The sequence below is a fragment of the Ochotona princeps genome, chromosome 16 (assembly GCF_030435755.1).
Source record: "Ochotona princeps isolate mOchPri1 chromosome 16, mOchPri1.hap1, whole genome shotgun sequence".
NCBI lineage: Eukaryota > Metazoa > Chordata > Mammalia > Lagomorpha > Ochotonidae > Ochotona > Ochotona princeps.
The window spans coordinates 1,705,747-1,775,695 of record NC_080847.1 but is presented as its reverse complement, the minus strand read 5'-3'; the positions used below and the strand labels follow the sequence as shown (position 1 = coordinate 1,775,695).

Below are 69,949 nucleotides of genomic sequence, written 5' to 3'. Positions count from 1 at the left end.
CGGCGTGGCCGAGGGCCCCAGCTGAACCTGTCTGAGTTTGCCTTTTTCAGAGCACGTGGGCCATTGCTTGCTGCCTCCCCGTTCTGCAACATTCGGAGCAGGCTTTCCTCTTGGAAAGGAGCTGAGGTGCCCACGCTCAGCCATGGCCCTTCCCCATCCCAGGGAGAGAAACCGTGCGTCTCAGCCCTCTGCCGTGGGGTCTCTTCCCTGCATTGGTGCACTGCCGGTGACGGGGCTTGGAGCCCCTGGATTCAGCCTTGCCTCAGCCCCAAAGCCCCTGGACTTTTTGTTACATGAGCCAGTAAATTCCTCCCTGTTCCCCTTGTCCCTCAAGACAGTTTAAGTTGGATTTTTTTTGTCACTTGTCAGGTTTTGGCTTAATACAGAGTTTCTCAGAAATTTGGAGTCATTACCCCTTTGGTAATCCAACAGCAGCTAAAACTCCTCAGAAACGTGCCTCTGAGACACCGAGTCTTGGGGTGAAAGCCACCTTCAACGGCGATGCTAAGAAAGCCTGGCAGCCTGGCCGCACAGGCAAGCTCTCCACGCTCTCCTTGGCCGTCTGACGCCTGCACACTGGCTCCTGTGCAGACGCACGGGACCCCTGCGTCTCCAGCTCGAGGCCGGCTCTCTCCACGCTCACACCAGGCACAGCCCTGTGGCTGCTGCGGCTCAGCGACCCGGAGTGGTTGCATGCTCTCATGTGGTGAGTGAATTATGTATTCTGTCCATTTCCAGAGAACAGATCTTGGAGCCGTTTACATAATGAAGATCCTGTAGGGCTCCAGAAAGGAAAGTCCCCATTTGTTTCAGATGTCTGAACAGGCTGAATTTTTCCTCACTGAGTTGATAAAATAGCAGTTCCTCTGAGTAAGGGGACAGCAGCAGCGTCCTCCCTGGAATTCTCTGGAAGGAGGAAGAGCGATGGGGACCTTCGTGGAGCGGGCTGGACGGGCCGTGTGGAGGTGGCTGGGTCAGGTGGCCCTCAGAGGCCAGGATTTCACAGCCACCACCGGCGGTGGATGGGGGCTTGCTGTACTGGTGTGTTGTCAGGCACTGAGTCCCAAGGCTGTCTCTTGATGAGAGTGCAGCAGTCACACCAGTCAAACGGCTAAGACTTTTCTTATCTAGGAAAAGTATCGCATACTTCTATTTTAAAATATAATGAACTATTTCAAACATTCAGAGTTCTACAAAGGATAACACAGCAAGCACCCATGGGTCCATCAGTGGCCTCACCCCTCTCTCGGCCTCACCGCTCTCTCGGCCTCACCCCTCCTCCCTCGCAAGGGACTTGTCCATGTAGACCTTCGTTCTCCACTCCTTGACATTTTCTTCCCAAACAAGTGAACCTGGAGTTAGTTTTCATGCCACAAAAGGGGCCCTAAAGCGTCCTCTGCCTGTGCCCTTCCATGTGGCCTTGGAGGCACACAGGTTCTGGCACAGCCGGGGCAGGCTCGCAGGCGAGGGGCTCTGGCTTCCCCTATGCCAGCATAACTAAGCTCACAGCCCACCTGGGCAGGCGATGTGCAGGGGTAAAGGATGCCCCCTCCTCTGGCCAAGGGGAAGTCTCTGCAGCTACGGGTAGTGTGCAGAGGTGGAGGTGGGCAGGTGCCTCCAGCTTCTTCCCGGTGATCCGAGCACCTGTCCCCCGGCCGGCCGGCCAGAGCCTCTCAACAGACAGAACAGGGCCAGCTCCTTCCTTAAAATAGAAAGGTGAGAGATGGGGTTTCTTCATGAGCTGGTTAGCAATCTAGTGCAGGAAGAGGCAATCAGAGTCGTGGGAAGGGCTTGGGGGTCCAAGTGCAGGGGCCGTGCTTCCGTGCAGGGAGCCCACAGGGGCTGGCAGCATGGGCTGCCGGAGCGGCGCCCGCCTGGGAAAAGGGGAACAGGAAAAGTATGGCAGGTTGAGCAACTCAGAGCCCAGATTGGGGCCAGGCAGCCACAAGCCGTGTGTACTGCAGCTGCCTGGCATTTGCCCAGGGACCAGTCCTGCTGCAGGAGTCAAGGGGGCAGGAAGTGCCTCCCCTATACCAGATCTGCTGGGGTAGGGTGGGCTCTTCCTGCTCACTGCCAGGGCTGGCTTCCAAGGACGAGGGCTGAGGCCCTGCATCCCATGAGTGAGGCTGAATGAGCTGTAATCTGGGATGTCTTGGCCCTGCTGTGATCACACTGTTTCTCCAAACTGGCATCTTCTCAAGCCTTAGCAAGGATTCATTTCTAGAACCTACGCAACTAAATGTTGGAGGAAATGTATGGCAAGAAAAAAAAATCCACATCTTATGGAGTATCAACTACTACAATTTCAGCATATTTGATTCCAGACTTTCCCCCCGGTGCACATTTCTGTATACAAGTTATAAAACAGACTCATAGACAACCAGACTTCACCCAGCGCAGTCTCAGGAGTGTATTCTCAAGCTGTTGTGGCTTTCTCGCTTCTGTTCTTTTTGGAGAGAGCGCTGGGGCTTATCCACTGGTTCACCCTGTCTGTTCCCACCAGCCAAGGTTGAGCCAGGCTGCAGTCAGGGGACAGGAACTTGCGCCAAGCTTCCCGGCTGGGGCAGGAGCCCATTCCTCAGGCCTCCCAGGTGGGAGTTCCTTAGGGGAGCTGGGATTGGGGGCGGGGCTGTGGGCGCTGCTGGATGCACCTCCGCCGCCAGGGAAAGTGCCTGCCCTGCTCTGTGATTCTCTCATGAACCGACCAGCTCTGACTCACATGTTGATGGTGTGGAAGGCTCAAACTGGCAGAGCCCCGCCGAGTCCGGAAGCAGCAGTGTGCACGCTGCCCGATGATTCACAGCCCAAGGTGCTCCACAGTTTTTCACATTTCTTTGAGAGCATTTTTATTTGCTGGTTCACTCCCCAAACGCTTGCAACAGCTAGGGCTGTGTCAGGCCCAAGCCAGGTGCCAAGGCTCAATTTGGGTTTCCCACATCGGTGGCAGAGATCCAAGTAATTGAGTTGTTACCAACCACGCTCAAAAGTGGAAGTGGCACCTCGACCGTCTAACCCTAACAAGCGGCCCAGTGGGTAGGCAGCCCTCGTCACTGTGTAATCATCATTAAAAATGTTAAAAAGTGAGCCTGGGGCTGGCACCCCTCTGACATGGGGCCCTGCATCTCAGCGGCATCCTAGCTGCTGCACCCACTCAGCCACATGCGGGGGCTTCTTATTGTGGCAGCCTGTGCCTTCCCCTACAGCCATGTCTGAATGTGCGACCCAGGAGTGTTGGGGACACTCACGCTGCTGTGCAGACACCACCAGCATCCGTTTCCACAATCCCATCCTGTCGCCACGGAACACTAGCGGCCCACGCCTGATTCCAGCCTCTGTGGAAGTCCCCATGGACAACTGCACAGCTGCAGGACGTCCTGGGACGGCTGCTTCACCAAGCCTGTTCAGGAGTCACGTGTCCCAGCACGGGGCAGAACGTACCTTGCCAGGTGGCTTTACGTATGGCTATACCGCACTTGGTTTATCTGTTTATCCAGTCATCTGCTGAGGACACTTAGCTTGGTTGACTAAAACGTTTTTAAGCAAATGTAGCCATCATCTCATCCTGTCCATGAATGCCAACATATTCTCGGAGATGACTTCGCACACACACACAAGGCCCAAGCTGCATTCCTCCCTCTGCTTCTGCCCTGGGGGCCTGTTCCTGCTCAGTGGCCAGACGTCCTCTTGGGCACCTGTAGTCCATCCTGGCTGTTTCAGATCCAGCATCCTGCTGACACACACTCCAGGAGATAGCCGAGGACGGCTGCTAAGGTCAGGTGGGGTCCAAGAGCCCACGGACCTTAGAATGGGTTCCGGGTTCCAGGCTACTGCGTTTCGAGAAGAAACCACTGAATGAAATGTTTTTTCCAAACAAAACGTAAAAATAAAAGAAAGAGCTTCAAAACACTTCCTCCGCATCGTCCCGTATCCACGGCACGGTCTCGCCTTTCTGACCAGCTCACCCATGGCAGCCTGAAGTTGGTTTGCTTGACTTGGTCGAGAGGCCCTGCTGTCTCTTCCCTAGCTAGCCATGGATTTGATCAAGCTGTGTCATCACCCTGTGAAATGTCTTGCAGGCTGGGGTCTCCCGTGTTTGCAGCAAGCCCCTGTCACAGGGCATGAGGAACACTCTCCTCTCGGTAGCCTGCTTCTGTGTTTAACACGAGGTGTGTCTGCTGTGAAGCCATCCGGAAGTTACAGGAACCCCTTGAGAGTATTCCAGAGACCGTCCGTCCTCCCACACGGGTCTCTCTCAGGCTCCCCGCTCGGCAGCAAGTTTCCTCAGGCACACAGGCACAGACCTGCCCAGCTCACACCGCGCCCGACAGTCCCGCCTCTGCAAAAGCTCTCTGTCCATTACTGCCTCCTCACGCCGGAAGACCCCCAGTGCAGTTTTCTGTGCTTGAACTAGGAAACCACAGAAGGGATGCTTTTTGGGGTGCACATGATGGGTGGGGGTGTCCTGTCCAGGACCATGAGTCTTGATCGCTTTAGGCAGGGTCTAGATTTCTTAGGCATAAAGCTACTTCTCCTACCTTGTACTGAATGACATTTTGGGGACAAGACCCTTTGAAATGCTACAAATCCTTCCTGAAACACAGGAAATCATGGCACAGGGGTTTAGTGAACTGCCCAGTGTCCCAGACAGAATGGCGGGTACCCGACAGGGTCTTGGCTTGCTCCGTGTTCTCCAGCTGAGCTGCTGCGGGTCTTGGTGTGCATGGCTGGCTTCCATCCAGGCCCTTGTCATCTCAAGAGAGGGAGTCCTTCTGCCCTCCATCCAGGCCAACCACACGGCTGGCAGGGGCCCGGGCACTTAGGCCCCGTACCATTGTCTTCTTGGGCTCATTAGGGAGCTGGATGGGGAAGGGCAGCCAGGACACACTGGTGTTTGCTCAGGCTGCCTGTGTCTCGCACAACTGCTTAACCCACTGTGCTGTAACGCCAGTCCCAATCATTCTGCATGTGCTCAGGCTGCAGCAAGCGCTCAGAGGAGCCAGGTGCCGGCCAGGCGCCAGGCATCAGAGGAGCTGAGTGCCAGGCTCATTGGGTATGGCTGGGAGAGGAGGAGCCTTCCAGGCCCGTGGGGAATGGCTCTGCACCCAAGGTGGGTCATCTGGATCGTGCCTGTCTCTGCTGACGGATGCTGTTTCCCTACTTGAGCAGATGGCCTACGGCTCCACTCACACATCTTCCTGCTGGGTCTGTTTGCCGGCAAAATGGATATGTTGACTGCCGGCTATAACTTAGTTTGGCTGCAGGAAGGCTAGATGGCAGGCAGGCTGCTGTTGACTGGTCAGAGCAGGCACACAGGGACGCGGTGGCAGGGGTCTGATGTGACCCCCGGGGGGGGAGGCTGTGGCCAAGCTGGCTTGTTTTATGGCAGAGGGAGGAACGCTTGGGGAGGGCCCTGTCAGCAGCCTCTCCAGGCCATGCCCAGCCGGGGGTGGCCAGCCCCGCCACAGCTGGCCCCTTGTGAGGATGGATGGCCCTGACCGCTCGGCCGCGGCTGCTCAGCATCTGTGCAGCTCCGGCTGTCTGGCGCGCAGCACGCCGAGAAACGGCCTGTTTATGACTTGGCTTCCTGCACAGATCTGTCTACATGGAGAGACGATGCAGGTCAGGCTGACAGACCCAGTCTGGACCCCGTGACATGCAGCCCTGCCAGCGTCCGCCAGCACGCGGGCTCTGCTAATCCACCGAGCTGGGGTCTGCACTTGGTCCAGCGTGTTTCAGTTTGGCAGGTCCTGGGGCTGGATTAGTGCCATACGCATGACACATCACTCAGCAAGGCCTTGGGCAGAAGGGCATGTGGGGCTCTGGACGCAGGAACACCGTCCTTCTCAGGAAGTGCCTTATAAACAGAAAGTAAGCCTTCACCGCGGGAAGTCTCAGCACGCGTGGCTGGGGTGCAGGGCTGGGCTGGGGTGCGGGGTTGGGCTCCAGCCTCGTGTCAGACAGCCCCGAGCCCACCCCACGCAGGCCCAGGCCCCTGTACTCACGGGGCACCATTGCAGCTTTGGGAAGACAGGGTGGTTCTTGACGGAAACCCAGGCAGAGGTGCTGGGCTTTCAGGCCCTCGCTCTGCACCCCTTCCTCTGCGCCGTACAGGACACTGGCTCAGAGACTCCAACTGTAGCGCAGACATGCGCGGAGCTCCGTGCCTGCTTGGCGGCTGCAAGGGTGCTGCTCTGCTCGACAATCAGCTGTGCTGGGGAAAGCCCCAGGGGCCTTGTGTGGCCTGTCACTGCGGTGGAGCTAGTCGCAGGGCTGGGCTCATGCTGACCATGTGATAGCACCGCTGTGAGGCTGGGAAGAAGTGAGCGACTGGTTTCCAGTGAATGGTGTAGGGACAGGTCCAGTTCCCAGCAGTCTGGACCACGACTGGCTACGCTGCAGAGGGTCACCGTCTCCTCGGACTCTGTGTGTGTGTGTTGGGGAAAACCGTGGCTGGCCCCAGGGCAGCTGTGATCCAAAGGCCTCACAGGGACACTCAAGGCCCGCATTCAGACACAGACACCAGGCAGTGTCACAGCGGGCACCGCAGGTGTGTGGCCATCCCACATGACAAGCAGCCCTCCCCACCTGCTGCAGGCACACGCTGGCCCGGGGTGACTTGGCCCAGCCGGAAGGGTCAAGTTCCATGACAGACATCTTGGTGACTAGTGTTGTATCTTCCTCTACTTTCTAAGAAGCTGTAAAAGTTGAACACATAACAGGGGCCCACAAACAGGGAGGACACCAGCGGGCTATGGGGTGAGGGGTCTGAAGGTGCCACCAGGCGACCCTTTGCAGTCAGGAACCCGAGCTGAGAGCTACAGCAGGGCCTGTGCTACAGGCTAGAAGGGTCCAGTCTCTGGGAAGGTCTGTAAGGCACATTGGCCTGAAGCTGGTCTCAGCTCAGTGCAATGGACTCCACCTTACACAGGCCACTGAGCTGTTGCTGCTGGCTGGAGACGTGTCAGGCCACGCTCCTTATAACCACGGTCCAGGGACTTGGTCATTTACAGCCACATAGTCACTTGCTCAGCTAGCTAATCTGTCAAATGGGACTGTAAGCTTCACTTGGGATTTTTTGTGTGTGTGTGAAAATAAAATGAAAGCAAATGGACATGAAACATGCCACTCGAAAGATCATTAAAAAACCACTCTAGGGCCCGGTGTGGTAGCCTACTGGCTAACGTTCTCGCCTTTAAGCATGCACACCTGAATCCCATGTGGGCACTGGTTCTAATCCCGGCAGCCCCACTTTGCATCCAGCTCCCTGCTTGTGGCCTGGGAAAGCAGTCGAGGACGGCCCAAAGCCTTGGGACCTGCACCTGCGTGGGAGACTGAGAAGCAGCTCCTGGCTCCTGGCTTCGGATTGACTCAGCTCCGGCCGTTGCAGCCACTTGGGGAGTGAATCAGCAGATGGAGGATCTTTCTATCTCTCCTCTTCTCTGTATACCTGACTTTCTAATAAAAATACATAAAGCTACCATTATGGTAAGGGAAATGAGCCAATCCCAAAAGATCAGATATCAATATTTGCTCTAATACAACTTCCTTCAAAAATCTCAGTGCTAATATGGCTAGGGGTTGTTCAGCTCATCTTCTGATAGAATGGTCCTTTCTTGTTCCAATTGGCAGTTCCGCAGTGTCAAATCTAGTTGTTTTTGCTATAAATCTTCCCGCACTTCCTAGCTCCTGTGACTCATGAGTTGATCATCCAGCAGAGATGGATTGCTTGCAAACACTTGAGCTGTAAATGTCCGTGTCAGCACTGTTTTGCTGCTCATCCCGAGTAATGAAGGTCTAGTTATTACCTGTAATTCCTTCAGCATCGCAAGGGTCCCGCACTGGCAGCTGATCCTACAAGAAGGATTTCCTGTCATCACCACTCTTGTCATGCGTATTTATTTATTTATTTTTTTAGCAGCTTGTTAACTCCATGTTGATGAAAATTTATTATTCTCACCCTGTTGTGGCCTGTGCTCACTGGTTCTGTATTTGAAGGGATATATAGTGACGGTGGAGCAGGAACGGATATGTTCAGATATGGAGACAAAGTGCTGTATGTGTCTGCGCATACAGACCAAAGACGGACTCCCAGGGAAAGAACTGAAAACATACTATCAGTAGGATGAGGGACTCCGACATTGTGTGTGCCTACACCGGCACACGTCAATGACAGCATGATGGACTTGCGACTGTTCATGAAGGACATCGTTGTGAAACTAGAGGGGAGATCAGTGGGGCAGGGAGAGCCACCTTGGAAAGGGCACGGGCAACCCCAGAGCCTCGGGGACTGTATCACAAAACAAAACAAAATGTTCTTAGTGTAAATAAATAAATAACTCTTTAAAAAAAGTCCACCATGGAAAGCAGAGTCAAGGGCTTCCGGGAGCTGCTCTGTCCGGTGAGCAGGGGAGGTTGCCTCTAACAGGTGCCTCGGTTTTCCGAGCATCCCAGTTTGTTTCCAAATTAGAACAAAACAGGGACTAGATCAATGACAATGTTTCTGCCTTGGAACTATTTCTTGGAAAACAAATAGGAGTGAAAGTTCTGAGAATTCATAACGAAACAAAACTTCACAAAAGGGAATTAGAAAAATTCCCTCTTTAGCAGAAAGAGACAACTTATGAGAAACGAAGACGGCATCAGGGAGGGAGCACGCTGGTGGAATGCCAGGTGCAGGGACCCTAAGCTGCTGTCCCCCCAGCAGGCCCCGGCGCCATCTCCCAGGGCGCTCGCTGGCCTCCTGCAGTGGGAGTGTCCAGGGTCCTCAGAGCCTGCTCTGTGAGTGAGGAAATGGACGCCCACGGTCACACACACGGAGTCATGCATTGTGCAGCTCCGTAACCTCAGAAGCCCTTCCGTTCACTCCTTCCTGACCCGCCAGGAAACCCTGACTTCCCCACCTTGCCCTGTTTCACTACTCAAGCCCCCAGGAACCACAGAGGTGACACAGCCAGGTGACATGACTGCCAACCGCAGGCTGACCCAGCTGCTGAGCTGCCATGTGATGTGGGGTCCTTACGCAGTGCTGCACACAGGCTTCCTGCCTTACCACAGAGCAGTGGGCACAAGGCTGTACAGGCGGGAGGTGGGCAGTGAACCCCTAAAGAATAAAGGTCAAAATGAAACACACCCAGAGGGGGGGAGAGAGAGAGAGAGAGAGAGAGAGAGAGAGAGAGAGAGAGAGAGACAGAGGCAGAGAGAGACAGAGACATAGAGAGACAGAGAGAGAGACAGAGATACAGAGACAGAGGCAGTGGCTGTGCAGGTGTTGAGTGCTTCTTTGAAACTATTGTTTTTTTTTAATATTTATTTTTGTTGGAAAGGCAGATCAGATTTATGGAAAGAAGGAGACACAGAAAGATCTTCCATCTGATGGTTCACTGCTCAAGTTGTTGCAACAGCTGGAGCTGAGTTATTCCAAAGCCAGGAGTCCCTTCCATGTCTCCCCAGCCGATGCAGGGTCCCAAGGCGTTGGGCCAAACTTCTCTGCTTTCTCAGGCCACAGGCAGGGAGCTGGATGGGAATGGGTACATGAACTGGTACCCATATGGCTTGCCGGTGCTTGCGAGGCAAGGATTTAGCCACTGAGCCGTCGTGCTGGGCCGTTCCTGGCTGACAGGACCATTTCCCACCTTGTCTTCGGCACGAGATGCTGTAATGGGGCAGACTCAGAGACATCTCAACAACACCAGGAGGCAACAGGGCTGGTATTGAGGGCACCGCTGAGGACTCAGAAAAACAGAATTTCTCAGCTCTGAAATTCAGGGGTGGACATGTTCGAAGTTCCGGAAGACAGGAATAAAATGATATTCATGAAACACCTCAAGTGCTATGGGCTTGGCGGTGGCTGGCACGCGGCCTGGGTGGCACAGGCAGGACCAGTCCTCCTGGCTTGCCCTGCAGCACTCAGCCAGGTGGTGTCACAAGTTCCCAGCACCCCCAGACAAGGTCCTGCCCCTCTTCTCAGCCTCCACCTCAGCGCCCACACACCCTGGTGAGTCCCCGACAAGGAGGAACCCACTGCTTGCCATTGGCCAAGTGAATGGACCAGAGATGAGGCGCTCAAGGGGTTCCTGGATAGTAGGCAGAACAAGCTCTGGAGACACGGTTGGTGAACAAAGCGCAAATGCGAACACGGCTTGACCTTATCCCCAGGCCAAGTCCCCGTGAAGCAGGCTCCCCACACCAGCTGGGTCAGTGGCTGTTTTTCAGTTCCTCATGGAGCTCAGTGTTCCCAGGGCTGCTGCCGAGTGGAGCTACTGGCAGCTCAGCCCAGCTGCCATGGGTCTGCGGTGTTTCCCTTGTGGCTAGCTCCAACAGTGGGAGTGGAGCTCTGCGTGCCAGCAGCAGCTCCGCTGCACGAAGCTGTGTCCCAGCTGGGGAGAGGTCACAGATGTGGGCTGGGCTGAGTGCAGGAGCACGTGGGAGCATCTGTGTGCTGCTCAGCCCTTGCCCAACTCTGTGTGTCTCTGGACTAGTCCCCAAAGCATGAGCCCCCTGTAAGGCCTATGCCAGACAGGCACTGGGAACATCAAACAGGACAAGATGCCTTGACTGCCTGGCATGAGCTGGTGCTGGGTGGGCCGAGTCAAGCCAAAACCAGGAGCCAGGAGCTTCTTCTGGGTTTTCCACAGGGACGCAGGCACCCAGGTAGATTAGCAGGGAGCTGGATCAGAAGTGGAGCAAACAGGAACGCTGGCACCGAAGGTGGCAGATTAAGCTGCTATGCCACAACACCGGCCCCATGACTGAAAGTTCTACTGAAATGACGTCACAAGGAGCTGCCCATTGCACCGACATTCTGAAAATTTTCACCATGTAAACAATTTTCATTTTTGTTTCATGATAAATTCATGTTGAAACCGATGACATTTATTGTCTTCAAACTTTAGTTTCACTATTTTGGTATAAATGTCTACAAATAAAATACGAAAGTGAAAGAGAAAAGGCTCCTCCATTCATCCACGCAGGAAGGAGGACACGGCCAGCAGCTGGGCATGGCTTTCTGGGCTGGCAGCACAGCTCAGGCTTGGTTGGGGCACCAGGATTCTGGGGACCTCCTCCCCATACCTGAGGCCCATGGCAAAGTGTGGCAAAGAACATTAGTCAAGCAATATCAAATTGCAAGCACAAGGCCCAGTGTGATAGCCTAGTGGCTAAATCCTCTCCTTGCAACCACCAGGATCCCATATGGGCACAGGTTTGTGTCTTGGCTGTTCCATGTCTCCTCCAGCTCCCTGCCTGTGGCCTGGGAAAGCAGCTGAGGACTGCCCGAAGCCTTGGGACCCTGCACCCGTGTGGGAGAGCTGGAAGGGGCTCCTGGTTTCGGATCTGTGGCTCAGTTCTGGCCATCGTGGCCACTTGTGCAGTGAATCAGCGCACAGAAGACCTTTCTGTCACTCCTTTTCTGTAAATCTGCCTTTCCAACAAAAATAAATACATTTTTAGAAAAAAATGCAAGCAGAAACACAGCAAGCTGACATGCAGCCAGGCCGTCCTTCACTGCTTGCTTACGGCTGTTAAGCCACTGACCACGGAGATTCCACGCGGGGACACCCGTTCAAGCACACGTGGTGCTGTTCTGAGGGGAGCTGGTAAGCAGCCACTCCGACACAAGTGTCCTCCCAAGCTGTGACGTTGGCCTCAGGGGAGAAGTTGGTAGGGCTGCCTAGGGAAATGACAGTCCGTCTTGTCTGCTCCCTCTGCACAGTTCTCAAGTAGAAATTTCTAACACGTGCCGATCCCCAGGAGGCAAAGGAAACTCCACGTCCCCAGGAGAGCCCTGCCTACCAGCTACCCACCATCCAGAGTCATTTAGCAGCAAATCTCAGGTATCAGGTTATTTCTTTTGAAAGTGTTTTAGATTAGAGATCTTTGGGGACATAAGCATGGAACTTAGGAACATCCTCCCAACTCTGCCTTGATTATCAGTGGCTTCATGCCTACTGAGTGGAGAAAAAGATTCCACACCCCACGTCAGAGTCCAGGGACAGCAGTGGTGGCTCGGGTGACTGAGTTTCTGCCAGCCACACAGCAGCTCCCAGACACACGGCAGCTCCCAGACACGCCAGCTCAGCCCCAGTCACACGCGGAGTGCACCTGCAGCCGGGAAAGTCACACACGGAGTGCACCTGCAGCAGGTGAGCATTCTATCTCCTTCTCTGCTTTCTCCTCCCTCTGCCTCTTAAAACCGAACAACGAAAAGCAGACAAAAATGGATTTGGAGACCTGGCAGCTCCGCCACCGGGAGGCATCTCTGCTGTAAGAACGTCCAAGGGTTGTGCCGAGCCTGGGGAGAATGTCACAGCGGGAGCTAACTTCTGGGCGAGGTGCAGGCCAAGGGTGGGCACTTGGACGCCAACGGAAGGCTTGGAGGGCCTGGGGCACGAGCCACACCAAGTGGAGAGTGCAGCAGGCCTGGCATCCTGCCCCTCAGAAGGCTGGCCCTTGCCTGGCATCTGGCAGCTTAGTGTTGAGAGGAATTCTACCATTTCCAAACTGATCTGCAGGATCTGCGGCACCAGAGGGGAGGTGAGCTATTAAAACAAATATGTAAATAAGGCAAGCCATGATACATTTCTTGATGAGACTTTCAAAATTAATACATTTTGAACGTAAGAAAACTGATTATTGGAAAAACAGGACACATTTTTATTTTGGGTCGAATTGTGCTCCTTCGTCCCCAGTACTTAGGAATGTGAGCTTATTTGGAAGTAGCAGTCACGTAATGCCATCGAGTCAGTATGAGGTCATGCTGGGTTAAGGTTTGGGCTCTGGTCCAGTGATCCAGCCTTATAAGGCAAGGCAGTTGTGGAGTAGGCTCAGGGCGGGTAATCCTGGGTGAGGGGAAGCACAGGCCAGGAGAACGGAGAGCCAAGGCAGCATCACCCCAGAGCCTCCAGAGACAGGAGGGCGCCGCTGACAGTGCGGCCCGTGGACGCGCAGCCCCGGAACCGTCAGGGCACGCTGCTGCTGTTTTAAGCCCCCTGGTCTGCAGTATTGCTTCAGCTCAGCTCCAGGAAGCTGACGCAGGCTGTGAGTGCAGCGTCTCACGCCGCCAAAGGAAGGTGCAGCTTTCTCCTGACTCGCAGCGTGTCAGGGAAACTCCTTGGAACTCTCTCATTCCACAGAAGCACACCAGCTTCGACAAACCAAGCCGCACTGCTCGTGGGTTTGACAGTCATGGGGCTGAGTCCCAGCGGTGGCTCCTGGTGGCTCCTGGCTCCAGCTCCCTGTGGTCCCCCGGGGGTGAATCAACGCACAGAAGGCCTTGAGGCGACTGTCTCTGCCTGCTCCCGGAGAACGTGGTGTATAGCTTGCTGCCCGTGACCTGAGGCCCAGCTGGAGGGTCTTCTAGCCAATTACAGTGTTTTTGGTCAGAAGACGCCCTCCAGCCCTCCCCTTCCTCGGCCTTTAGAAACTTGTAACTCGTGTACAATAGGTGTACAATAAGTCGGATACCCCTCAGCAGTCTGTCTCTTTGGCCGTTGCCGCGTCTCACCCCTCAGTGACCTCGGGGCCTGCTGGCAGGAAAGAACCCGGAGAGGACCTCTCTCTGGCTCTCTGTAACTCTTGCCTTTCAATAAATAAAATACGTCTTTAAAAATTATTTCGGTCTATGTATTTTCCAAAAAATGACATCACCATCATTTTTAAGATTTATTTATTTTTATTGGAAAGTCAGATCTACAGAGAGGACAGACACAGAGGAAGATCTTTACATCTTCCGCAACGGTCAGTGCTGAGCCAATCCAAAGCCAGGAGCCAGGAGCTTCATCTGGGTCTCCTGCCTGGGTGCAGGGTCCCAAGGCTTTGGGCTGTCCTCTGCTGCTTTCCCAGGCCACAAGCAGGGAGCTGGACGGGAAGTGGAGCAGCCGGGATATGAATCAGTGCTCACATGGGACCTGGGCGTGCAAGACTTTAACCACTAGGCTACTGTGTTGGGCCCATCACCATCATTTAATAAAAAAAAAAAGCTTGTCTAGAACTACGTTGGTGCCTTCATATTCTGGAGGAAGTTTATGTTGATTTTCACACTAGCTGGTTGGATCTCAGCCCTGTCCCTCAGAGTGTGACGGACAGCCGTGACTGTCGCCTGTAGAATTTTCCCTTGAGGGTCTCTGGGAACACCACGCTGCCCTTGGTGCTGGTTTCCGAGCACCTTTTAATCTAACACTGGGTCAAAGGCGGGAAGAGAGAGCAGATGGGAGTTCTAACCAGCGTCATGACCGCTAGGCTAACCAGCCACCCTCCACACTGTTTTAGAGTCTTTCCAGCTTTGATCTCACATGGCCAACATCTACTTGTACGACTCTGCCCAGGTCTCCCACGCAGACTCACTTTCCCTTTGGCAGTGATGTTTCAGCTTTGGTCTTGGAAAGAGAAACACGTTCATTCCAGCCCTTTCACGAGTCAGTTGAGTCCCACATTTGGTGTTGCAGGTCACAGAGCAGTCTGCTCTTCTGGGGTTACTGCCGACTGCACAAACACCCCGGCCTGCTTCTCAGCGCGCCTCGGCTGTCCCTCGCCAGCTCTCTGCTTCTCTGCTCCTCAGCGTTACCGCCTTGACCCCTCGCTTGTCCCGGTTGTCCTCACTGCTCGGGAGCCAAGAGCACTTGTCTCCGAGCATGAAGCAAAGGGCAGCTGCTAGAGGAACTGGGGCCGGGAGTTAGGTTTAAACAAGGCAGCCACTTCCCTCCCGGGGTTCTCAGCTGCTCTGCCTGCTGGCTGTGTACCTCAGTACTGCGTCTTATCTTATACTGTTTACACGTCTGTGGGTTTGCAGAGGTCAGATGTAGTTTAACTCACACGGAGAATGAGAGAGATGGATGGGACTTGGAGCTCTGGGCTGTGTAGTGAGCGGATGTCTGGCTACTGACCTCATTGGACAGCTGTAACATTCATCGTTTGGTGTGGTTCTCACAAAGTTTCCGCTTTGTAACTGTGGAGTGCTGACAGGAGAAATCGGGGGAACCTCATTTCATCAAAAATGTTTACCCTTGACACAAATCCGAGTATCCTTCAATGCTGAGTGATTGACTGAGGCCCGCGGTCGGTGGTCCAGGGCAGGCATGTCAAGGTGCAGCCGCCCGTGGACGCAAGCTTGCCTTGCTACCCGGCTCTCTGGGTGTAACTCTGCTTCCAGCAGAGCACTCACTGTGTCTCAGAAATGTCCCTTCTGAAGGAAGTCTTACCTTCTCAGCTCAGTGAGTTGAACCTGACCCTGTAGCCACTTCTCCGAATCCCAAGGTTCACTCGAGCCCAGGGCCGGCTTTGGTCTTTCCTTAGGGTCTTTCCTTAGGGTCTTTGCTCTCAGCATTGCTAGGCTAACGGGAAAAGTGTGTCATGCTGGAACTCACGTATTTATACGTGGGCAAGATGCACAGTACACATTCCCACAGCTGCCTGACTTCCACAAATGTTTATCCAAACCCTTTTGTGGTTAAGACAGGGAGCCACAAACGTCCAGGATTACAAAAAAGATCTAAATGATACCCCCTGGGCTTCAGATACATCGGGGGAGACAAGGTGCTGAAAATCACTAGGAGCCCAAGACTGCTAGAACACAGGGACAGCACAGGGTGCTGCGTCTGGGTGCCTTTTGTCTAAGCCGACACAGAACTTCAGTTCATGTGCGCTGTTCAGGCCGGGCCCTGTTTCTGCCTGCGAGGACCCTCCCCGACAGCTGACCCGAGGCATCCTGCACTTCTGCAGCTTGCGGCCTGGACCTGGCACTGCGTGGCAGCTCCGGGCACAGGGCTGGGGGGAACACACAAGGAGACCACCGCGGGTGTAGCTCCAGATAGCCAGCCGACAGTGACGGTGCGGAACACACACTGCGCCCAGGAGAAGGCCCGAGCTGCACTGGGTGATTCTGAGGCACATTTTATTTCAGAAACACAAGTCTATCGTAAACGAAAGAGCTGGAACCTGGAAACCCGATATTTCAGAAAATTAAACTGAAGGAGAGAAGACCCACCAGCTTAGAGTACGCGCTCAGGGCACGGCACTGGCTCCCTCCAAAGTCAGGAGTGTTCACCTCCGAGTGCAGAGGGCGCGGAGGAACAGGGGCGGGAATGTCCCCGCACGCTGCCCAGCAGATCGGCCAGTGGCAGGAGGCTGGACACTCGACACAGGACACTGAGAAGGGAACAGAGCCCAGGAGGCTGAAGGGGCCCTACCCAAGAGCCCACTCCCCGAAGAGTGCCTTAAAAACCTCACCGGGGTGACTCACGTCCGTGGGCCTTTGCACCCACATGGCAGACCCTTTCGGAAGAAACTCCTGGCTCTAGATTGACCAGCTGCAGCCACCGTGGACGTTTGGGAAATGAACCATGCATGGAAGAGCTTTCTGTCTTTCCTTCTCTCTCCGTAAATCTGTCTTTCAAATAAAAACAAGTAAATCTTTTTTTAAAAAAAACTTAAAACAAAATGGAATTAAAGTGTATATTTACTTTGGTGCAAAAATTTTGAAACCATGCATGTGAAAGGCTTTCAAAAAGTTTATGGAAATGTGTATTACAGAAAAACCACACATGGCTTACTTACAAGCGGAGTAGGATCTGGCCATGGGAAATACCAACTCCACTGGCCGTGGCCTTGCCAAGTCACCCCCTTCCAACGCCACAGTCCTCACCTGCTCGCTACCCGAAGGAGGGCAGTCAGGGCAAAGGGAGGTGTCAGAATCTGGCCTTTTGGGCAAAACCAGAGATGTTCCACCCCGTATCATCATCTGCACCTGGGGCATGCAGGCTGACCCCAACCTACACAAACTTCACTTGTGGTTTCTAAGACTTGGCGCAAACTTCCTGACCACTCCCTGTCCCACCCACCCAGCTGAAACTCACCATGTCCTCCTCCAGAAAGTTCTCAAGAATCCAACAGCACATGTTCCTTTCCCTTCCTGCATAATCCTCCAACTCTCCCTGTTCACCCCATCCTTTTTTTTTTTTTTTGCTAAGATTTTTAAATTTACCCATTTTCATAGGCAAGGCAGATTTACAGAGAGAAGAGGAGATAGAAAGATCTTCCATCTGCTGGTTCACCATGCAAAAGTCTGTGACAGACGGAGGTGAGCCGACCCGAAGCCAGGAGCCAGGAGCTTCTTCTGGGTCTCCCACAAGAGTCCAGGGACCCAAGGCTTTGGGTCTTCCTCCACTGCTTTCCCAGGCCACAAGCAGGGAGCTGGATGGGAAGTGGAGCAGCCAGGACAAAAACCAGTGCCCACATGGGATCCCGGTGTCTCACCTCAAGTATAACTGCCACAGTTATAGGCAGAGAGACATCTTCAGCCCACTGGTTCACTCCTCAGATCACTGCAATAGCTGGGGCTAGGCCAGGGTGTGGCCAGGAGCCTTGTCTGGAGCTCTCAAGTAGCTGGCAGGGGCCTAAGTACTCGGGCATCCTCTGAGGCTCTCCCAGGCAGTTGAGGAGGGAGCTGGATTGGAAGCGGAGCAGCCAGGACTTGAACCGGTGCCCGTACGCGATACCAGCATGGCAGACCGCAGCTGTATGTAGTCTGGAGCCCACTGCACACCAGTTTTGCTGTCGTAGGTGGACGGCCGTGGCTCCATCACAGCTCGATTGGAGGTAACAGTTCCCCCCTTGCAGGATGGCTCATCTCAGCTCTGCCACAAGTTTCTCCACAGCAGTTTCATTTCACCTAGTCACTTCTCATTAATTACATCAGTAACATCATTGCAGAAAAATCAGAAATGCCAATAAAAACAAAACAAACAAAAAAAAAACCTGCCCACAATCATATCATGCAGAGATAATCAGTGTTTCCACATTTTGTAAAGTCATCTCTCACTTCTTCTTTGGTGCATGTGTCTAGCCATACGAACGTGCACTTATTTTAGACAAAACGCCTGCCGTCAAGGGCCCTGTTCCTCTCAGGGACACGCTGTGACCACTGAAGTGGGTGTGGCCCAGGGCAGGGACATCCCCCGACTTGTGGAGCCCACCTCCCGGCAGGGACACTCAGTGTGGTCTGTTTGCGCCCCTCTGCCCTCCTTTTTGCTCCTGGCTGTGTTAAGTACTTTCATATCCTTCAGCCTCCAGGTGCTTTTCAGTCTGCTGTGCAATTATTTCAATGACCTTTAATTTTCCTTCCACTTGTTGTAGGGTACAGAGAAGTGCCCGAGACAAAGATGTGCGTGCTGCTTCACCCCAGGAAGTACCTGCACATGGAGATGCCCATGTCCACTGCAGGCTGACCCTCCTGGCCCCTGTCCACTGCAGGCTGACCCTCCTGGCCCCAGCAGGGGCGCTGTCCTCACCTTCCACCTTGGCACCCATGCCCGCTGCAGGCTGACCCTCCTGGCCCCTGTCCGCTGCAGGCTGACCCTCCTGGCCCCTGTCCACTGCAGGCTGACCCTCCTGGCCCCAGCAGGGGCGCTGTCCTTCTGCCTTGGCGTCGGCTGGACCACCCCCTGTGCGTTCCTACAAGCTTCCATTTAGCAACATTTTGTTTCCACGTGCATATCAGTAGACCCCTAAAAGGAGTAGTTTGTTTGAGAAGGCTGGGTGGCCCGACTCTTTTTGCACCACGTTTATGTAAGAGTCATTTACCTTGTATGCGGATATTGGGTTCACTACTGCATATAATCTTTCTGCACCGACATACGGTTTGTGCATGCCTTCTAATTTTGGTGGGCTGCTTTCCCCTCTAGGATTAGGGTGTTGTAAGGGTCCTGCCACCACATTGTCACTGTCCGTTATCCTGGTATTTGCTTTTATGACAGTACCTCCTAGATGCAGAGGCGTGGGTCACCAGGTGTCCCTGATTGTACCTCACTGAGGCCGTCACTGTACCCTCCACGGACAGTGCCTCTGTCCTATTTTCTAGGTATGTTGCCCCTCATTTTCTTATTTCTGGGAGATCTTCCAGGTGGAGTTGAATTTATCTGTTTTTGCCTTTATGGTTAATTACCTGTTTTGTCTCAAGAAAATTTCCTTTTTCTATTTTCATAAAGAAAGGTTCTACTGGATTAATTTTTTTAAAGATTTATTATTTTTTTTTTACTACAAAGTCAGATATACAGAGAGGAGGAGAGACAGAGGGGAAGATCTCTGTCTGCTGGTTCACTCCCCAAGCAACCGCAACGGCTGGTGCTGTGCAGATCTGAAACCAAGAACCTCTTCCAGGTCTCCCATGCGGGTACAGGGCTCCAAAGCTTTGAGCCGTCCTTGACTGCCTTCCCAGGCCACAAGCAGAGAGCTGGATGGGAAGTGGAGCTGCCAGGATTAAAACCGGCACCCATATGGGATCCCGGGTCGTTCAAGGCGTGGACTTCAGCTGCTAGGCCACACTGCCGGGCCCATCTACTGGATTAATTGTAAAAATTGTGCAGTGTTTTCTTTACGTATGATTGATTTTTATGGATAGTGTGTGTAAATTAGGGAACCAACACGTGTTGGCTTATATGGATGCCCATAGCTTCCTATTTAACTCTCGCCAGCTCCTTGCCGTACAACCTTTGTCTTAAACGAAGCGTCCGCTCACTCACACATTGCCTTGGTTATTTTCTACTTGGGACCTAAATGTCACAGCACTTTGATTGCCAGAGATTTTATAAAAGCTCTGAGAGCTGCTGAAGAGAACTCTTCCTCTTCTTAATTTTTGTACACGAAGTTCGCTTTCCCGTTCATCTGGTTAGAGGCCTCCCAACCTGGTAGGTGTGTTCTCCTGGTAAGCACCTGTGCTCTGCCACCTGCCTGGGCAGCTTCTGTCAGACATTCAGGACAGCTAAAGCTGGGCGCACCACTCTTCCATCTGTCACTTATCCAAAGCTATCCGAATTCAACCATGGGACGTGTGCAGGGATGGCGTGGGCATGTGACAGAGTCCTGCAGCTGGACTGTGCATGTAACCCCAGTTGACAGCTGACTGGCCGTGCACGACCCAGAGTGCCCAGCCTAACTCACACTGCTGGTGTGGGATCCAGCCCCCACGCTGCATCACTGGTGCTGTCTGGCTGCCCCAGGGCCATCAGGCAGACACTGTGCTCATCAGGGCTGGCATTCTGAGGGCTTTTCTCAGCAGCCTGGGGGAAAGGCTTTGACTGTTGTGGGGTGAGGTTAAATTCTTCACTAAGTGCCAAGGCACTTGGCCACAGGAAGGCCGACAGCAGTGACATAGTGGCTGTGAACATGCTTGCCCGATCTGGTTTGGTTTCTAGAGTTTCTGCTACCCATCATGAGACCAGCATGCTCCAGACAGGCAGCAGTGGCAGGCAGCGTCTGGGGGCCAGGCCCGACCCATGGCCTCATCTGCAGGGCACCCTCCCCGCCTGTTGGCCAGGAACAAAGCCAACAGCCCCAGCTGCCGCGAGCCGCTTATTTCTTGTGTGGCATGACTGTATTAAAACCTGTCATTTACAATATTTCCTAAAAGGATATAGTCCACATGTCAAAGTTGGATCTGCCTGACCAAGGAACTTCTGTTTCTCAAAAGAATTTTAGAGCAAGGGGGTGGGGAGTTACATACATACCAAGAGAAGATATGTTGGACACACAAAGGCTTATAATTGAAACAGAAAAGAGCGAAAATGGAGCACTTGTGCCGGTGAGTCCATCGAAGGGGCGCACAGGAGTGGCAAGGCACCCTTAGGCTCCCTCTCAGGCTGGTCCCTGGAGCTCCTGGGGTGTGGCAGGGATGCTTCCCAGATGTGCAGGCTGTGGGATGCTGTGCTGGGAACATTGTGGTCTTTGTGTCAGCACAGGCTTATTTGCATCCAGAGACAAGGCCTGAAGGGCTGAGGTTGAGCTGGGAATTTTTGAGAGCAGCAGTTTCCCCGCCAGCCCTGGTGCTTTCAGCCGTCAGACGTGAACTGACTGACGGTCAGGTGATGCTTCTTAAATCCCTCCACAGATGAGTAATTGAGAAACGAGGCCAGGGGCTGAGCTGCTTCCCTGTCTCCTCCAGTCTCAGACTTCACCTGGCCTCCTTCCCGGCCTCGGCCCCTCACTCACGCGTGTCCTCACTACCCTGTAGCTGTTCTGCACTGAAGAAACTCCATGAATTCGTCCTGGCGCAGTAGCCTAGTGGCTAAATCCTCAGCTTGCATCCGCTCGGAACCCATATGGATGCCAGTTAATATCCCAGCTGCTCCACTTTCCACTCAGCTCCCTGCTTGTGGCCTGGGAAAGCAGTCAAGGACAGCCCAAAGCCTTGGGACCCTGCACCTGCGAGGGAGACACAGGGAAGCTCCTGGCTCCTGGCTTCAGGTTGGCTCAGCTCTGGCTGTTGTGGCCAGAGTTTGGGGAGTGAACCAGCGAACAGATATTTTGTCTCTTCTCTCTGTATATCTGTCTTTCCAATAAAAAATAAAGTAAATCTAAAAAAAAAATTGTATGAATTGTGTGGTGAAGTAAACATCAACTCCGGAGGCAGAGACCCAGCTCTGCTGTGTGCTGGCCGTGTGACTGGCTGTGTCCCCTCATTCAGCCTCCGCTTTCCCATCTGTGAGCGACAGGCGCCCAGATGATCCCCTAGGGGACTCGCAGGTACAAGGGGTCATCTCATTCTTCACAGAACTCTGATTTCCCACCTCTGCCCCTCGGTGACACTGTGCGCTCTCAGCGAAGCTTGAAAAAGGGTCGTATTGGGAATAAAGACACTGGTTTCTAGTGTTAACTTGCCTACTTACTTAAGCCCTTTCTACATTGGAACGCTCGAGGCTTCCAGGGACGTCTTTGCGAAGTGTTCCTGCGGTGAGTGAGGCATGTGTTCAAGCGGGGCTTGCTGGCACCACGCAGCCTGCCAGGTGGTTTGGAAAGAAAGTGACGGAGCTGTGTGCACTCCGAGACATCTTCTAGCTGTTTGCACAGTCAAGGCGGAGTCAGTCTAGACTGTGCTTCAAATACTACCTCTTCCCTTTCGGCTCCGGGGTCCCATGGCTGTTGGCGTCCGGGGGCTGCGATGCTCGGTGGGAGAGCTGCTTTACCTTCTTCATCTGACATGACTGTTGATCAGCTGAGGGAGACGATGCTCCCGTTAGCGCGATCTGTTCACAGCACGACATGGCAAGCGTTTAGAGAAAGCCAGGTTGCACTAACCCTGTCGGTAGCCGTCCGTGAGGAGGCATTCCCCATAACCACAAGTGAATTCATCACAACCACACCGACGGCACCATATTTACATAAAATTTACACCCTTAGAAAATCCAGTGGTCTAACGTAAATGATTAAACACATAAAAGAAATTAACAACAGAAGCAAATAATAATAAAGTTGGTAATTGGATGAAAACTTGGTAGAACATTTATTGAAAACATTTTAAAAGAGTCTTGGAGGGGCCAGTGTGGAGGCGCATCAGGCTGATCTGCCCGGTGGTGCCATCGTTTCGCGTGGGCACCAGTTCACATGCTGGCTGCTCCACTTCCGATCCAGATCTCTGCCTATGTCCTGGGAAAGCAGCAGAGTTCGGCTCAAGTCCTTGGGACCCTCAGTCGTGTGGGAATACTGGAAGAAATTCCTGCCAATTAAAGACAAATGGAGGATTTGCCCGAATCTGCTTGGTCGTCATTGTTACTAAGAGCATTGTGACCCCTGGGAGCGCTCGAGAACCCGAGGGCATGGCCGCTGGCAGGTTCACCTCCAGCCTCTGCGCTAGACAGCGTCTCCTGGCTCAGTTCAAATTCCTGCTGAAGTGAGCTTCTCTTTACCATCACACATTTAGTAAACTGACTGGAATGGAGGTGCTTTTATAAGAAATGACTCTTCAAGCAAATCCAGTGTATTTTTAACCTTTTTTTCCTCCTGCAGTTGTGACATGTCTGTAAGAAATGGTTACAGGAAGGAAGTCCTGTTGGAGAAGCTATTTTCTGAACTCAGATTTCACAACACAAAAACATTCAGGAGACCCTGGGACTTCACACTCTCACTGGCAGCTGTGACTTGGAGCTAAATATGGGTGGGAACACTGTGGCTCATACACGGTCTCCTCAGGCAGATGGCAGGGTAAAAGACAGAGGGCAAAGCGCAGAGAATTCTTCCATCTGCTGGTTCACTCCTCAAATGGTTGCCACGGACAGAGCAGAGCCGCTACGCAGCTCAGCCAGGTGCTTCTTCTGGGTCTCCCACAGGGGTGCAGGAGCCCAAGGACTTGGCCATGCTTTGTTGTCCTACAGGCCCCTGGGAGGGAGCTGAAGTGGAGAAGTTGGGACACGAACCAGTGGTGCCCAAGTGGGATGCCAGCAGCACAGACAGAGGATTAGCTTGCTACGCCACTGTGCGGGGAACAAGCAAACATACGTTCAGAATTTAAGGGGTTTAAATCTTTCTGAAATTGAGTCTGAATTGAGAGGGCAACTCCATAAACACTGTACAATGAGGAAGTGAAAATTGGAGGAGGGCTGGGAAAAAGAGAATGACCCCGGCCGGCTCCCGGGAGGTGCAGTAAGCTGCTGTTCTGAAAAAGCCCTCTGCAGCTTGCGGGGAGCCCAGGGTCAGCGGGTGAGGGCCCTGCACGGTATCCAGCCGCCACTGGAGGCTCCTACAGTGCGTTCCACCATGTCTGCTGCAGTGTGCATGGCTGCGGGGTCCTCAGTCTGCTGCAGTGTGCATGGCTGCGGGGTCCTCAGTCTGCTGCAGTGTGCATGGCTGCGGGGTCCTCAGTCTGCAAGGGGACTTTCCCTCCACACTCAACAGCCCTTCCAGTTGTAGGAGAGCAGGCCACGGTCATGCCTTGGCTGTTGTCCGCTCCCCACATCGCCCTCCTGCCTGCTGCAGTTGGTAAGCTCCAGGTGCCTCTGGCTGAGGGATGCTGAAGGGGTCTGCACACCCAGTGCCTGCCAGGCAGTGGTGGCTTCAGGCATCCCACTTGGTCCTCCGTGTGGCTGTGAGCTGAGTAATTCTAACTGCACTTGGCGAAGCAGATAGCAGCTCGGGGAGGACAAAGAGCCTTGGGGCCAAGGCACAGGGCTGGGCTGCGTGTCCAGGCTTAGGGCTGGGAGGACCACTCTGTCCAGCTTCCTGGTGGCTGCTGCCACACACTCCGCAGGGATCTCAGTGACAGTGGGCTCCTGCCCTCTGGAGGGCTGGCTCTGGAATGGGACCGAAATCAGCCAGGACAAGCTGACACTGGCTCCTGGGAGCCGCTCCTTTTGATTTGGCACCTTCCGCATCTTCTTCCCTGTGAATGCAGTAATGCTGGGTTTTAGGAACCTGAGGACCACCTATTATGGTTTGGGTAACAGTTTGGTCATTTCCAGTCTATTGACTCCAGTCTTACGTTCATGCACTAAGGGTAGCAGTTAGTACACGAGTGGGCAGTGGCTGTGTTGCACCAAGCTGCCCCGACACAGTGCCGCTTTCTTCCCTCTCTGCTCTCTGGCTTGCAGTATGATATTCCTGGCTCTACCCTTCCTTGTCAGGTGCCAGAGCCATGGGATTACCCAGGCTTGGATTGTGAGCCTCCCATACAGTAGGCTGCAATGAGCCTTCCTTCTAAAACAGCTTCTCTCAGTTGTCTGCTGGAGTGACGAAATCTCACTAACACAGCACCGAATGCACACTGAGTGGTGATGAGGAAACTGGTGTTCACAGAGAAATGGCCTGGGAAAGGCAGCCTGCAGTGCTCCTGAGCAACAACAGACCCTCAGGCCCCACGGTGCGTCACTTCTGAGTGAGCCTGCAGCTGCTCTCCCTGGGGACAGCTCAGGCAGCAGTCAGGACATGAACCCGGGACTCCTTCTCTAAACAGCTGCTCTAATGTCCTGTGAGTTTCCGTAAAATCTTATCCTAGCCCTCCTCCTAATCCAGCTCTAAGCTCAAGACCGAGCCCCTGTCACTGCTCACTGAGCCCTCAGCGGAGTCCCTGTCACTATTCCCTGAGCCCTCACCTGAGCCCCTGCCACTGTTCCCTGAGCCTTCAGCTGAGCCCCTGTCACTGTTCCCTGAGCCCTCAGCTGAGCCCCTGTCACTGTTCCCTGAGCCTTCAGCTGAGCCCCTGTCACTGTTCCCTGAGCCCTCAGCTGAGCCCCTGTCACTGTTCCCTGAGCCCTCAGCTGAGCCCCTGCCACTGTTCCCTGAGCCCTCAGCAGAACTCTCTGAGCCAACAGCTTTCCTTTTACTGGCTCTCTGCACCTCAGGACACACTGACCCTGCACTCAGCTGCTAAGTTGCTGTTCTTTTAAAGTGTCAGAGAGGAAGGGACGAGGTGATGAAGTTATTCACCCCAGAGGGGCAGAAGAAAGCCCGTTAAGAGCAGAAAACTATTGGTGCTCTCATGTGCTTGTAAAGAGAATGTTCCTGATGTCTGTGAGTGGAGAGACACCAGCCTCCCTGTCTGGCTCCCACGACAGATGTGCAGCGTCCTGCGCAGAGAAGGCTGTGACGGAGGAGGAATGCCGAGGTCAGGGAGCGATGGCCTACTGACGCCTGCGTGGTGCAAGTCTGACTTAGCAGCTGGGACCATCTCAACACTCTAGCATGGTCTACAAGGAGATTGGGTATGACCGTGGGTGTTTAATACAGCTCAGATCTTCAGTGGTAGTCTTCCATGGAGACTAGCTCAAGGATGAATCATCCAATCTCAAAGCACAAATGGTTTTTGCCTATGACAAGTAGTCACCTGTAGTAAGGTATAGTCTCCCAGACAGTATTTATTCACTATCTTGTAAATTTATGGCCCATGAACCCAAGCACATTTCCCCCGTTTATACGAAAGGCAGAGTAGCAGAGAGATTTTCCATCTGCTGGTTCATTCCCCAAATGGCTGCAATGGCCAGAGCTGGGCTGATCTGCAGTCAGGAGCCAGGAGCTTCCTCTGAGTATCCCACATGGGTGCAGGTCCCAAGGACTTGGACCATTCTCTGCTGCCTTCCTAGGCCCTAAGCAGAGAACTGAATTGGAAGCGGAGCAGCAGGGAGACAAAGCGGTGCTCATATGGGATGCTAGTACCACCAGGCGGAGGATTAATTGGCTATACCATGGCACCACTCTCAAACTAAGCACGTTTAATGTTTTTTAAGAGTGTAATCCAGAGGCACAAATACGGGGAGCGAGAGGCACAGAGGCATCCTGTCTGTTGGTTCGTCTCCCACATGGCTAGAATGAAACCAAGGGCTAGGAACACAGCCGGGTCTCCCCGTGAGTGCAGGCACCGCCACCTGCCGCCTCCCCGGGTTCGCTCAGCAGGAAACAGGATGCTGGACCAAACCCCGGGCACTCCAAAACGGCCGAGCTGTCATAACCACAAGGTCAAGCCGTGTGTCTCAGGCAGAAAAATTCAGAAAAATACCAAGAGAGAATCAAGAAAATGTTTGGAGTTGTGTGCTATGATCTGATTCTGAGACTAAAAAAAAAAAAAATGTTTCTTATCTGGCTATCTAAAAATTTGCAATTAACATATGTGTTTCCTGTTTAAAACTTCCCAAAGGGCTGTTTCTGTGTTTGTGTACACAGAAACATACACTCTCAAGCAGGAATAGTTTAGTTTGTAAGAACAGTGGCAAACATAAGAGGAGACAGAAACGCATCAGTCAAGTTTCAAACCTTTGCATACTCATGGAATGAACTAGAAAATGCATCATCCTGTCTCGGCAAAGGGACCCACAGTGCTGCCTGTGTGTGAGTGGTTCACATTCAGCTACATCTGCCGTTAAAACCGAGCACTGAAACCAGCTGAAACCAGAACTGTTTCAAACTGCTCTGTTACAAGGTGCTCAGTTGATAGTTCAAAATCCAATCAGTATATTTAATCGTAAAATTATCAGCTCAGATGTATAAAGATATATATTTATTTTAAATAAGGGTGAAAATAGTTTTTGTGCCAATCATACAAGGTTTTAAGTTCATGCAAATGCACAACATAAAAATAAACATTTTAATTTGTTCATGAAGTTTTTTTTCCTCTTTTTTTAATTGATTACATTGCATTATGTGACACAGTTTTATAGGCACTGGGATTCCCCCCGCTCATCCCCAACGCCCCCCATGGTGGAATCCTCCACCTTGTTGCATTACCACAGTTCAAATTCAGTTGAGATTCTTTCATTGCAAGCATCTACCAAACATAAAGTCCAGCATCTTATTGTCCAGATAAGTTCAACGGTTTCTTGGGGAGACCATCTCTGGTCTGAAGGTAGAGCCAGCAGAGTATCATCCTGTTCAATTAAAAGCCCCTACATTACATCAGTTAACGATTTATAATAATATGGAATTAGTTGACATGGTATTGAGTAACCAATATGCTAAAAGAGAAAAAAAAAGAATGCAAGTTCTGTTCATGAAGTTTTGAAGCAAGCATGCACACTCGTCTGTTTCCTCCCTAACCTGCTCTGTTGTACACATGTTACAGGTGGACACACACACAGGCCGCGGGCACGGGCACATCACGTGTCTTGCTAGCTGATGGGCAGCTTGAACCCTTTGTGCCCCATCCACTGCTCCAGTAGAGGAGGCAGGGAAGGGGTGTTGGGTTGCAGGCGCTTTGCTGGTTACATCTCAGAGTGGGGCAGGGTGAGGCTGGGCACCCGACCTCATTCCCGCTTTCCCTGGTGTTCTCTAATGAAGAGCCCTTTTCCTCCTTAATGCCTCCTGATACAGGGTAAGATTGTTCTGGGGCCTCTGGTGTGACACTTAGAGGGTGGGGCTGTTGTAGGGCCTCTGGTGTAACACTGTTTCAGGGTGGGGTTGTTGTAGGGCCTCTGGTATGACACTGTTAGAGGATGGGGCTGTTTGTTGTAGGGCCTCTGGTGTGACACTGTTAGAGGGTGGGGCTATTGTAGGGCCTCTGGTGTAACACTGTTTCAGGGTGGGGCTGTTGTAGGGCCTCTGGTGTGACACTTAGAGGGTGGGGCTGTTGTAGGGCCTCTGGTGTAACACTGTTTCAGGGTGGAGTTGTTGTAGGGCCTCTGGTATGACACTGTTAGAGGATGGGGTTGTTGTAGGGCCTCTGGTGTGACACTGTTAGAGGGTGGGGCTATTGTAGGGCCTCTGGTGTAACACTGTTTCAGGGTGGGGCTGTTGTAGGGCCTCTGGTGTGACACTTAGAGGGTGGGGCTGTTGTAGGGCCTCTGGTGTAACACTGTTTCAGGGTGGGGTTGTTGTAGGGCCTCTGGTATGACACTGTTAGAGGATGGGGTTGTTGTAGGGCCTCTGGGGTGACACTGTTAGAGGGTGGGGCTGTTGTAGGGCCTCTGGTGTGACACTTAGAGGGTGGGGTTGTTGTAGGGCCTCTGGGGTGACACTGTTTCAGGGTGGGGTTGTTGTAGGGCCTCTGGTGTGACACTGTTACAGGGTGGGGTTGTTGTAGGGCCTCTGGGGTGACACTGTTAGAGGGTGGGGTTGTTGTAGGGCCTCTGGGGTGACACTGTTAGAGGGTGGGGCTGTTGTAGGGCCTCTGGGGTGACACTGTTAGAGGGTGGGGCTGTTGTAGGGCCTCTGGGGTGACACTGCTCTGCACACTCCTAGCACCTGTTGTGCTGAAGTGCTCTGTTGAAGTACAACAGTGGTCATGGCTTGGACTGAGTGCCTGCATCACAGCATGGCGAGACGGGGGAGAGCAAGAACACCGATCAGGTGCTATGGTAAACGCTGGGCTTCGCCGTCACTTTGCTGTAGCCTAGGTCAGTAAGAATGCCCTCAGGTTCCCACAGGTCGCAGGCAGCAGGAGGCAGAACCCTAACAGGCTCACTGGGACTGTCGTACTGGGGCACTGGCTCAGCCCTATCCATAGTGGCTGTATTGTCATGACAGCCATTAAACACACTGCCCCCACACACAGCAACCACAATGAACATTTACATGCCTTATGTTAAGGAGGAAGTGAAATTAAAAACATGCCAGGGGTTGGTGCAGAGGCATAGCCAGCAAATCCTCTGCTAGTGCCAGCGTGTACCAGTCCATGAGCTGGCTGCTCTACTTCTGAGCCAACTCCCTGCTGATGTTCTGGGGAAGCCTTGGGCCCTGCACCCACATGGAGACCCAGAAGAAGCTCCCAGCTTCAGATCAGCCAGCTCTGGCCATTGGGGCCATTTGGAGTGTGAACCAGGGGATGGAAAATGTCTCTGTCTCTCCCTCTCTTTCTAACTCTGACATTCAAGTAAAAGAAATAAATCACACACACAAAACCCAAAACATGCTGACCCCCTGGGTCTCCCTCAGGCCCCTTCCTCTCATCATGACCTCGCGATGTCTTCCCTTCCTCACTGTCATCTCCATGGGTCCTCCTAGGACAGAGAAACGAGATGCTGGGGTGAGCAGGGCAGGAGAGTGGAGACCTTTATGATGAGGGTGGACAGTCCACACCAGCCAGAGGGGCTGTCTCCTGGGGGACCTGCACGGAGTGGACAGTCCACACCAGTCAGCCGGAGGGGCTGTCTCCTCCTAGCCCCCCGGTGGAGGATCTGTGGGTTCCAGAACAGTCCACTGAAGGCAGGGAACTAGAGGAAAGGAGAATGGAGGGACTGAGAACACTGAAATGGTGACTCTGGTTCTGACCCCGGCGAGATTCCCCGGTGTCTCCCAGCTGGGGATTGCCACTGGTATTTAGTGGGCCGAGGCCAGGGATGCAGCACAGCCTCCAGTCCAAAGGACCTGCTTGGACCCATCAACAGGGTCAAGACCAAGAGGTCCCGTTGCAGCTCCAGGACGGATAGAGGAGGACGGACTGAGGCCGGGGGCACGCGAACGCAACCCTCCAGGCAGACACTATAGCAACGTGCTCATTGCACTTGGAACTGTTTTTGGTTAAAATAATTTATTTTCATTTTATTTCAAAGAGCGACAGATTGACTGTCCATCATTGGTTTACTCCTTACGTGCCTGCAGTAGCTGTGGCTGGGTCAGTGAGGCCAGCTCACCCCCAGCAGGCTCAACCCAAGCCAGGCTCCAGCTGGACCTTGCGCTTGGTTGGGGTCCCCGAGCAGCACAGCCATCGCTGCTGCCTCAGCGTGCCTCAGCGTGCCTCAGCGTGCCTCAGCAGGAGCTGGACTGGACACACAGCTGGGACTTGCGGCAGGTACCAGTCCATGCGGTACGTACTAACTACTGCACCAATGCCAGTCAAACTGCAACTAATGGTGCCTGCTGTGGCCAGTCTTGGGCAAATCTTAGATACAAATGCTGATGCCTAGGCTATGGACACTGAATTTGTCCTTTCTGTATAAATCATCCTTTCCAATGTCCCCTCATCCAGAGAGTGAAAGTTAGTATCAGTCTTTCAATCTTTTTTTTAAAATTTGTTTATTTTTATTGGAAAGTCAGATATACAGAGAGGAGGAGAGACAGAGGAATATCTTCTGTCCGATGGTTTACTCCCTAAGTGGCTGCAACAGCCGGAACTGAACCAATCCGAAGCCAGGAGTCCGGAGCCTCCTCCGGGTCTCCCCTGTGAGTGCAGGGTCCCAAGGCTTTTGGCTGCTTTTGACTGCTTTCCCAGGCCACAAGTATGGAGCTGGACGGGAAGCGGGGCCGCTGGGATTAGAACTGGTGCCCATATGGGATCCCGGTGCGTGCAAGATGAAGACTTTAGCTGCTAGGCCACCATGTTGGGTCCCGGTCTTTCATTCTTAGTACAAGCTCTCCTCTACCTCATACCGGTTCTCTGGACAGCAATCTCCCAACCTTCCCTCCCGCCCCGGCATAGGGGCTCTGCATCAGCTAGGCGGGTCCAGGCACTGGTGCAGGGATCTGGGGCTCCCCAGCAGCCTCACACTGGCCTCACGCTTGCTGGTACATTTCCCACAGAGCGGACATCTCGGTGGCTCTGGTATTTCAGAGCTCAGGCCCCCTGAGGCTGCCCCTAGCTTCCCACGGGACCATCTGCCTGGGCAAAGAGGGCCCGACTGCCACGGTCGTGAGCAGTGACCAGCAATGGCAAAGTCTAGTTCATCTTTCAAGGAAGCCCAGGGCTCAGGGCTCACTGGCTGTGAGCACTTCTGGGGGGAGTGAAGAAATCCTGGACACCTTGCCAGAAGATACGTTGCAGAATGCATGTCTATCCCGAGCAGCAGGAAGACTCCCAAGGGAACTGTGAGGTAAGCCTTGGCAATGCGGTACTAGAGTTCCTAGCATTGCCTCTACATGCAGTGCCGTCCACCGAGGGCAGGATGGTGCGCTGTGGCTGTTGCTGAAGGACTACGCTATTGTAACAATATAGGAGACAATAGTGGGGGTGGGAGGATGGGAAGGGAGGAGGGGATTTGGAGGGGGGATCCCTATAAGACCATATCACAGAAAATAATATAAATTCTAGAAATTTGACAGATAAAAAGATCATTGGTGGGCCCGGCGGCGTGGCCTAGTGGCTAAAGTCCTTGCCTTGAACGCCCAGGGATCCCATATGGGCGCCAGTTCTAATCCCGGCTGCTCCACTTCCCATCCAGCTCCCTGCTTGTGGCCTGGGAAAGCAGTTGAGGACGGCCCAATGCATTGGGACCCTGCACCCGCGTGGGAGACCCGGAAGAGGTTCCTGGTTCCCGGCTTCGGATCGGCGCAGCACCGGCTGTTGTGGCTCACTTGGGGAGTGAATCATCAGATGGAAGATCTTCCTCTCTGTCTCTGCTCCTCTCTGTATATCTGACTTTGTAATAAAATAAATACATCTTCAAAAAAAAAAAAAGATCATTGGTGAGAGGATGGTAAGAGGAAATATGTGTTTTTTGCTAGCTTGTGCTAACTATGTATGTATATTTTTATTTTTACTAAATTTTTTTAAACCTCCATGCTGTAAAACTCGCTTTCTTGGTGCAGAATCTTTGCATTCAGCCACACGGGCTTTAGGACTCGGTGTTGGCCCGACGTGTACGGCGTGATTCCACCCCCACTGCTTCGAGCAGCCAGTCCATGGAAGCTGTTCTCTTTCCTTAGGCTTTACCGCTTAAAGTGGTGTACACATGGCACACGGGTTTAAGCATTTCAGAAATACCATACAGGTAGAATCAGGCAGGTTTCATTCATTGTGTGCTTTGGCCTGTGGGTATCGGGTGGGTGTTTAGGGGGCAGGACTGCTCCTTGCTGTCAGACTCCCCGAGCGTGCAGGACCGGGACGGCCCCTGCTTTTTCTATCTTCATTATTCCTTTTGTCAAGTTTTGGTTTGATTTTTGCCTGTGTTGTGTTTCTGGAGGCGGAAGTTTAGATTATTTGAAGACTTTCCTTTAACAATCACATTGGAGAGCTCGAAGCTGTTTTACTTGCTTCCCACAGATTTGAAAAAATTGTGTTTTCATTTTAGCTCCATTAAAATTTTTTTCTGGTTTCCCGTGTGACTTACTTTTAAACCCAGGAATTAACTAGAAGTGTGTTGTTTAACTGCCAAATATTTGGGGGGATTTTTTTTTAAAAAAAGGTCTTTCTGTTGCTGATTTCTGGTTCAACTCCATCATGGCCCTAAAGTTTATTTTGTGTGACGTCAGCCACCTGTGGCTCCGGATACGTGCACCGTCATGGGAGTCTGAGAAGGAGCTGTGTCCCCCCAAGGTGTTGGGTCAGCTGGTCCAGTCTTCTGTTCCTTAGTGGTTTACTGGGACAGGCGCACTGAAGTCTTCACGTATAATTTTAGAGTTTTCTGTGTCTTTTGTGTCTTTGCGCGGTTTGAAGCTGTTAGGTACAGGCATAGCTACGCCTGTTCAGTCTTCCTGGTGAATCGGCCCTTTGATTCCCCTGTATACTTTCTTCTCAATCTTGGCAACATTTTTGTGTTCTAAAGTCTGTTTTGTCAGGTATGAATACAGCCTTTCTAGCCTGTCTCCCTTAGGGAAAAAACAGCTCTATGAAAATACAATCCAGCATACCACACCATTGACTTATTTAAAGTCGAAGTTCATCCTTGTGCCTCCCGAAAGAAGCTGTGCCCTCATTCTCACTGCTTGAACGGGCATTCAATCCCTGTTCTCCTTTGGCCACCTTCCTGTAGATCAGCCTATTCTTGATACTTCACATAAGTGCAATACTAAGACCTGTGGTGTCTTGTGGCTGAATCCTGTCTTCGTGAATCACTCATGTCGTGGAATGTACTTCTTAGAGTTGAGTCATGAGCTTGTATTTCATCAGTATTTTGTGTATTGGTTACTAGTTCAGCAGCTGATGGGTATGTGTGTTGTTATCACAGCGTGGCTGTTAGAATTACTGCTGCTGTAAGCATTCGTGTCCGAACCTGAGTGTGGGCCTGTTGGTTTCTTTTGGGTACATGGAGTAGCTGGGTCTTATGACAAGTGGTTTACTTATGAGTAGCTTTCTTTGAATTAGCATTTTCCATGATGTGTTGTTTCCCATCCCTTAACTTTAACCTATGGGATGATCACATCTGAACTCGACTTTCTGTAAGTGGAAATCGGTCTGACAGTCTGTCTTTTAAGTGGTGTGCAGTTAACGTGTGTGGCTGAATTCCGGCCCACCAACTTACCCTTCTGTTTTACTTCCCATGGGCTTTCTCTCCTTTCCTCATTGGATTCTGTGAATGTTGCTATGGGTGTGCTCAGATCGTTTAGCGTCAACTCTGAGCGTATTTCAGGTCCAGCGCACAGCATCACTGACTGTAGCTGGCATGGGGGCCCTGTCCATCAGGATTCTGTCCCCAGAGTGGACCTCTGTACCCGTGGGCTGGCATGGTCCCACTTCCCTCACCCTGCAGGTCCTGGAAGCCCCCCTTCTCCTTTGCTTTCATGAGTTTGACTGCTTTAATCCATCACGTGAGCACCATCGTGTACCCCATTTCTCTCAGCATGTCGCCTTCCTGGTCCACCCTGTGGTCATAGATGGCGGGACTCTCATTGAGACTGAGTCACGTTTTCTGGCACGTGGGGGTCTTCGCAAACTTCCTGGAAAATGAAAGGAGATAGGGCAGCTGTCCCCTCACGTCCATCACATTCCCCTTATCCCTTCCTCTGGGCATGGTAGGTCACGCCCATGTCTTGGCTATTGGGATTAGTCCTGCAAGGACCATGGACCTATAAGTACATCTTCTAGAATTTGATTTCGATTCCTTTGGGTAAATACCAGCGGTAGGGTTGCTTGATCACATGGTCATTCTATTTTTAGTTCTATGAGGAAATTCCATAGTCCTTTTCAGTAGCTGTGCCAATTTTTGTTCCTGCCAACAGTAGGCCAGAGTTCCCTTTTCTGTGTATCTAGGCCAGCCTCTGTGGTCTTCGCTTCTCTGACCCTCGGCATCCCCAGGGTGTGAGGCGACAGCTGACTCTGGCTTCGGTTTGCACGTCCCTGCTGATTGGTGATGCTGTTCGAGCAGCTTTCCACACATCTCTGCATGCCTTTAGGGCACTTTTACACACCTACAACTTAGGGGTGTGCCCAGGAGCTCCCCTGCAGAGTCCAGCTCTCCCCTGTCCTGAGGTGCCCTTCCCAGGTACAATGGCTGAAGGTTGGGGTTCCAGCTCCCTGAACTGATTCATGTTTCTCACAGCCAGGTGTGTCTTCAGGTGAGGCTGCTTGACGTGATGGGGTCTGGACTGCTGGGCCCCCCTGTCCTGGCTCCTGTGACTGGAGGAAGGATTTTGCTTAGAGTTTTGTTGTCGGCTGCCATCTCCTGCCACCCCTGGTGTCACCAGAGAGAGCAGGTGCAGGGCTAAGACTGCCTTTGGGGCCAAGAGAGTGAGAAGCAGGAAATAAGGGACTTCCCCTGCTCTTAGTCCCTTGGAACCCCTGTCCCCCGCCTTCCCGCTGGCCGGTCCTTTGACCCAAGCTTCATCTGCAGCTTGCTCGTTAGGTCCACACCCATCCACACCCCTGGCACAGCCCTGGGAGGCTCACTGCCCTGGCAGTCTTTCTTAGAATTCTTTTTCCTTCCCCAACCACCTGCTGCTTGACTTTCCAGAGTCCTCAGGAAGTGCTCTGTGTGTCTGTCTGGGGTTCTGAGTGTGGCCCGTGCCGGGAGAAGCTGCAGTAGGCCCGCTCTCCATCACCGGCTCCCAATTGCTTAGGAACATTCCAGTCAGTCTTTAGCTTATTAGATTGGCAAATGCAAAGCTAGAGGGCCAAGCCTCAGTGCCGATGAGAGGGTGCCCGCACTGTTGGCACTACTCTAAAGTGTCTGCAAATCTCCTCTGCTTATCTGGGCTTTCATGACAGAATCCCTTAGGCGGGAGGCTTCTCTGCACAGCAGACATGTGCAGTGGCCAGATGTACAGGCTGAGCAGCCCAGGGTCTGGAGGTCAGCCTGCCCAGACTGCGGGAGGATCTGGGCTCAATCTCTCCCCTTTCTAATTTCAATATTTATTATATTTTATTTGAAAGGTAGAGTTAGCTGGCTCACTTCTCAGATGGCTGCAATGGCCAGGGCTGGTCCAGAGCTGAGCTAGGAGTCTGGAACTCCATCTGGGTCTCCATGTGGTGGCAGGGAGCAAGTCCTTGAGGCATCTTGAGCTGCCTTCCCTGGCATGCTTGTGGAGCAGCTGGAACTGGGGGCAGAACTAACAGGGGGTGCTGGTGGCATCACGGATAGTGGCACGCCCACAACCTAGTCTCCCCAAAGGCTTCCTCTTCGTTCTCTGCCCTCGGGGGTGAGCTTGGAGGAGACACACATTTGGATCCTGGCAGTATCCAGAAAGTTCAGGTCTGTATGCTTTGGCCCAGTAACTCTGGACCTGGAAGGTTATCTGAGGCACTACCTGTACGATTTTGCAAAAGTTACGAGGGTAAGGCTGATCACAACAATGCTATTTACTGTACATAAAATTGGAAGCAACTACAATACCGAACATTAAAGGACTGATTAAATAATTATGATTTTTAAAAAAGATTTATTTATTTTTATTGGAAAGTTAGATATACAGAGAGGTGGAGAGACAGAGAGAAAGATCTTCCATCCATTGGTTCACTCCCCAAGTGGCTGCAATGGCTGGAGCTGAGCCAATCTGGAGCCAGGAGCCCTGAGCCTCTTCTAGGTTTCCCATGTGGGTACAGGGTCTCAAGGCTCTGGGCCATCCTCCACTGCTTTCCCAGGCCACAAGCAGGGAGCTGGATGGGAAGTGGAGCAGCTGGGATTAGAACTGGCACCCGCATGGGATTCCAGCGTGTACAAGGCGAGGACTTAAGCCGCCAGGCTACTGTGCTGGGCCGAGAAAATTATGAGTTATTCATCCATTGCTGTGTTTACCTTTAAAAAGTTTATATAAAGTCTTAGGTAAATATTGAATGAATTGCACTTCATCTTGCAAAGGTAAAAATGACAAAAAATATAATTTTATTTTTCTAACAATATAATTTTATTTAGCCACCTATTGATCACATCCATCAATCATTCCTGAATTGTTATCAATCTGTCATCTACCTGTCTATAGTGTATCAATCGCTCCCAAATCTGCCTGTAGCCATTCCGACAGCAACAAGTTCGTGAAAGCGTTAACCAATTTTAGGGAGTTTTTTTCCTATTCTATTTTGTGAAAATCTCTTAAAATTATCTCTTGTCTTAATAAAAAGTAAAACCAATTTTAGTATGGGGATACTGGAAAATGAATCAATAACAAAGAGAAACAAAGGAATTTAGAAGCGAAAACAAGCAATTTGCAAATCATGTATAAGTTGATCTTTACCGTCTGCTTCAACTCTTCAAAGACAGTTTTTACAAAAAATGCCTTCGCTTCAATTCTACAACAGAGGGGAAAATATATGTAGACACAAATTCAGTAATTTTTTTTCCATGCAAGCTCAAAGAAATGACTTCATTTTTTTTCCAGCCTATATTTCTAGATTAGCAACCAACTTGTCATTTCAGTTTGGAAGTTTCCATTAACTTTAGATTGACATTTATCATTTAAAGAGTGTGTTTTTAATGCTTTTGTTATGGTAAAATACACATGACATACCATAATATATAACTATTTTTTAAATATTTATTTTTATTGCAAAGTCAGATATATAGAGAGGAGGAGAGCCAGAGAGGAAGATCTTCTGGCCCAAGTGACCACAACGGCTTGTGCTGCACCGATCCGAAGCCTGGAGCCAAGAACTCCAGGTCTCCCACATGGGTGCAGGGTCCCAAGGCTCTGGGCCGTCCTTGACTGCTCTCCCAGGCCACAGGCAGGGAGCTGGATGGGAAGTGGAGCGGCTGGGATTAGAACTGGTGCCCATATGGAATTTCCGTGCATTCAAGGTGAGGACTTTAGCTACTAGGCCACTGCATGGGCCCAATGTAACTATTTTTATAACGTTTCCCCACTCAGAAGGCCTGGCAGTGTGTAATTACATTCTGTCTCTGAATTTACCTGTCGTGGGTATGTCATGCAAGTGAAATCATACCGCATTTGTTCTGTGTCTGGCTCCTGTCCCTTGGTGTGACGTTCCCCCAGAGTGCTGTGCCATGGCCTGTGCTGGTTCCCATTGCATGGGCAGACCAGCACTCGCTCCCCTGCCAGTCCTCTCTAGATACTTGGGCTGCTTATACCTTTTGGCCACTGTGAATATGGCTGTGGACACGCATGAGCAGACCAGGCACGAGTTAAGGACAGATGTCCTGTGTGTGTTGGGGGGGCAGGGTTTGTGACAAAGGGAAGACAGGGCCTAGGGGACTGGAGCATCCTAACCCAGGATAGAGTCAGGCACAGCCACCTGGAGCCAACTGTGGGAGGCACCAGCAGGAGCAAGTGTGTCACATCCCAAGGCTCACGGCAGAGCACGGGCATATGCAGCCATGTTCACGTCCGGAGCTTGTCAAGTCCTCGGGAAGGCATGAGCGCATCCAGCCTGTGGTCACCCTGAGCTGCTGACTCGGAGAAAGCGCGTTCTCCCAGGTCACGCTCAACCCGTCCTGGGATCAGGAGGAAGCAGCCCAGTTCCTTGCGGGAGCCCTTGTCTGTGCTGCTGAGGCCAGCATCTTTGGAGCAAGCGTTTTTGAGAAGTGCTGGAGAATGTGGTATGTTATTGCCAAATTCAATAAAGAGTGGGCTTCCGTCTGGGGATTCTCCCCCCAGCAGTTCTGGGAGGGGCTGTACCGTGGTGTGGCTCATGTAGCAGGCAGCCTATCCCAGCTTTGGTCCCAGCTGCTCCGCTTCCGATCCAGTTCCCTGCTGATGTGCCTGGAAGGCAGCAGATGGTGGCCCCGGTTCTCAGACCTCTGCCACCCACGGGGGCACTCCAGTTTGGACCGGATTAGCCCTGACTTTTGCAGCTGTTTGGGAAGTGAGTTGGTGGATGGAAGATTTGTTCTTTCTCCCTCCCCCCTTTTAAAAGCTTATTTCTATTTATTGATTTGAAAGAGTCACAGAAAAAGAGAGGTACCTCCCATCCATTGCATCACTCCCCAGATGACTGCAGGGGCCACGGCTGGGAGCTTCTGGTCTCCTACATGGGTGGTGAGGCCCCACCACTTGGGCCATTTTCCAGGGCTTTTCCAGGTTAATAGCAGGGAACAGGATCAGAGGTGGAGCAGCAGGACTCCAACCAGTGCCCGTGTGGGGTGCTAGCATCACTACTCGCTAGCCCACAGTGCTGGCCCCTGGACATTTCTCAGCGGATAGCAAGGATATTTGAATGTTTTGTTGATAACTCCAGTGCTCAGGGCTTAGAGTCATTGACAAATACTGCTGGTTTTTAACGGCTTGCACTCCGTATGCTGTTAGATGTCCTGCAGAGTGACTGCGAACCCCCAGCTGCATGATCACTCACTGAGAGGGTCTGGTGTCCTGCCATTCCCAGAGCCAGCCCCTGGCCTACAGCCTGCAGGGCCTAATCACTCCTGCTGGCTGATGGGCACCCCGTGTGCAGTGAGAGGACCCGTGCTGGGCAGAGGAGGCTCAGCCTCTGCTTGTGGTGGCAGTAGCCCATATGGGTACTGGCTCGAGTCCTGGCTGCTCCACTCGGTCAGCTCCCTCTTTGTGGCCTGGGAAAGCAGCCGAGGATGGCTCAAGTCCTTGGACCCTGTGCTCCGGTGGGAGACCCAGAAGAAGCTCCTGGCTCCTGGTTTCAGATTGCCACAGCTCCAGCCATTGCAGGCTTTTGGGGAAGTGAGCCGCTTTGGGAAGATTGAAGATTGGTCTCTCTATTTCTCTCTGTTACTGCTTTTCAAATGAAAATTAAATTTTTGTAAGTAATCACTGCTAGGTCTTTGATTTTTCTTTTGTCAGGTGTGCCTGCCCTGTGCCCTGCTGGGTGTGTCGGCCCTTTCTTCGGCCGCTCACCACCAGCCCCGCGTAGCTCCCGGACACGATGAAGTTGTGTTGAGGGCTGATGTGGGCACACTTTAGTCTCAGACACTGTCTGGTCAGCAGGGACCACGGGAAAGGTGCCTTCCAAGGGCCTGGCTCTTGCATAATGTGGTGTGCTGGTGGGAAATCCCGTGGAGCTTAGCACGGTGAGTCTGGGCTTGTCCATTTTCTGTGGTCCAGGCTCAAAGTCTGACACCCACATCCCAGGCCTTGGAAGCCGCAGCCGGGTCCAGGTCGACTGGCACACCACTTTCACCCGTGTGACTCACTCACGCAGGTTCCGCTCCGGCTTGTGGCGCTGGCTTCTCTGACTCTTCAGGCCTCCTCAGAGCTGCCTGCCTCCCTTTCCAAGGTCCTTGGTGTCTTCTCTCTTTTCTCTTGTTTGTCCCTTACTAGTAGTATGGAAGTCACAGGGAGCCAGTCTCCTCAATGTCTTTGGATGACATAACTTTCACATTTCCTCAAGAAAGAAAGCCAGAATACAGAAGTGGGAAGCCTTGGGCGAAAAACATGCCATCCCCTAGCGTGGCAGACATGAGGAGCAAAATTTTGGTGATTTTAGTTTTTGCAAAGTTCAAGGAGAGTTTTCCTGAAGTAGCACAATAGCTAAAAAGACACTTGCTGTGCCCAGACACCCCTCCCTGCCTCCCCAGCTACTCTTTCTGCTATGTTTCTGACTCCTGTGATGCAGGAAGAATTCACCCTGAGGCTTGCTGGCTTAAAGGGCGTGATCCAGTGGTCTTTCCAGTGTTTGCAGTGTCCGCCCGAGGATGTGTGCAACTCCTGGCTGCCCTTTTCCTGTGTGGGATCTGTGTGGTGCCCCTCGAGGTCTCCAGCTCTGAAACCACCTTTGCAGAAATGGAGGATGTGAAAGCGCTTTCTGCTCCATCTTGGCAGGGTCTGAGTGACAGCGAAGGTGCTGGAGGAGGCCCTGACCACTGGGCAGCCAGGGGCAGCTGTGCCCAGGCAAGGAGAACTCTGCCTCTTGGAAAGCCCCGGGCCCGCGGTCACAGAAATCAACTCCATGGGAAACTTCTCTGAATGACATAAGCCTTCTTGCATGCTACTGACAGCCCGAAGACAGTGTTGCCTCTTGATGTTCCCAGGGGACGTTGCCACCTGTGCCCTCCCGTGACATTTGCACGGGGCACTTCTGCCTGTGCTATGGCCCTGCATGGGAGCCTGTGTCCCTGGCCTGTCCTGCATGTATTCTGTATGGCTGCAACGGACTGTTGCTGCTGTGCCCACTGCTGTCTCTGGAGTCCAAGTGTACCAGGCCCCGGGGTCTAAGCAGGAAGTAAACTGGCCTTCTGCCCCCAGGGCTCCCAGACACTGCCTCCTCTTTGGCTTGGGTTTTCTCTTGCTCTGCTCTAAACTTCTCACCTGCTCGGCTCAGCTCAAGTGCCACCTGCTCCCCGGAGCCTCTTGTCCGGGCATCAGTGAGCTGATGTTTTGTCCTGCTGTCCTGGTTCCTGACTGGTGACCCTCCCCTGCCTCACTGCATGGCAGGCTTCTGCCCAGTTGAAGGCGTCACACAAGCCCCGGAAGTCTGTCTCGGGCACGTGGCCATCTTTGCCTTTGATTCCCACGGTGCCAGCCTTGGCCACATCCTCCCGGCCACTTCAGTTCTTGGCTTTGGATGGTCTCTGCATCCGATCAGGAAGACTGTTGGTGTCTTTATACCTTCCTGCTGTGTGTATATAAAGTGAATAGCTACGGTTGCAAAGTTAGTCCTGTTGGGGCAGCAGAGTGACACGGGAGTTAGGCCGCCATCCCTGATCTGAGAACTGGCTCCAGCCCCGTTTGGGCATCAGTTTGAGGCCCAGCTGCTCTACTTCCCATCAGCTCCCCACCAACACAGATGTACCTGGGGTGAAATTGTGGGTCATATGATAACTTTTATGTACAAATATTTGCCTGTTTTTCTATTTCGTTGTTTGTCCGTTTTTTGCTGCCTTAAAGGCGTTCTTTATGCAAATAGCTTCTGGGCTGGACTGTCGTCTTGCTTTTTTCTTTTTTTTCATGGTAAAGTAGCTTTGCACAGATCAGTCTTGGCTTTCTTAGTGTCTTGTTTTAAAGATCATTTTCTTCCTTGAGGGTAGCAATACCCTTCTGGTATTCAGACTTAAATTGCAATTTTGTGTGTGTTTGTTGTGTAGCACAGACCTGATTTAAAAAAAATAAAGATGTATTTATTTCCTGGAAGGGCAGAGTTAGACAGAAAAGGGGGCCGGGGAAGGAGAGATATTTCATCTGCTGGCTCACCCCCGAATGACCGCCTTGGGTGGATCGGGCCAGGTGAAGCCAGGACACCCACTCGGGTCTCCCACATGGGTGGCAGGCGTACAAGTATTTGGGCCTTTAGTGCATCAGTAGGGAGCTGGACTGGAAGTGGAGGAGCTGGGACTTGAACCGCTGTTCATCTGTGCAGACAGGATCCCAAGCACTGTCTTAGCCTACCACACCGCAATGCCAGCCCCCACACAACTGATTTTTCTCCAAGGTCACCAAGCTCTAGGCACTGGTCTTTAACACGTTTTTCTTGTGGACCACACTTGGGTCATCTTTATGAACCAACTGCCTTTCCCCCTTGAGTTCTGGTATGTCCTCTCTCATGTCCGTTTCTCGAAGCCCATAACCCATGCCACCGTCACACGGCTGAGTACCAGCAGGTTCATGATACGACTGGACTTGCAGTGGGATGAGTCTCCACGACCTCGGCTGCTCTCCATGCTGCTGTAGGTCCTAACGTGTTAGCACAGTGTGGATTCTGTTCAGTTATGTTGGCCTCCCTGGCGTCCTACAACATCCTGCACTTGGCTTTATAAATACTTACGAGGTTTTTAATGGGCTGAGTAATACACACCTAACATCACCTTGCTGCCTTAGGTTTTGTGAGATGCCTTTTATCAAACTGAGAACTTGAAGTGCTCATGTAGATTCTCTCCCTTAAAGATTTATTTATTTTTATTGGAAAGACAGATATACAGAGAGGAAGATCTTCTGTCCATTGATCACTCCCCACGCGTCCACAATGGCCAGAGCTGAGCTGATCTGAAGCCAGGAACCAGGAGCTCCTCCAGGTCTCCCACGTGGAGGCAGGGTCCCAAGGCTTTGGGCCGTCCTCGACTGCTTTCCCAGGCCACAAGCAGGGAGCTGGATGGGAAGTGGAGCAGCCGGGATTAGAACTGGCGCCCATATGGGATCCCAGTGCGTAAAAGGCTAGGACTTTAGCCGCCAGGCTACTGCGCCAGGTCCAGATTCTTTCTTTTAACCTGTGAAGATGATTTCTTATATTTATAGGGTTTCCATTGACAAAAATTCTTGTATTCTTAGAATAGACCCAACATGGCCATGATTTAAAAGCTAGAAGGTCAGAATTCATTTTCTGATAATTTGTCCAAGATTTTTGAATCTTTATTTCCTCTTTTATTAAAAAAAAAAACATTTATTTGAAGGTCAGAGTCTCTGAGATGTATGTTCCCTCTGCTGATTTGCTTCTCAGAGGGCCACGACAAGCAGGGCTGAGCCAGGCAGAGCCGAGAGCTTCCTCTGGGCCACCCAGTGAGCGTCACGGCCCAAGCCTATGGGCTATCTCCCAGTGTTTCCCCGGCCATGAGTAGGGGGCTGGACTGGAAGTGGAGCAGTCGGGACTCAGAGTGGCACCCGTATGGGATGCTGGCATTGCAAGCAGAGGGCTGACCCTGTGTGCCACAATACCGGGCCCAGAATCTGTATTTCTGAGTGAGATTGGTATATAATTTCTTTCTTTCTTTGAACTGCACTCTTCTGGGAGGGATGCGAGGGCTCCAGAGGCCTGGAGAGATGAATGAGGTACACGCTTATTTCTCTGTGCTGTGGGTTCAGTGTGGTGGGGGACCCAGGAGAAGCGGTAGGGGCTTGTCATGGGTACTCTTCTCTGAGGAAATGCTTGTGTTGAAGCAATGTGTGACCTGACCAAGCAACAAGTGGGCCTTCAGGAGCATCTAGATAGTCTTCAGGGAAAAGGACTCTGCGTCCATAGCCCAGCGGGTCCCAGGCCCTGCAGATGCAGGGCGAGTTGCCAGTGGCAAACAGCAGGGGCAGCACAGGGTCCTCCTGTCCTGGGGGACCCAGGGTCTGGATCTTCTTCAAATCTGGAGAAAAACGCTTACATTTTTCTTTAAAGTGGGTCCTAAGAGCCACGCCAACTGTGGAGCTTGCTGTGACCTTGGACCTCTGACCCTGACCCTATCCTGGTTTCCGTGACCGTTAGGCGAGTGGAGCGTGAAGCAGGTGGTGTTTGCACATCCACGTCGCTTGACTTGCCAGTCCTGAGGTATTGATTTGCATGAGTGGGTGTCAGGGGTTAGCAAGCTGAGGATCCCAGACCCAGAGGAAGGCTGTGAGGGCTGGAAGACACCACTGCCGAGGATCTCAGCCGTGCGTGCGAGCTCCTGTGAAGCAGCTCTGCCCGGAGTGGCCGTGCCCCGGGTGTGGGGACCGAGTGCGATCCTGCTTCAGCCCTTGGGTTTTGTGGAGAGGAAGTGTGCGTGGGGGGACAGCTACTCCGAGCTGCTCTGCCACCCCCAACCAAGTGGAGTGGAGCAGGGCAGAGTCCTGGATTTGAAGGCAGGTGGCTCCAGCCACCTGAAGCCCAGGTTCCGCGTCTGTCCTGTGGGATGGCACTAGCTGCCCTGCCCCACAGCTCTGTTGTTGCCATAAAGCAGAGGATGCAGGCTCATGTTGAGTCGCCTTAGCCTCTCCTGCCTTCCTAGCAAACAGGTTTCATCTTGTGCACCTGGTTCTGACAGGCAGCTCTGAGGGACTGCAGCCCTGAGCCTGGGGGACTGGCTCTACCTCACTGCTCCTGCTTTATCTGATGGCCTCCCAGAAACCCGATCACAGAGAAGGAAATTGGGCCTAGGTGAACTTGACTGCTTGTGTTCAAGGGTGCGTTTTGGGGCTCTGTTAGGTGACGGTGAGGTTAACCTGGAATCACAGAATCTTGGGGCACGGCCATGACGGTAGATGACGGGAACCCTGCAGTCAACCTTAACGGTGACCAAGCATGTTTCCAGGGAGCAGCACCCCGTCTCTGCAGGCACCTCACCCCATCTTTAGGAAGATGAATGAAGCACCATTCATGTTATGCAGATCGAGGTTAAGGTGGCCAAATTCTACTCATTGCCTTACCACTGTTGTTGGCTGCTGAGGTTTGAATTGAAGAGAGGGGCCGCCTGCCTGGGCCCGGGGGGAGATGCAGCCGTGGGGTACCCTTGTCAGAGCCTTTTACGAGGCTGAAGCCTGTGCTTAGGGACAGCTGTTGGGCTTGAGGAAAATAGACTTAAATGAGCCTAAAATAAAAATTTTAAGACCTGTGCTGACTGGAGAGGCCGACGATTGCCATTGGCACAGTTTTTGTGTGTGCCCAGGGTGCACATTTGTTTTTTTTTTTTTTTTTCTTTTTTTTTATATTTATTATTTAACTTCAGTAATTACATTGTATTATGTGACACAATTACATAGATACTTGGGTTCTCCCCACCCCTCCCCAAACCCTCCCACCATGGTGGATTCCTCCACCTTGTTGCATAACCACAGCTCAAGTTCAGTTGAGATTCCCCCATTGCAAGCGTATACCAAACATAGAGTCCAGCATCTTATTGTCCAGTCAAGTCCAACGGCTTCTTAGGTATACCCTCTCTGGTCTGAAGACAGAGCCAGCAGAGCATCATCCCAGTCAATTGAAAGCTCCAACATACCATCAGCAAAAATTTACATCATTACAGGGTGCACATTTGTTCCAGCTGGGTCTGTAGCCTGTCCCGAATGTCTGTGGCAGTAGGATGAGCGCCAGTTTGTGTGGACGGAAGGCTGGTGCTGCGTCCTGAGCCTGTGGTTCCTGGAGCCCACCCCCAGTGCCGCGAGGCGGGATCCCAGAGGCCCGAGCGGGGACCCTGCAGCTCTGATACAGAGACACATCTCTGGCACTTGTCAGGATTCGGATAATTTTGTGTGTGTGGGAGGCGAACTGGTATCTCCTGATAAGAGCCCTAAATGTTCTAGATACTTGTGATCTGTGGTTGACATCGTTCAACTCTGAAGTTATTGTGTCAGTGATAAGTGTGAACAAAGTTTATAACTGAAGACAGGAAAGTCATCGGATGAAATGAGATCACGTGTGCATGTTGTGTCCTCGCCCAGGGCCACGGGGGCTACACCGAGCCGACGGCAAGTGTTTAATGGACACTGATACACTGATGAGTGGGGTGGATTTTACGTAACGAGCAGATGTAGGTGTGTCTTGGGGTTCTTTGCTATCCTTCTAAGACAGAGGCGTAGATCGGAATAATATTAGAAGCTGGTTAATCATCATCTAAATCCACCTTGAACAAGGAGAGCAAACCGAGTTCATGGAAGAGAGAATACTGTTGTGCCCCGGTGTCGGAGTCCCAGCTTTGGGTAGGTAAGTCTGACCGGTTTCTGACCGGTTTGAGTTTGGTGAAATCTCAGTGTTGAGAGAAGGTAGCGTTTTACGTGAGAGCATTTTCTACACACGTACACACACACACACACACACATAGTTAAATGTCTGGTCAATTGTGGTTATTTGTTCTATGTTGAGTAAGCTAATGAATTAATCTTGTTCTTATCTGTTGAGATAAACTGTCAAGTTTCAAAAACTTGTTGGCTCTCCTGGATGAGTCACGTGGTTTGCTGCCCCTGTATCATTAGGGCCACTCAGATGGCTGACTAGGTCTTAATTCCTGATGTTAAGAAGACACAGTGGGATAGATGACAGAGAACAACAAGAAAAGCTTAGAACCAGACAGGAAACGGTCAGTATGGACTCACATATACCTTCCTAGGCAGAACACAGAGATTAGTTGCTCCTCACTGGGGTATTGAAGATTTCTCTGCACACCTCTCCTAAAACTGTTTTGCACCTCAACTGTTGACATATGCCTTGTTAGAGTTATAAGCCAGTTTATCCTAAAATCCGCCAAGTTCAACAAAATTATGCTTCAACACTATAAACTGCTAAATACTAAAATGAAAATAGACACGAGGCAGCTGAATAGTACCCTATAGCCATTCTAAGGTGTATAGCAGCTGGTTCTGTATATAAACTAAAATTGAAATGTCAATGAAGAAGTCACAGGATGTGGTTAAGAACTTGCATTTTTTTAAAATATATTGGTTACTCAATACCATGTCAATTAATTCCATAATGTTGTAAATTGTTGTTGATGTTGTGCTGGGGCTCCCGATTGATTGGGATGATACTCTGCCAGCTCTGCCTTCAGACCAGAGATGGTCTCCCCAAGAAACCGTTGAATTTATCTGGACAATAAGATGCTGGACTCTATGCTTGGTATATGTTTGCAAAGAAAGAATCTTGACTTAATTTGAACTGTAATACTGCAATACTGTAATACTGCAACAAGGTGGAGGGATCCACCATGGGGGGAGGGCACGGGGAGGGGTTGGGGGAATCCCAGAGCCTATGAAACTGTGTCACGTAATGCAATGTAATTAATTTTTTTTTAAAAAAGAAGATACGGTGGGGCTTGGCGCAATGGCTCAGTAAATCCTTGTCTTACACATACCGGAATCCCACATGGGTGCCACTTCATGTCCTGGCTGCTCCACTCCCCTTCCAGCTCCCTGTTGTGCTCTGGGAAAGTGGTGAAGACAGCCCAAAGCCTTGGGACCCTGCACCCATGTGGGAGACCCAGAAGAAGCTCCTGGCTCCTGGCTTCTGATCAGCTCAGTTCTGGCTGTTGTGGCCAGTTGGTAAGTGAACCAGTGGATGGAAGATCTTTCTCTCTGTAACTGCTTCTCTCTGTATATCTAACTTTCCTATAAAAATAAATAAATCTTAAAAAAGAAGATATGGTGGATCTCTCACTGGAGCCAGCATCCTGGTCAGTTGTCCTTGCTGTATTAATTTTTGTTACCTACACCTCGAGTGTACAGTGGGATGGTTTTCCATATATGTACATCCGTGTGGAAATACCACTCATATCAAGATGCAGAATGTTCTAGATCCAGGAAGGCCCTCTTGTGGTCTGTCTGGGGTCAAATCTCACTCAGCCAGGTAGGACCCCTTCCCACCCCTGTCACCCAGAGGTGACCTCCAGCACAGTCACTGTTCTGGGCTTGAGTCTTGTGTGGGTGAACCCAGGCTTCCAGGGGTGTGTGTGTGTTTCCCCTGCAACCCTCCTCAACTGTAGAGGTTGTCAGATGTGCTAATGTGTGTGGAGTGTGTGGAGTGCCATGTGGTGAGCCATTTCTCTGGTGATAAAGATGCAGCCACAGCAACTTCCCCTCCCCCTGCCCCCTGAATTGTGCATTTTGGAAGCAAGTGCCGTAGATCACTCACACATGAACATATTGTCAGCTGGGGGCGGGGGCCAGAAAGTGGGATTTGTTGGCAGCGTCAGGCAAAGCATGATAGCAAGCCATCCCGAGCCTTCACTGATGAGGTCTAACTGTTTTCCTGACTTCACGAGCTTAGGGGAAGATGCCAAGCACCTGTGTCTGACTCGTTTGTTCCTCTTACGTCGATGGCCAAGGCCGCAAACCCATCTGGCATTTCCTGTGTGTTCCAAGAAACTTTATGTAGGAAGCTAAATGCTTGTTCATCTAGTTGCTTTGGGCTAGATTTGCCAGCCATGTCCTTCTCAGAGTCAAACCAGGAAACTGCTACCTAATGATGTGAAGAGTCAAGATGAAAAGTTTGCTTAATATCAAACATACACTATCTGAAAATTAACATGTAGACTTTCTTCAATGTTGCCAACTTCATTTTGTGTATTGTGTCAGAATGTTTAGTTCACGAGTTTGAGGGCTCTAGTTGTATAATTTACTTTGAAAAGTAATACAATTTTTTTTAGTGTTAATGCAGCAGTTAAAATTACTTTGAGGGTAACTTTCGATAATTCACATCTGTAGACAAAGTTAGTACTGTTTTTTTTAAACAGCACCTGCCTAAATACACTTTAAAGAAATTAATACATTGAAAAAATATCTTTGACTTTTTGGTTAAGTGCACCATTAAAATATTAGACTTAAATTATTTGACCATTGCAGTCCGTGAGCTGTCCGATTCCTCACTGTGCAGGCGCACTGTGTGGCAGAGCCCACCTGTCTGGGCAGTAACTAAAGCAGAGGACTGGACGTGCTGCCGGGCAGGTTTGCACTTAAACAGTGCGTGAGGATCTACACTCGCATGCTTCACAGAATCAACACCTGTCACACACTAGCAGGAAAGATCACCGGGTTGCAATGTAATTGATAGTATATATGCAGATCCTGGCGTCTCCCTTTTGTGATGTTGGTCGTGTAGTTTGGAGCCCAGAGCAGTCCTGTGGCCTTTGCTGCCCTTTCCTGCTGCCCCGCGCTGAAGGGGGAGAGCTTCGCAGGCCGTCTGCGATTATGCTGCCCCACCTCGGCAGCTAGTCGTTGTGAATGGTTCGGGCTGATTGGTTCTTCTGGATGTATTCTTATAAATGGGCTGATGGATGAGGTCAGAGCCAGGCTGAGTGAGGGCAGGCTGCCCCCTGACGAGCTTGCAGAGGCACAGGTGTGCATGCGGGGTCACAGTGCTGGCACCTTCCCACCCTCCACCCCGCCTCGCCCCGGAAGCCACCCCGCACTTGAAAGGGTCCCAGATGTGCTTTGCTGTTGGTCTGTTTCATGTAGCTTGGTGACAGTGGTCTACTCGTGGTGTGGCATTTTACCATGTGACGGGCCACAGCTGACTAACGCTTGGGCTGTCCCATCCAAACACGTGAGCTTCAGAGATCTGCACTGGTTTGGGGGGATTCTGTCTTCTCTGAGCCTTGGAAACAGACAAAGCTGCTAGCCTGGGTGGCCGACCTTGCCTGCCTGTGTTATTTTGCGGTCCTCTGAGTTTCCCTGTTGGGTTCCAGCAGACATATCTTCCATGGGATTCTTGGGACCAGCCTCTGACTCAGCCACCCCTCCAGCCGCTCCCTGGAGACCCTCAGCCCCTCCAGGAGGCCCCCTGGGGCAGCATCCCCCACCAGCAGTCGCCATTGGCAGTGGGGAATATGCGCATGGCCCCCTCCCTGCCCTCCTCGCATGCTCCACGTGTTGCTAATACCACCCAAGCATCTTGTGGGTTTCCCGGCAGGAGTCAGAGCCCACCTGCAGCCAGCGTGGGGTCCCTGCTGAAGAGCACTTTTGCTGAGGTGGGAGCTGCCGCGGCTAAAGCTGCCATTCCTTCAGCACCCTCCCACCCTCCCTCTTCTCGACCCACTTGGGGTGGCGGTTCTGCCCCGGCAGGGTTGTTCCCAGTGAGTTCACATCTGTGATTTCTCAGGGCCCTGATGGAGGAGGGCTTGGTGGGCAGGAAGTGCCTGCAGCTTCTGGCATTGCTACCTGTAGAGCAACTGGACCCCAGGCCCTGTTCTGTTTAACTTTTTTTTTTTTAAACATGTATTGTTTTATTTGGAAAGCAGAGTTACAGAGAGAGGAGAGAGATCTTCTACATGCTGGCGCACTCCCCAGATGGTCACAAACAGCGGGAGCTGAGCCTGTCCAGACCAGGTGCTTAGAGCATCTTCTGGGTCTCCTACATGGGTGCAGGGATCCAAGGATGTTGCTCTGCCAGGTGCCTTAGCGGGAGCTGGATCGGAAGTGGGGCAGCTGGGATTCGAACCACCACCCATATAGGATGCTGGCACTGCAGGTGGAGACTTCACGTGCCATGCCACGGGGCCGGGCCCCCACTCCGGGCCCTGTTGTGAGCACAGGGTGGACGTCCATCACCTTCCTCCCACCTTGAGGAAGATCTGGGCAGGGTGGTGAAGGTGTCAGTGGAGGCCTTGTTTGGGTTTGGGCAGAGGTGGGGGAAAAGGGAGGACCATGTTGGCCACATGCTGCACAGGGGACATCGACTTGGCCTCACCGTGGGGGCGCCCCATCTGAGCCGACACTGCCCTGTACGTGACCCCCACCTGGTCTAGAGGCCTCAATGGAAGACAGTTGGCTGCGGCCGGAAATCTAAGCTCAGGCTGCCAGTAGGGTGGGCTTTGGGAAAATCCTCCTGGCTTGCAGGGGCCTCCCTGTGTCCCCTGGGCCTCTTCTTACAGCATTTGAACCTCGTTATCACCTGCAGGCTCCCCCACCCAATCACGATGGAGTTCATCTGCACAGGAGTTTTGGGGGACACTGTCCTGCCATGGTGGACCCAGCAGTGTTGGGGAGCCAGCAGAATGGGCGGTCTGCCCCTTTGCTGGGCCTTGAAGGTGTCCCTCCCTGTCACCTGCCAAGAGCTCCAGTACCATGTCAGAAACTGGTGGGCCAGAGAAATGGCCAGCTCAGGCAGAGTGTGAGGTGGTGCAGGTGGGGCACAGATGGGAAGGAGGTGTTTGGGAACTAGGGAGGGGGAGGAGGAGGAGAGGGACCCCAATAGCTCAGGCCACAGGTGGGATGGAGGGGACTGGTTGGAGGGGCTCTGTCGCCGGCTTCCTTCCCTTGCCCTGCTGACTGCGGGTAACGGCCCAGAAACCAGGAGGAGAGCTGTGTGAGCACCACTGGAAAAGGCTGGCGGGAGGTGAGAGGGGGCAGCAGGCTGCCGTGGATGTGCAATGGGGGAGATCGCAGACATCCCGTGTCCGTCGTCCCCAGCACCTTGGGCTGCACAGCAGTGGCTCAGCAAATCCTGAGGAAGTAAGGGCAGAACTAAGCACCAGCAGAACAGGCACCTAAGCAGCAGTGTGTGCTGTGCCTACAGTGACACCTGCTGCCGGCAGCACCTGCCTGCTGGCCGCCCACCTCCACTCTCCCCCAGCCTCAGCCAGGTGGCAGGTGAGCAGGGGGCTGCTCTGGTGGGGGAGTGGAGAGTGGGCTCCAGCGCTGCCACGGCCACTTCAAGGATGTGTGAGGACTGGAGGCGCCCTGGGTTCTAGACGGCGCACCCCACAGGGTAGCTACCTTGTTCAAACATCCCTACCTTATGAAGAACGCCTCAAGAATCTGTTTAAAAAGCAGTTTTATTTGAAGCTATTTGGCCACGGGGAAGTTACTTTGTCGGGAAGCCCATAGGAGTAACTTCTGGCATTCAAATGCAACACTTATCCTATAGTAAACTACAGCGATGAAGCCCACGGGATCCGAGGCTCTTTGAACATATATGTACTTTTTAAGCTGTCACAGGCGGCGATTCTTGTATTTGAGGGCAGATTCTTTTTCCAGACACGCTCAAGGCTCAAGGAGTACCCGCAGGCAGCCTTTCTCCGCTGCCCAGGAGGGAACAGCGGGGAAGCGCTTCCTCTCCTCAGGTTTCCAGGACTTTCTCTTTCCATCGCTACTGTGGTCCGCACCCTCCCTCCCTCCCTCCACGTTTCCGGCCACTCCCGGGTCACCGGAGGACGTGGACAGGTGCGCCGCGCCCTGCTGTCCGATGCTGGGTCCTCCGGCTCGCGCGCCGCCCGTGGGCCCCTCTCCCTCGCAGGCGCCCCGGCTCCGCCGATGGCCAGTCCCCCACACGTGCCTGTGGGCTTCGGCGGCTCGGGCACGGGCGCGTGTCCAGCGCGGCTCCAGAAAGTGACCCTGACCCGGTCCGGAGGGGCTCCGGGCGGCGGAAGCACGGACCCCTGCCCCGGCTGCGTCCCCGCATCCTCCTGACCTGGACGTGGGCCCCGCGGCCGCCCACGCGGCCCCTCGGGAATTCCTCCGGGAACCCCCGTTCCGCGCCGCCCACGGACCCCTGGCCTGACGCGAGGGGCTCGGTGGCGGCCCCGGAAGAGGCTCTGGACCCTCGGGCGCGCCGCACGCGGACGCCTGGGCAGCGAACACGTTTCTCGGAAAGGACAGCGTTTAGGAGAAGGTGGGTCGGCCCCGCCGCGCCGATTGGGCGGCGCCCACGCGCTCCTCGCGCGCCATTCGCCCTGGTGTCCATCGCTCGGCGCGCCGGGCCCACCCCCCGCCTTAAAGCTGCGCGCCGGGCGCGGGGACCCTGGCCGCGGCTCCGGGAGCGCGGGAGGCGAGCGTGGGAACGCGGGCAGCGGCAGGTAGGCGCTGCGCGGGCAGGGTCGAGACCCAAGGGGCCGGCCGGTGGGGTGTCCAGACCCCCCAGGCTGCACGCGATGACTGCCCCTGTTTCTCCCCCCACCCGTATTTATTCCTTGGTTTCTGGGGTCCTGGTCGAGGACTATTTCCCCATTTCCCACAGGCGTGTTGGTGGATTACCCAGGAAAGCCTTCTTGTCCGCTCAGTGCGGTTTGCAAGGAAAACTTCAGAGCGGCGGGCGCTCTAACAATGAGAAGTGGTGGGATTCCCCCTCTCCGCCTGTATTCTCACTTGCAGCAAGGGGGCTGGGGGCTTCCTAACTGAACGCCAAGGCTCGCTTGCCGGGAGGTGGAGACTACTTGCCAAGTTCTGTTTCTGAGTCTGGCTTGCTGTCCTCTGCGTCCATCACAGCCCAGGCCAGGAAGTCAGTGTTGGTCCGTCCGGCTCCCAGAGCGCCGAGGCCGGGCCCCTTGGGCACTGCTTGTCCACAGCCGGCAGATGCCTCGAGAAACCCACACTGACACTAGCATTTCCACGGCTGTACATGTCCCCCACTGGCGGAGAAGGCTGGACGTGCTCACAGGACGCTGGGAGCCTGTCCCGTGGAGTGGGTGCAGCTCCCCTCCTGAGGAGTTTTGGGAGAGATTCAGCCACTGAGGCCAGATGGGGGCCGAGACAGAGGAGAGAGAGGCGGCTTCAGTGCCGTTTGGTCCAGGAGTGAGAGGGGGCTGCAGTGGTGCCCCGTGCCCCCCGAGGTGGGGGAGCGAGCTGTGCCCTGCCCCGCGGGATGGGCTGTCCGGGAAGCCTGACCCCTGGCTGCAGATAGGAGCGGGTCGGAGAAGGGAGTGATTACTTCAGAATGGAGGAAGAGGAAGTTATAAACATGTGACCGGCCTCACTGATTTTTCCTGGCCTGGCGTTTGGGCAGAATTGCTTTGTTAGTAAATCATTATGGATCGTGTTGGCGATGCCGGTGGGATCCTGGGCTGTTAATGTGGCCTGGAGCCTTGGCGGGAACTGCAAGGTCAGGCCTCTTGACTGGTACCGCGTGACTGGTATCGGTCTGAGCAGTTGGTGGGGGGCTGTTCCAGGCCTGCGGGGTCGCGGGGTCGCGGGGTTCTTCATGGAGCCTCACTGTCTCTGCTGTGGAGTGAGAGGGGCTGGCACAAAATCAGTCACCTTAACAGGTTGGGAGTTCTGAATCCATGGAGTGTGGGGGGTTTCTGAAGGGAAAGTGGGGGCCCTCCTGCTACCCCCCCTGCGGTGAGGCTCGGGGCTGGAACACCGACTCCCGTTTGGGGCCCTAGTCACAAGGGAGTGGACAGGAACGGCTCCTGGAACCCACATCTGCGGATGCTCCGACACCCACTCCTTCTGCAGGCTAGGAGATCCCTCCACACTTCTCCGCAGGGCTGGGGGGATATGGTCCCTGCTGTGTTATTTTCTGGGGGTGCCCACTGGGGTTTCAGGTTCCCTCCCCACATGTCCCCTATTTGCCAGCACAGGGGCTCCTTCTAGAGGTCGGAGTCGCTTGGGATAAACGCCTTCCCTTCACAGGTGTGGAGCATCCCGTCAGAGGCGGGCGATTCTGCAAGGGCTGGGTCGACCAGAGCCTTGCCGAGACCAAAGCTGGCCACGTCGGCCTGCTGGCCCCTTCAGGGCCTCGGCTGGGGCAGTTAGAACTGGCACCCTGACGGGCCCCAGCAGCCCTGCCCTCAGCTACCTTTGGGGTGACGCTCTCCTTACGCTTGTTTCTGAGGGTGCTGACCACTGTTTGGGAGCATTCTTGGGGACATGAAGCTTGTTTGCCTAAAGAAGTCACATTTTATTCAGAAAAGTAGAAAGAGTGCTCTCTTACTACTCCTGTGTGTGTGGGTGGGCGTCTGTCCAGCGCTAGGGGATTTCCAGTGCCGCTGCTGTGAATGTTGGCTAATGCTTGAAATCATTTCATCTCCCCCCTGAGAGAGCCATGTGCTCCTGCAGCTACGTCCTTGCCTAGGGGATCTGGGTCTGCTGCCCGCCTTGGCTCGATCCTGGGGCAGGAGTTCCTGGGGGACACTGCCTGTCACAGAGGCCTCATCCTCCCAGGTGCCTCCGGCTGCACACACACACGTGCCCGAGTTTCAGCTGGACAGGGCCCTGAGGCCCCAGGCTCAGCCTGCAGAGAGCCAGAGGGTCCCTCTCCCTGGATAGCTGTGGAGGAGCAGCCTCGAGGGGCAGCATAAATGCTGGACTCGCCCCAGAGCACCAGTCCTGCTGGACGACATGTCATCAGCTTGGTTCCAAGAGGGGCGGGCTGCTGCAGGCTGCGTGGCAGATTCTCCTCCTCATCACTGTTGAGTTGGGAATCGCACGTGGCCAGGGGTGGAGCGCTGGACCCGCAGGTTTCCCCAAGCCAAGGCCTCTGTTGAAAACTTGTGGTTTTCTTGATGGCGTTTCTTGGGGTGCTGTGAGATGCTGCGTGTGGTCATGTCACGGAACACCTTTCCTGCCTTCCCAAGGATGTGTGACCGGAATGGTGGCCGGCGCCTGCGGCAGTGGCTGATCGAGCAAATCGACAGCAACATGTACCCGGGCCTGATCTGGGAAAGCGACGAGAAGAGCATGTTCCGAATCCCGTGGAAGCATGCCGGCAAGCAGGACTACAACCAGGAAGTGGATGCTTCCATCTTCAAGGTACAGACCCCCACACACGCCTGAACACGAGTGTGGGCTCCTGCTGTCCTCGTCGGGGTCCGTGTGGTGCACCGGGGAAGGCTGCCATCGGCTGCCCAAAGCCATCAGCTCCATGTGGCATCCTCAGCCTAGCTGCGGTCTGCCGTTCTCTCTGGCGCTGGGTCGTGTGGGGTCTCCCCGAGAGCAGCAGACACCCCACACACGAGGAGAGGGGCTGTTGAGTGCTGCCACGTGGTGGAGAGGTGTCAGACCTGGCCGCCTGGATGGTGTTGTCTTCCTCTCTCACGGTCGTCTGTGTAATGCCGTCATCCTCATCATGTCAGGGCCCTGAGAGGGACAGTGACCCGTCCCAGCTCATGTACAGATGCCAGCAGGCCAGCCAGGAGCCTGTGGTCTCTGTCCTGGCACTGCTGGGGACATGATGCTTCAATTCAGGCAGGGGCCTTAGAAGTCTCATTTCTCCCCGTTGAGAAAGCCATGTGCTCCTCAGCAGTGGGTTTTTGGTCCCCTCATGCGCGTCTCTTAAGTCCAGGACCTCAGGATCTGAGAGCTTCATGTCTGCGTTTGCACGCAGGCACAGTGCAGGTGCATGGTCTCAGAGGGCATGCTTATTATGTGGGCATCTGGGGACAGGGAGGGAAAATTGATTCAGGGGTGGGAGAGATGGGGGGACAAATTAAGACCAAAGACCACAAACAGGAATGGGGGGCAAGAAAGTCCAGCAGCCCCCCCGTCGCCTCCACAGCACTGGGCTCTTGGGCCTGGGTGACTGTTTGCAGACCAGGGGGCAGAAGTCACACTGTGACCCCGAGGGGACACTAAGTCAAGTTTGACTTCCGAGGCCGTGCCCATCCTACCGACGCACAGCGCCTGGGGGGGATGTGTGTTTCGTAGTTCTGCTGGGGCCATGGTTTCCTTGGAGGGCTGAGGCCAGCTGCTGACCACTGCATGCAGCCATGTGTGCTCTGTCCTTTGCAGGGGGGCTCAAGGGGGCATGTGTCCTCCGGACCGCTCCTGGTCAAGGACTCCAAGCCAGAGGGCCTGGACTCTGTCAGGCTTTGCAACCTCAGCTCTGGCTTGTCGCTGTCCGTGTTGCTGGGAGGTCCTCTCTCCTTCGCCTTGGGCATTGTGGCAGTCGTCCCCCAGAATGAGCCTGCTGCATTTAGGTAGTGCCCGAGTCCCATGCAGTCAGCGGTGAAGCTCTTGAGCCTCAGGACTGTGAACGTCCGGGGACCGCGGGAGTCCCTGGGGATGGGGGAGGGAGTTCTGGGCCTAGAGGCTGTGTCCAGTACTTGCTGGGACGTAGAGTGGCACCCAGCCCCTGTCCCCAGGCACCGCAGCATGCAGTCACACGTGTCTCAGATGTGGACGAAGTCTCTGGGGACACAGTCTGCCCCTGTCCACTGTGAGTCCTCCCAGGATCTGAGGTTGCCAGGACCAACAGACCAACCCAGAGGGGCTGGGCATCAGCTCGGCAGAGGCATCAGCTGAGCACCCTGCACTGAGGGTGGAGGTGCAGGCGCGGTGGCCACAGGGCCGAGGCCGGCGTCTGTCTCTGCCCAATTCCCTGCTTCACCATGTGCCCGGGGGTCGTGCAGTGCGGCCTCAGATTTACGTCTTACGCAATGCCCTTCACGGCCGTTTCAACAGTGCCTGGCAAAATGCGCAAGATTCCCAAGGTTTCCGTTGGTTGCGCAGTCGCTGGGTGTGGCGATCTGAGCTGAGTCTACAGCCTCAGCAGGATGGGGGCAGCGAGGACACAGGGAAGCCCCCTGGAAACTCGGTGGCCATGACATCGACCTGGGCTTGCCTGCTGGGAAGCTCACACCTGTGACGCTAGCCAGATGTGTCTGATGGTGACTATGGTTGGAGAGGGCCACCTTAGGGATTTTCTTGCTAAACAAGTAACCCATTTCTTTCGAACATCCCAGAAAAGTCTTTCCAAAAAAAAAAAAAAAAGATCAGGAGCTAAGAACAGAGTGTGAGTTTACACACACACCTGTGACAGACTTGTTTGCCACGTGCAGGTGTGGCGTGGAGGTCACACAGCGCAGACCCCCAGTGGGAGGTGGAAGCAGACGGCAAGCTTATTTCACTCTGGAGTGCCTGGTATCAACCCGGATGTTGGGCACGGTAGGGGGCTGAGTGAGAGGGTAGTGGGTCCTGGCTCTCACTGACCAGGTGGGGCTGTAACACCCAGAGGAATTAAGGCTTACTCATCGGCGTAGCTACTTCAGACCCAGTGAGCTCTGCAAGAAAACGCCCAGCACCGTTCTTGGAGTGCGGCAGGCTATGGTACTGATAGATGAGAAAGCCAATAAAAAACAAAATACAAAGGATTAACTCTTTTAGATGACCACAGTGGTGGGGAGGACAGAGATCTCCCATCTGCTGACTTACTCCCCAAATCTCTGTGATGTCTGGGGCTGGTCCAGGCTCTCAAGCCAGGAGGCAAACGTGTTCCTGGTCTCCCACAGGTGTGGCAAGAATCCAAGCGGGTGGGTTATTACCTGCTGCCTCCCAGGCACGTTGGCAGGAAGTTGGATTGGAAGAGGTGGTGACACTCGATCCCAGGGGCGTTTCTAGGGGAGATGGGTGCCCCAAGCTGTGGCTGAACTCTGGGTTCGCAAAGCCAGACCCTGTTCTGATGGGTGGGATAGCTGGGCCCGGTTCTGGCTGTGTGTCCTCTCTGGGTGGGCACTGGCTGTGCACGGGCACCTGCTGGTTGTGACACTGCCGCAACACTCGTCTTTTCATGGTATGTGGCGTATATGTTGTCATAACCAGGGGAAGGGTGCCGCTGGCTTCTGCGGGGTCCTCATGCTGAGCGGGGTCTAGAGTGTGGACAGTTGGAAGTGACAGTTCAGTCAGCTCATGGTTTGCTCTTAGATGTCATATAAACAGTGACATGAATGCTCGGGCAGCGATGCAGTTGGAAGTGGGGGGTGTTGGGCATCATCGACTTGGAGGACCTCAAAGGGGGTTTTGCCTCTTTGTCAGGAAAGGTAAGCAGTAGGAGTGCTCCCCTCGGCCGTGCGTGCACAACTTGCACTAACAGGTGGGAGACTGTTGGCCAGGGGCTTGTGAGCATCGTTGAGGTTTGTGTGAGAGAGGAAAGAAACCGGGGCTCCTTGGAAGGGGCTGTGACTCGCCAGGCACTGGAGAACGCTTGCCAGGTGGGTGCTAGGTGCAGCACCTACTCATGTGCACCCTGGGGGCAGCAGGAGGTGACTCAAGTAGTTGGGTCCCTGGCACCCACTTGGCAGAACTGGCTTAGCCCTGACTGTTGTGGTGTCTGGGCAGTGAACCAGCAGACGGGAAATCGCTGTCTCTCCATCTCTCAAAGAAGTAAGACGAATCAATGAAAATGAAAAGCTCTGTGTGCTGTTGGAAGCTTGCCTGCAGTCAGGGCAGGCAGCCTGGGCCCGGTCTCCTTTGGAAGGCAGCTTGGCTCTTGCATTACCTCCTCCCGAGCGGGAGTGGAGACGTGCCTGGCATCAGTTGTCACGCTGCTGGAGGGTGACGCTAACAGGAGCTGCTGGTGTGTTTATCCTGGAATGGCAGGTGATGGAGTGGGAACAGGGATGTCACCCTTCTGCTGTCTACCCCCACGTGCCCCCGCTCCACCCAGCAGCTGCCGTTAAGCCAGGCTGGAGCCAAGAGCCAAGCACCCCATCTGGGCCTCGGCAGGCAGCTGGGTGGGAAGTGGAGGAGTGGCTTCCCACATGGTGCCTGCACTGCTGTGCAACACTGCCACTCTCACGTGGCTTTTTTCATCACATCTTTATATTTTTAAATCTTCTCCCCCACACATTTTTAAATACTGCCCATTCCACCATCCAACTGTATTTCCAGCTTTGAATCTTTGGTTTTCAGAGGCTGAAAGCAGCACTGTTAATACAAGACAGGGAGGGACATCTCCTTGGCCTCGGTCGGGGAGAGGCTAGAACCAAATGCAAACCTGCAAAGCAAAGCTTCTATTAAAAGCAGCAGGGCTAGGGTGACACATTTTTAGACTTTTTTTTTTTTTTGCAAATGTTCCCTTTTCACGCTAAACTTCAACTGGGGGTTCACTTGACAAAGCAACACTCGTCTTTGTTTTGAACATGCTGGTGGGGCCACAGGCTACTTCCCCATTGTGTGGCTTAACCTTGGGCAACTCTAGTCCTTGGAGTCCAGGGAAGGACTTGGCAGAGAGGCACAGCCGAGTGAGTGCTGTGAGGCGGAGGAGGCCTGGCCTGGCCTCAGACTGGACCCTCCTCCCTGGGCCTTTTCACATGGGACCAGGTTGAAGTCCCCTTGGGTGCTGATGCTGAGCTCTGGATGAGGGTCGGAGGAGGTCCACAGTGGGGCAGGCGGGGGAAGGACGTGCTGGCTGCACTGAGGCACTGGGGGCTGGGCACAGGGATGGCCACTTGTGGAACAGCTCCTCTTTCCTTCCTCAGGCTTGGGCGGTCTTCAAAGGGAAGTTTAAAGAGGGGGACAAGGCCGAGCCAGCCACCTGGAAGACGAGGCTGCGCTGCGCCCTGAACAAGAGCCCGGATTTTGAGGAAGTGACCGACCGATCCCAGTTGGACATCTCCGAGCCGTACAAGGTTTACCGAATTGTCCCCGAGGAGGAGCAAAAATGTATGTTTCTGGCGTGGACCACCAGCCTCTGGCATGGCTCACCAGCCCCAGGAGGTTGCCAGGGCAGATGCTGCTGTCTACTGGGACTGGGGCACATGGTTCTGAGTCCTGTCCCCTGTGTAGTGCATAGCACAGGGTGTCCCACGGCAGGATGGGGCGGGGCTGAGGCTGCTCGGAGCTCCGTCCAGTGGCTGCACAGACGCAGACCCCTCTGTGCTTGCTGCCGAGGAACTGGGAAGGCTGGGAGGGATCTGCTGGGTCCTAGGGCTGAGAGAGAGGCTCTTGGATGAGGCTGCAGGTGGCCGGAGATGGGCCAGGCCTCGGCGTGTTGTTAGAGCATCTGCAGCATACTGTTGGAAACTCTGGAATGTGCTATTCCTGACGTGTCCTTCACTCCAAGGATGGCAAACATCTGGCATGCCCAGCCCCCATGCCTGTGCTGACCAGACGTCACTCAGCTGTCAGACTGTCAACCTCACAGGCTCTTCAAGGTGGAGTGCTGGACACCCAGCCCGTGAGATGGAGCCCGATCACCATCTTGGTTTCAGGCACTGGTTTTCTTAGCCATGTAACATCTGGCGTGTCATGGTTTCCTCCCTTGAGGCTTGTCAGCCACCAGTCCTGCCTGGGAGCAAGGCAGCGTCTGTAGGCTGTGTGTAGATGTCAGGTTTGTGTCATGGAAAATTATGACATAGAACTAGCAGAAGGTAAAGTCGTGACTCAGACACCTCTGTGGTGAGCCTGTGGGAATTGTTAATGAGGTTACCAACCCAGTGACTAAGATGGTCAGAAAAGATGGTACATTGAATGTCCTTGGTCAGCGGGAGGCAGGAAGCTGACCTAGGCCGTCTGGCTGTCATCTGGGGCACTCTCATTTCTGCTGGTCAATGGTAGCTGAATTGTCTGCAAACTCATACCTTTCTTTGCTGACTGAACCTTGCTGGATGCAGTGGGAAGACCAGTGAGTTACCTGCCTCTTGCCATGCAAGCAGCTTGGAATTCCAATTGTAGTGCTCGCTGTGGCAGCTCCTGTCCAGGTTCCTGCCAACACACGTGGAAAAAGCAGTGGAGGATGGCTCAAGTCCTTGAGCCCCTGCCAGCCATGTGGAAGACCAGGAGGGAGTTCCTGGCCGTGACCTGGCCCGCCCTGGCTGCTGCGGGCATTTGGGAAACGAGCCAGTGACGCAGCTTCTTCTGTCCCTCCTTTGCTTTCTCTGTCATTTTGAGTAAAATCTTAAAAAATCCAACAAACTGACCTTTTCTTGGAGAATGAATGGCCCTTTTGGGATGTGTGTGACATTTTCAGGTTGCTGTGCATGGCTAGCCAGTTGTCTTGCTGTCTTGTTTTAGTTGCTCTTTCGTCAACATAAACTCAACTGCCATTTGCATGAGGTCACAGGGACGTGTCCCCCTGGGCCGCTGCCCCACCCCAGCATGCTGCAGAACCAGCGGAGCTCGGCTGGCAGATGACCCTGGCTGTTTATAGCCTAACCGCGTCAATGCTGGCTCGCTGGTGGCAGCGCAGAGCAAGTGTTGCATTTCATCTTGCCCCCGCCCCTCGTTGCTTCGCAGGCGGAGGGTGTGCTCCATCTACCTCCTCCTCCCGCATCAGCAGCTTCCAGGTGCATTCTGGGGAGGGTGAGATGGTGAGCATGCTCGAGGAGTGATAAATCCCAAAGAGAAGTTGGCCATGATGTGTCTTGTGCTGGATATGGCCCAATGCTGTTCCAGAATGCTCAGGCCGTGGCTGGCTCAACCTGGTGCCAGGCGGGCAGCAATGGGCCTTCATGGTGCAGTGCACGTGTGTCCAGATACAGGCATGTATCCATGGCGTGGTGCATTTGTGCCCAAACGCAGGTATGCTTATGTACAAACCTCTGAAAAGAGGCTTCCTGCCTGCCAACTGGCTTAAAAAAAAAAAGTCCCAACCTGCCATCATATTTTGCCGGAATATCTTTGAGTGTCTTCAAGGTACCCTGGGTTGTGGAGTGGGGTATGTCTGACTCAGGGTCGTCTGGCCCCTCGCAAATACAGGAAGGGCCCAAGTGTTATCCGCATCACCTCCCCCCACTTCTCTTTTGACTCTGCTGATCGGATGACCTCAAGCATGGGAAAAAGGCGTCTTTTTGCCTTCCCAAGCTGATGAGGACGCTTACGAGCTCTGGTTTCCTGAAACTGAGCAGTGACACCAAGCTCTGGGCGGAGGTTCCACGCCACGCGTCATGGTGTCTGTCCGGTTTTCCACAGGCAAACTCGGCGCGGCACCTCCTGGATGTGTGGGCGAGGTCACGGAGATGGAATGCAGCCGCTCGGAAATCTCGGAGCTCATCAAGGAGGTAGGAGGGAACAGCTGAGCCCGTGTGCCCCAGCGAGGAGCCCCGTGTGCCCCAGCGAGGAATGGTGTTGTCCCTGCCATGTGACCCTGTCTGGACCCCTGGGCTCCTCTGGAAGTGCTACCTCCACCTGGCTTTTTGTCCATTAGCACTGTCCTGTTTTCTGCCAGCTCAGTTGACCCAGGGCAGTCATCCAGGGGCCATGCCAGGGTCACAGGAAAAGCAGATTTCACAGGAGTTTCCCAATCATATTTATTCACCTCTTTAAGGAGCGGGTCAGAGACTGAAAATCCAGACGTGCTGCACAAAGCGAGGCTCCCGCGAGCGTGGCAGGGTTTGCCTTGGGTTGCCGACCGCTTGGCCGTGTCCCGGAACGTGGCGGCATCTGCAAGGCATTGGGGCAGGTGGTGGCCTGGCACACTCAGTTTACAGCATGAAGGGCCACTTGGAAGGACAATAGGCTTGGTCAGGAATTTCAAATAGTTCATGGAGAATGGAACAAAAAGGATTCATTTGGGTACAAAAACATACATTTGCATGTATGTTTAAATAACTGGTATTGTCTGCATCCTGTTGAAGACCCCTCATGGCAGGAGTGCCTGGGAGGCTGGGCCTGCAGCCCTGTGGTTTGACAGCTCAGCCTGGGGTCAGATGTGACGGTGTTTGGAACTCCGGGTCTCACGCAGCCCCTCTCCTGCCCACTATCCGCAGCCGACTGTGGAGGACTACATGGGCATGATCAAGAGGAGCCCTTCGCCCCCAGAGGCCTGCAGGAGCCAGCTGCTCCCAGACTGGTGGGCACAGCAGCCTAGCGCAGGTGAGGCCACAGCCCTGGTTCCTCGCCAGGCAGAGCTGGGACGGTGGGGGCGGGCAGCACGCCGATCTGGGTCAGACAGGAGACAGCGAAGCCCAGAGCCGTGAAAATACGCAGCTGTGGTTTCCCACTGGCAGGGCAGAGCCCTGGTGCCCTCAGCCCCGGGGGGCAGGTGCAGCACTCCTGCCCGCTCTGCACAGGCCCCTGGGCGACAGACTTCTAGAGAGCTTCTCCACAGCTGCGCCCCTCCCTGGCCTTGGCACCTGCTTCCACACACCAAGCATCCAGTTGGAGAGCTCGGGCTGGGAACAGGAAGAGGTGTACGTCTGGGATTTGAGAATCTCTTGCTGGGAAATTGCAGAGTGCATCCAAGCCTCGGTTTGCTCTTTTATGAGGGGGACTGGGCTCTGCACTCCAGGGTCACGAGGGTTGAAGGAGCCATCTGCCCTCTGAGATTGGTGACCCCAGATCCCTCTTGGGCTCCGACTGCTGAGTCTCCCTGGACTTGCGCATTCGTCCATTTATCTCATCTATGGGAAATGGAGCCCTGACAGATGTCCAGCAGGCCCGAGAAGGTGCCAGGCCTCTTGGCAGTGTCTGGGATGGCCCCCGATTGTGGGAGGGTGTGCCATCCAGTGGTATTTTGGGATCAGGCCCTTGGGGTGGAAGGAAATGTGGCCTCTTGGGGGTGACATTCACACACAGGCAGAGAGGAAGTCCCCTTCGCCACACTTGACAGGGGTCTGGTTTCTGCATTCAGACAATAGCTCAGTGGCCCTGGGAGGAAAGACGCTGAGTGGAGGGGCCTCCAGAGCCCGCTGTGTGTGTGGCCCCCTCAGAGCCGGGCCAGGGAGTGCTGGGCCAGCCCTGGCTCGCGGCTCCGGCTCAGCGCTACACTGGGTTTTCTTGTCTCCCGCAGGCTTGCCGCTGATGACCAGCTATGCCGCCTATGATACACACCACTCAGGTACAGGCGCAGGGACGGGCGGAGCTGAGGCCCGATGTTTGATATAGAGGGAGGGGTATCTTGGGGCTCTTTGGATGTACCTGGTCTGGGGTGGGAGGTCTCTTGCTGTGTGGTTGGAGGGGCGGGCACACATCGGCCTCCCTGAGCCTGTCCTTGGGCCACAGAATGCCCAGCCCTGCCCCTGGAGGGCCCTCAGGCTCCCGCTCTGTAGACTGGGAAGCACAGCAGCGCCTGCCTCTTGGGAGCCTGTGAGGAGTCTGTGGGGAGTGCTTGAGGTCTCTACTTCCTCCTGATCTCAGGTTCCTGACATAGCAGTCAGGTGACACATGCTGAACACCTGGGGTCTGGGCTGACACTGATTCTGAGGTATTTGCCAATCCTTCTGTGTCCCCAACTCTTGGTTTCCCATTTCATAGGCTCAGGGCCCCCCAGTCGTCGTCCTCCAGGCTGAGTGGTCTCTGCGCCATCCCAGCTGCCCTGTTATGCACAGGACCCTGGCTGTGGGACTTCTGCCAGTGGTGCTGGGTCAAGCTCAAGGGTTGCTCTGCTGCTGGCGAGAGAGGTCAGGCTGTCTCCTGTCCTCTGCCGGGTTCCTGGAGAAGGAATGCCTAGTTCTCTGGCTAGGCTGGGGAAGAGGGTGGAGGAGGAGGAAGGAGGATACTCATGACTGGCTATAGACGGAGGTGTTCTGTAGAGAAGGCCGGTGCTGGACTGGGCAAGGGCTTTACAAAAGCAAAGATGCTGTGTTTCTGGAGCACTTGCCTGCTTTGTGGCAGCCTTGAGGGTTCAGGGATCTCACAGATGGGGCCCTGGGGTTCATCTCTCACCCAAGGGCATGTAGGCAGGTGGCCATCTACACTCGTGCTGGCCATATGCCTGCAGCCACCATGCTCACGAGAGGCCCAGGTCACAGGACTGAACCCCTGACCTGGTTAGCACAGGGCTGCGGCCCCTGGAGTCTCTGCTGACAGTGCATTCTGGGGGCAGCAGGGCTGTCTGGGGAGGGAAGTTTACTCAGCCAAGCCGGGGTTGTCAGCACATGGTCTATAGAGCTGCGTGCAAAGAGAACCCTAGAATGCTCTAGAAGCTCAGTTCACAAGCATTGTTTGCAGAAAGTTAGTGTCAGAGTCCCCTGCAGGGCCAAGGTCAGAGTCAAGTCATGACAGGCAGTAGGGGTCGTGGCGTGGGAGTCCTGGCTGTCGTGGCCAGGAGCATTCTGGGGTAATCGGCACCTGTGTGCCGATCTGCCCTGCAGACATGGTGCGGACCTGACATTTCTTATTTTCTAGAAAAAGCAGAGGTCTGGATTTCCGTGTAAGCTGTCTCCAGTTAGATGATGGCAGGAGATGCACTCAGAGTCCTGTGTGCTGGGGCTGCCAGCTTGTGCCCTGGCCTCTGTGCACTGGGTGGGGTACATGGGGGTACTTTCAACTGCCTGTGGGGTTCAGTGCTTGAGGCCGGGACAGGAGCCAGCACCCAGAGGAGGGAGGGGGTGGGCCCAGCCCCAGCCCCATTCCCCGTCCCTATCCCCCGACCCTATCCCCTGTCCCTATCCCCTGTCCCTCACTTCAGCAGCCTCACAAGTGCTTTCATCTGCCCACGTCCCAGCCCCCTTACATGGACCCAATGAGCTGATGACTCATCGCCTTGGCCTGCGGGGTACGTGTGCTGAGTGGTCCACAGCATTGGTGGATGCCCTGCTGCCCAGGGGCTGAGACGCATAATTCTAGGAGTCTCGTCTGGGTAGATAACCCGTTTGCCTGCACCCCCTCTGTAGCTGTCCATCGCCCCTTGCCCACGTTTGAGCTCATGCACTGCCTTCAGCCGCCACAAGCTGGGTGCCACGCTTGGCTCCAGCCTGCCATGAGCAGCCGAGGCGTGGAGTGGTGAGCTGCTTTCCCTGGGTCACTTGGCAGGGAGTCAGCAGAGCTGGAGTCTGTGCTGCTGGCTCCTGGCTGGGCACCCTGTGGCCAGGCTGCTTGACTGGGCTCTCAGAGGATGGCCCTTGAGGAGGTTCTCCTTGTCTCACCTGTCAGGTGCCGTGGCCAGCCATTCAGAGTCTTCTCCTGAGGTCACTGAGCCCTTTCCGCCTGGTGTCTCCGACACTCAGTGCTGTGGGATCTGCCAGTCACGTGACCATGAGGTGCCAGCGCTGAGATAAAGGAAGGACAGGGTCAAGGGCCACAGCCATGGGGGGCTTCCTGTCTGTTTTGAACAAAGAGTAGGTGTTGTTTCTAGCAAAGGAAAAGGGGTGACAGGGATGCTGGCAGGGAGAATGGAGGCCCGGTGGGGCTAGGCAGCCCCCTCTGCCGGGTGACCCTGGCCCGGTGGGGCTAGGCAGCCCCTCCCAGAGGGTGACCCTGGCCCAGTGGGGCTAGGCAGCCCCCTCTGCCGGGTGACCCTGGCCCGGTGGGGCTAGGCAGCCCCCTCTGCCGGGTGACCCTGGCCCAGTGGGGCTAGGCAGCCCCCTCTGCCGGGTGACCCTGGCCCGGTGGGGCTAGGCAGCCCCTTCTGCCGGGTGACCCTGGCCCGGTGGGGCTAGGCACCCCCCACTGCCAGGTGACCCTGGCCCGGTGGGGCTAGGCAGTCCCTTCTGCCGGGTGGCCCTGGCCCGGTGGGGCTAGGCAGTCCCTTCTGCCGGGTGGCCCTGGCCCGGTGGGGCTAGGCAGCCCCCTCTGCCGGGTGACCCTGGCCCGGTGGGGCTAGGCAGCCCCTCCCAGAGGGTGACCCTGTCTTGCTCTCCGTTTCCCACATATCAGATAGAGGAGTTAGACTGCATCTCTGAGCGTCTCCCCATGTGATTTCTGGAGTCCTCCTTGTCTCCAGCCTGGCTGACCCTTGGTGGAGCCCAGAGGGAGGGTCTGAAGACCCATGGAGAGGCAGCAGTGGCCTAGAGGCTGTAAGACACCCTCAGATTGGCCCCTTTTGTCACCATCACATTTTTCTCAAACCTCTCGTTTTCCAGAACTCAAGTTGATTTCAGGGGGGACCCTCTCCCCTTCCTGGAGGAGGAGACCCAGCGGCACTTGCTCTCAGTGGGCAGTCAGAGGGGGAAGCCCCAGGCAGCCCAGGCTGAGCATCCCTCAACAGAAGTGTGGGGCTAGGCGGATTTCTGATTCCAGTCTTTTGCATTTGGGGAGTTTGCATGTCCATAGTGAGGGACCTCAGACCCAAGACCCCGGCTGACCACCAAGTTCAGTTCTGTGCTGGGTAGACCTAGAACCAGCAAGTTCAGTTCTGTGCTGGGTAGACCTAGAACCAGAGCCTCCTGGGAACCTTGCACAGGGCTCTGTGCTTTGCGCCTGAAGTACGTCCCCGCTGTGGGATTTTCTGCATGCAGAGGCATGCTGGGCATGTAGGGTTCCAGGTGTCGGAGCGTTTTGGATTCAACGCTTTTGGGTTAGGGATGCTCAGCCTGCTGTGGCCAGTTGCAGCTGGACGTACCCTGCCCACTCTCCGCGCAGCGTTTCTCTTTCCTGAGGGTTTGCTGCCTGCAGTCTTTCTCCAGCTCTGCATTGTGGCTGAGTGCCACCTCGCGCTGGGAACGCTGGGGCCAACGATGGCATTGCAAGTAGTGCCAGCACCCTCGCGGTTTTCAGCCTAACTGTGTCCTCTTGCCTGCAGCCTACTCCCAGATGGTGATCAGCTTCTACTATGGGGGAAAGCTTGTGGGTCAGACCACCACCACCTGCCTCGAGGGCTGCCGCCTGTCGCTGGGCCAGCCGGGGCTGCCCAGCACCAAGCTGTACAGGTCTGAGGGCCTAGAGCTGGTGTGCTTCCCATCGGCTGACTCCATCCCCAGCGAGCGGCAGCGGCAGGTGACACGGAAGCTGTTCGGGCACCTGGAGCGTGGGGTGCTGCTGCACAGCAGCCGGCAGGGCGTGTTCGTCAAGCGCCTGTGCCAGGGCCGCGTGTTCTGCAGTGGCAACGCCGTGGTGTGCAAGGGCAGGCCCAACAAGCTGGAACGTGATGAGGTGGTGCAGGTCTTCGACACCAGCCAGTTCTTCCGAGGTCTGTGTGGGTTCTGCCGGGCCACTCTGAGTCCTGGGATGCCCACCCCTGGGGGAGGGTTGGCGTGGCCACAGGAGTCACCTCACTGGGTAGCCTGGGGATCCTCTCTCTGCCTTCACTTCCCCACATACCAGGCCGCAGCTTTCTCGTGGTGGGGAGTTCAGGAATCTCTCGGCTGTAGTTTTCCTTTGCTCGCAGGGCTGACCCGTGACCCAAGCAGGGGCAGCTCCGTGATGCGGGGTGTCACGCTGAGGCCTGGCCCGGTCCCCACGGGGACTCACGGGCCTGCTTTCAGGTGTGCTGCCTTAGCCCCGCAGGGCCTGAGCAGCCCAGAGGAGCACCCCTCTCCTGGGGTCAGGATGGGGGTGTTAGCTCAGGTGCTTCGGCACCCGGGGACCCACCTACCTGGTGGAGGGGAGGGGAGGGGAGGGGACGATGGGAACAGCCTGGATGGGTTCCCAGACCTGTGAGGGCCTCTGGTTCTGGGGTGCTGAGAGGCCTGGGAGCCTGCACCTCCCACAAGCTGCGTTTGAATGATGGCAGAGGCATCGGGGGGGCGGGGGGCTGCTGCGGTGCCTCAGGAGGGAGTCAGTCCTAGGAACGGTCTTCACATGAAGACCGTTGCTGAAGAGCCCGGCAGCCTACGGTCACGGCCAAAGCCACAGCTGTTCAACTGGGCTGGGCTGCAGGGCTTGCTCACTCAAGTGGGGTCCTGACTTGTGGGGCGCCTCTGCTCCCCACCCCCAATGCCTGCCCTGTTTCCTTACAGAGCTACAGCAGTTCTACCACAGCCAGAACCGGCTCCCTGACAGCAGGGTGGTGCTGTGCTTCGGGGAGGAGTTCCCGGATACTGCCCCACTGCGCTCAAAGCTCATCCTGGTGCAGGTGAGAGTGGCAGTGCCCACCTGAGCCCTGGTCTCATGGGCCGCCTGGGGGTGGAGCAGCAGCAGCGGGCACTGGGCAGTCTCATTTGGGTACAGGTGTGGGGGAGGGCGCGGATTCCTGCCACCTCTGGTCCATCATTTCCATTCATCTGTACGTCTTTTTTCTTTGGCTTATTCTTATTTTCAATAAAAATGTCTTCTCCAGAAAGATACCACCTGTCCCCTCGCCACCAGGTCTGAGGGACAGATGAGGGCATTTCAAGCCCTTACTTGGCTGTAGCTAAAGCAGTGATGTGCTAGCAGAGCCGTTCTGGGACCGGCAAGGCATGTCGGGACGCTATCGAGAGAGCAGAACTCGCAGTCTTGGTAGCAGTATTGCCAGCCCTCTGTCTGCTCTGCCTGTTCTGGGGTCACTCACTGGAGACCACAGGCCGGGTTCCAGGACAGCTGCCCCCTCCGTCTCTGACCTGCATGCGGTCCCTCTAGGTCGAGCAGCTCTATGTGCGGCAGCTGATGGAGGAGGCTGGGAAGAGCTGCAGTGCCAGCTCCGTGATGCACACTTCCGAGGACCCCCAGCCCGACCAGGCCTTCCGGATGTTTCCAGAAATCTGCACCCCACATCAGAGAGCCTTTTTCAGAGAAAACCAGCAGATCACCGTCTAAGAGCCTGCTGGGGCCCCTTCCCCCACGCCAGCTGTGCCCCCCGTGTGGTGTGAGGATGCCTGGCCTGCAGCCTGCCCCTGCCCAGAGCCCGGATCGCAGCTTCCATCCTGTGCATCTGCTGTGTCGCTGGCTGCTGAGGTTCTTCCTGGGAGGCTGGTGTCTCCCCCATCCCTGCAGACTGCCACTTCCAGGAAAGCAGACTGCCGCTTCTGGCAAAGCGGACTGGTCAGAAGCAGACTCTGGGCTCTGCCTTTTGCGAGGTTTGCAGATTGGTGATTTCATGTGCCCATTCTACAACCCCCTCCCCACCCCCAGTGAGTGTCTGGCCTGGCGGGAAGTGCGTCCTCCGAGAGGCTGCCCTGTCCAGGCCGGCGGGCGGGCAGGCCGGCCTCACTGCCTCGGGAGCCTTCATTGCAGAGACGTTCAGGGCTAACTTCACTGTTTGTATTTTTGCAATTAAGTTCTGGCAGACTCCTCCCTCTGATTCCCTGAAATGTCTTTGACCTGTTGGAAAGTCGCCTTCTTTCCTGGGCCGTGTTGCAGGCAGCTCAGACGGTTGTGGAGAACGGGCAGGGCCACCCAGCACACCTGATGGACTGTGTGGGCTGCTGAGAGTGCCCATGGGGCCTTCCAGTTCTTGCTGGGGGTCTATGTTGTGGGGCATGCACTGAATGCCACCACCCTGGCCCCACCGTGGCAGAGACGAAGCCAGCCTGCCATGCTCCTAGAAACCATTTTAGGAGAAGCCTCTGGCTGGAGTTTCAAACTTTCTGCCTTTTCCCACAAACCTTTTTGAAGTACCGTCATGGTGCAGGATTACGGAGTGCGTCCGAGT

At 54.2% G+C, this 69,949-nt stretch overlaps 1 protein-coding gene across 1 annotated transcript; it reads left to right on the top strand.

Annotated features, from left to right (window-relative positions):
* Nucleotides 1-51,537: 51,537 nt before the first annotated feature.
* IRF8 (interferon regulatory factor 8) lies at nt 51,538-69,149 on the top strand. Its single transcript, XM_004584071.2, has 9 exons — nt 51,538-51,955; nt 54,639-54,813; nt 59,259-59,442; nt 61,690-61,778; nt 62,487-62,592; nt 63,509-63,556; nt 67,181-67,567; nt 68,337-68,452; nt 68,938-69,149. Exons 2-9 carry the CDS (start codon nt 54,640-54,642, stop codon nt 69,112-69,114), a joined length of 1,281 nt encoding a protein of 426 aa, XP_004584128.2. The 5' UTR covers nt 51,538-51,955; nt 54,639; the 3' UTR covers nt 69,115-69,149.
* The last annotated feature ends 800 nt before the right edge of the window (nt 69,150-69,949 follow it).

Excerpts from the sequence above, each read along its gene's own strand:
- IRF8 (XM_004584071.2), top strand. The coding sequence starts at position 54,640 with ATGTGTGACCGGAATGGTGGCCGGCGCCTGCGGCAGTGGCTGATCGAG. Across the intron at positions 54,814-59,258 it reads TGGATGCTTCCATCTTCAAG|GCTTGGGCGGTCTTCAAAGG; the intron begins GTACAGACCCCC and ends TTCCTTCCTCAG. Across the intron at positions 59,443-61,689 it reads CCCCGAGGAGGAGCAAAAAT|GCAAACTCGGCGCGGCACCT; the intron begins GTATGTTTCTGG and ends GGTTTTCCACAG.